Genomic DNA, 71,504 nt, shown 5'->3' on the forward strand with positions numbered 1-71,504 from the left:
CAGCCTCCAATTTGAGATTCCAGAAGAAAAGCCCCAATTGAACAGTGAATGCTAACAGACACCGCCTGCAACACTCTCCGTGGGTTTCAGAGGAGAATCTGAAGTGGGTTTGACGCGGTGGCACCAAAGACGCATGCTTTTTCTGGTGGGTCTGGGGAATCAGAGAATGGTGGTGTGAGAGGGTGAGAATTGGGACTGTTGTATTGCCCCAATGATACAAAGAATGGAAACCCTAGAAGGCATAGTAGGTGAGTGAGTGAGTGTGTGTGACCGAGGGGTCAAAGATCTAAGAGTAATGATGGTGATGATCAAGATTTTTGAGATCTGAATCAAGTTGTGATTACTGTATTTTGGCTATAGAACAGAGAAGATGAATGAGAACTCACCGGAGTAGGAGACTTTTATTCGGTTTGCTGTATTTTTATTTCAATTTAATTAGTGCTGTGAATTGTGATAATATAAACTGAGTTTCATGGATATAGTAAAACATATTTACATACAAATTATACATGTATTTTAATTAGTTTTTAACCTTATAAAATTAGTAAATTTATCATACATAATGAATCTAATTTAAAAATATATTTACATTATCCATGTATAAATATAAAGTATTTATGGAATAAATGTAGATTATCATCTAATATAGTTATATACACTAATGATGTAAATTTATTTTATACTTCAATAATTACAAATTGTAATATGTAAGTTTTTAAGTAACTTTTATAAAATATAAAAAAAATTATTATACATAATAATTTATTTGATTGGATGACAATGTAAATAATTAATACATAAATTTCTTTTGTATCTCTATAATGGTACATCGATAACTAATTATGTCAAGTTTTTACTCAATAAGTCTTTATTTTCATGGTCTTTGCAACTTCTAACAAATCTAAGTTATACTTATCGGCATAATAAAAATATATAAGTAATATCTATCTTACATGTAGTCCCATACTTGTCCAAGAGGGAAGGTGAAAGATACCTGTAAAAGATATTTCAACACACAAGTTCGTATTTGATCTCATACAATTCAAGATAATTAATATTGTAATAAATGTTAATAATGTACCTTCTCTCTCCTATTTATTACTATTTATACTAATTTTATTAGACATGTATTCACATGGTAGGCTCATCAATTATCTTTAGTTTTATCCTTCGACCATATCCCTCATCAATTATCTTTAGTCTTATCTTTCGACTATATCCCTCTGATATAATTTTTTTCCTAATAATATATTATTGTATAAGAAGATATATGAGATAAAAAAATTCAATTACAAATCATTATATATAATATTACTAAGTGTGTAAATTAGATGTCGCAAGATTTTTTCAGTTTAACTAGTTATTTTGAGTTTTGAGTATACAATTTTGAGTTCAAATGTGATTGTATCACATAGTTCTACATATGGCCTAGAAATGGAAACATAATGCTTAATAAGTTGGTTGTTTTTTTTTTTTTTTAATAGATGCAGTCCCCACAATATTTTAAGTTGACATAATTAAAAGATTAATTTACACTCATAAGGTGTGGTTTCCGTTGGCCAAAATTGATTTTGAATTAGTTGATAATAATGTAAATTTTTTTATACTAATAATCTATGTGTAGATAAAATAGATCATGTTTATTATATATTTTTATCCAATTATAAATTATCATGTGTTATGACTTTTGTTGATTTTTATAATAAAAATTACATTACTATTGAACTAAGGAGTTATATGCATTCGCAAAGTGTGGCACCCGTGGACCAAAATTGATTTTGAATTAGTTGATAATTATATAAAATTCCCTATACTAATAATATATGTGTAGATAAAATAAACCATGTCTATTTTATATTGTTATCCAATTATAAATTATCATATATGATTACTTTGTTAATTTTTATAATTTTGCTGATTTTTATAATAAATAATTAAAAGATGATATCAGCAATTAATTGTAATTAATTGATAATATACAATTAATTTACATTGTTAGTGTATAATAATTTTTTTTGACGAAAAAAAACATAGGATTTTTATTGAACTCATATCTATTAAATTCATTAATAATTATTATGAAACTCAAAATACACACCGATCAAAAAACTAAAAAATATATAGAAAATTATAAATATTTTATTGGTTTAAAATTTTGAAAGGAATACGAAAAATTGAGATTTTTTTCCTTTCATTATCGGAAAACTTAGAAGACAAAAATGATAATTTTAAATTTTACTCATCAAATTGTGTTCAAATCTTCCTTTTACTCTTAGTAGTTAGTAGTATACTCTGATGGTTTTTTTTCACTTTACTTTTTGGATCAAATAAAATGAGAATTTATTCTTTGCTTTCTTTCTCTTCTTAGGATCCAAACAAGGCATACCGTGTGTTTGTATCAGCGTCAAAACGTGATTTTTCACGTTTAACCGGAAAGAAAAATAATAACCATAAATTAATAATTGGACATGGAGAAAGATGGAGAACTTGCGTTTAAAAATTAAAACCAAACACACACATAAGGTTGTGATTAAATAATTAGCAAATGGATTAGAAAGTGAAGATCGATTTGATTAATTTAATATGACAACATCCTCTAAAAAAAAATTTAATATGACAACGGTGATCTTTTGAGAATCACGTTTAAATTTAATAATGGGAAGATTCTTTTAAAAAAAAATGTAATGTTAGGAATTACTCTCTATTGTACTTTTTTGTCCTCTTATTTTTCTCAATTTCACGAACTTTGTCCTTTTATTTTCTTTTAAAAAATTGATTTCTCACTATTATAATTGTATATTTTTAGTACATCAATTTAAGGGTTGAGTTAATAAGAAGGCTAAATTTATATGGGTTGGAAACAAGTTTAAAAAGAATGGATGACGAAACACGTTAAATAACTAGATAGCATTTAAGAAGATATATTAAATGTTTGTCAACCAGTGTCCTTTTTAGCATAATCTTTAATGAAATAAATATTTATTATATATTTAACGTATTTATTTTTTCAAATGAGATATATATTTCTACTCTTTGTAATTTTTAAATATTTTATTTTATTCTTTATATTTAAATTTTGTTAAGAAATTTATCAAAAATTATTATATAAAACTTACTTATTGGTGTCTCTATTAATGAAAATATTACATTAAATTGGTGTTCTTATTACTAAAAATATTATATTAAATCCAGTTGATATTATATAGCCATCTTAATTTGTCATTTTCAAATATATTATTATGATTTTAGGGACTAAAACAAGATTTTTGAAAATTATAAGGATTAGAAATAACAATTTTAAATTTGAAGGATCAAAAATAAATTTATCTTAAATTTGAGAAATTAAAAACATATTTAGGTTAATTTTATATTATTCACTCGCAAAATTTCCCTTAGGTGAAGAATCCTATGCATATATTTAGTAGATAAAAATCTCCATTTTTACAATTTACTCTATTATATAAATAAGAAGCCACAAAATGTTATGATTTACATGCTTTTAGTTAATATTTATTAAAATTACAAAATCATAATTGAATCCCATTAAATAATTGGTAGAACCCACAAAATTTTGAGTTATAATAAATTAAAACCAAAAGTGTTTAAAAAGAGTGTAGAGTGTGTTCCAATATTGTGACTGAGATTAATTTAAACACCTCAAATTACATTCAATAATTAAAATTCAATTATAACATTTAAAAGCAAATGAAAACACTAAGATAATATTTTTTTGATAAACTGAAACGTGTTTAATCAAGTTACATTCAATAATGAAAATTCAATTATAATTAATCATTTTTTTTTATATTTTGTTATCAATTTACCTAAGACTAACAACACACTGAAACATGTTTCACATTATCAAAATCAATCTCAAAGTTTCAAACTATCAATCTCGAGATAAATTGATAACCAAAAAATAGTTCAGTTCGGTAGATAGTGCGGCAACCTAATGTATTTTGTCATATAAAAGTCTCTTCCCAACACAACTAGAGAGAATACAGAGAATCACCTCAAGGTACATGACAAATAAAAACCATTACTTTTACACCAAACATAGCAGCTAGCAACCTAATGGAACTATGTACATGTTTCACCTTAAATGATCACCATTAAATGAGAAACGATATGCATGAGGAACCCCAACTGTGCTACTTGAAAAGGGTCTTGAAACTTCATCACCAAATGGCATCTGCGATGTTGCATTTTGATACGATGGATTGATGGGAAACGAGGGATACATGTATTTACCGGAAGAGATTGGACCCCCATTTAAGAAAGGATCAAAAGAGGACTTGTCAGAATCCAATCTTGACCCATTTTCCAAGTATCGGGTCACAAGAGATTGATCATCAGCAGTCAAGCTCAACGTTGTGCCGGAGTAAGGAGGACCGTTGAGAAACTGACCATCTGAAGCTCTAGATATGCCTCTATTAAGATGAAAGTTTGGACCAAATGCAGCAGTTGGATCATGAACATTGAATCTTGCAGATGCTCCATCAGAAAAATCTGTCGGAAGTCTGAAGAGACCAGAACACCCAACAGGAATTTCAAACTTATCATCACTTTTACTAACAGAAGCAGATGGTTTAGCAGTGTACCCACCCTCTACTAGCGGCAACCTATTGAGCTCCTGCTGTAGAGATATCCTAGCTTGTTTAAGTGATTCAAGTACACCATTGAACTTGTGAGATTGTTCATGAGTAACTAATGCACAGAGATCATTTTTGCTTCTTGAAGCATCATTTTGGTGCTGAACACCATGAATATCAGTTGGAAACGAAGAAGTAGGTCTGGAATCAGGGTAATCATGCCTACTTGGATCTTTATGGTTCATATCAGAAGACTGAAAGTGACCATTTACTGAGCTCTCATTTTGGTTTCCCTTCAGTGTGGAATGTGAATTTTCTTGACCAAGCAAATCAGAAGTGGTAAAAGTTGTCATCTGGTTGCTGTAACCTCCTGTGTCATCATATGTTTTTGGCATAATATCTCTGGCCTCGGCTTTGGATTTTTCTTCAGATAAGCAAACACCTTTGGGTTCTCCTTTACTCTCTTGAGCATTTGAGGTGACCACCTTAGCAGCATATGGAATCTGAACCTTGCATTCATCTTTTTCCTCAGTCATATCTGAGTGATTCCCCGGATCACACGAATCCTGGATAATTTATAACCCAAAACCAAGTTTGAGACTTCAGGTTATTCTATAGGAAAGCAGTATAGAACCTATTTTGAATCATAAAACTATTTGATGTACAGAGCTAATAGAAAAAATAACCTGAACAGCTGAACTATATTAACTGAACCATCTAGAGAATGTAATTATTAATTATTCAATACAGTGGAAGCATAGATTAAAAAGCTGACATATAATACAAACAAATACTCTACCTCAAATAAGTGTTTCATTCAATTTATTATCTACTTCCCTTTTGAAAAAGAAAGAAAGGTATAACAAATTCTTGCATGTCAGCTAACTTTAATCTTTGGATAAAAAAACAATTATCCTAGTTTTCTACTCAAATAAGTTGCTTCACTGCTTACTCTAAATGACAGCTTCATGCAACATGTTTTATGCTCTCTCAGCACTATCATTCTTATAGTTCCTTTTGCTATGTTTAAGGGATCAATACATCAGAGTCACCTTCTGAATCTCATTGCAGGATTACCCACTTCCAGTGACACAAAAGAATGAGTAGGCAACAAACAAACTAACATCTTAAGTTTCATCATGTCTCTGCCTACTGTCACCTACCACCACCTAAAGTGGTAGTATAGTGCCCTCAAAGCAGTATGAAACACATAGCTTTTCAAAAACAAAACAGAGCTTAACTGCAGATTCAAGAAAATCTGCTTTTTTATTTGCTCAACTAACTCCTTAATTTTTCAAACCTTTGCCTCCATACCATTGTTATGCAGAATAGATGAGGTTGCAAGAAAACATAATATTGGAAAAGTCCTACTAATCTGAAACAGTAACATTTTAAGATTCTCAGAGAACTCTTGCCTGTTGTGTTTAATGAAAGAAACATTTTCTTGAAAATTAAAATCAAACTATGCCTAAGATCACATTTCAACCTTCCTGACATTGTCGTAAATGCAACAACCAAACATCAAGTTTCAAGAAAAGACACTTAGAATATGAGAAGTCTAGGTGAAGCATACTGGTGTTGTGCTGTTATTCTCTCTAAATTTCTCTTCCCATTCTCTTTGAGCCTTCTCCATAGCTTCATATCGGTCAATAAGTTGGGCTTGGTGTTCAAGTGCCTTTTCCATGTCCTTCTCTCTTCCATATACATCTGCATGATGATTTTTGTTATGTAGGTTTGCCTCTGATCCATCCTCTTCTTGAATTTTAGCTTCTATTTTCAGGATGTTAGACCCACTATCTGAGAAATTTGGAAATCCTTCAGAAGAGGATGCAAGTTCATTTTCTTGGCAGTTGACTTTAACAAACTTATCTCTAGACTCCTCCACTACTGACCTGGGAAAACACAACTAATTTATCAACTTCGCAAGCAATCAGGAAGTTAAGTGTTACAAGAGGAAGATAGATGCAAATTACTTTCAGGGGTTATGCATATCATAAATTTGGAGCAGATAGGACAAGACTATGAAAAGTAAGGGGTGACAATGAATCAAACCAACTCGAAAATAGTTCAAAACTCGATTTGATAATTAACTAGTTGAATTTGGTTTATGAACCAAATGAGTTAAACTTGAACTAAAGATTGAACTTGATAAATAAATGATTCAAACTTAAGTTGCGTACAATTTGACTCGTTTGGTTCATGAATCAATTTGACATATAAATATATAATTTATATAATTAACTTTCTATTTAATTTTAGCTTATTAAAATTTGAAAGAACATTCAAAACTTAGTTATAAGTTAAAAATAATAAAATAAGTGAACACTTTAAAACTTCATGGTTATGGATTGGATTTTCTATTATTTTATGCAAGGTAGAGTGGTTTTTATTTATATAGACTTTAGTTGTAATTATGTTTCTTTGGAATCATACCTTGTAACCTTGCAAAATTAATAGAATAAGTTATGTTGTCTTTTAAAAAAAATAAACAATCACTTTATCTAAATCTATTATTAAATTGAAATTTTGAAATGTATAACATTAAAAAAAATTGACTTTTGGTTCATGTGATTTGAGCTAACGAACTGAACTGAACTACTAGCGAACTTGAATGAGTTGAGTTCAAACTGAAAAAAAAGGTTTATGTTAAACCCGAGTCTAGCTGCGAGCTGAGCCAAATATTATCGAGCCGAGCTTGACTCAGCTCAACTCATTTCAAGCTCTAATGAAAAGTAAAATATTAAAACACTCCATTCTGAAACATAAAAACTTATTTCATTAGTATCTATCCAGATTCTTACTTTTTGCCAAACATTAATAATTTTCTGAGAGAAACACTTCCTCAGAAGATGTAAAAGGAAAATGAGGCATCCAGAATTTATTAAAAGAAACGTCAATTCTATTTCTATATATATTAAAGTATGTGCTCTCTTCAATTTTGGGTCTAACTTATCCCTGTAAAATTGGTTTGTAAAAATGAGGGGTGCCTAAGCTTTATAAGCTCTTGTTATAAGGGCATTATCTCTAGTCAAGTCAATGTGAGATTTAAGTTTTTCTTAATACGCCTCCTTATACCCCAACACTATCAGGTTTATTGGCTTAGTATGTGCATAATATGGTAGGTAGCCAAATAATGGGTTTAGGATAGGATTTGATACTATATTAAAATAGAGAGGAAAAAAAACTATTTTATTTCTCTGATTATTTTTTAATAATACAGCCACTAATTATAGACAGAATTAGTCTCAATAAAGAAACCAAATCTGCCACAATCAAGGGGAAAGATCAGGAAGCAATCTTATCATGATTCAGATTTTATTTAAATTTGACTCTGAACAGATTTGATACAATATAAAATCAAGACATAATTAGGAAATAATTGATAGCAGACTAAGGACAAACTTGTGACATGCTCAAACAACATTGAATTTACCACATGTTCAAGAAATTAAGGCACACCTTTTATTTTATTCAAATTTTATTGCAAAACAGCGAGTCAGTAACCAGAGTCCAGTGGCATAACCTTGGTACTCCAGAGGTCCTAAGCCTAATAGTTGGAACCAATGGGTAGTCTTTTAACATCGGGGGAGCATTTCATACAATGGGTAGTGAGTAAGTCATGCAAGTGAGCTTGACACCACAACATAACCTAAAACCTTAAGGCATTAGGTAGGTGGGTCTTTCTCATTTATATATTACTCAACATGCCCAACTCTAACCAATGTGGGACTTTGCTTCACACTTGAATTCCAACACTCCCCCTCAAGTGTGAATCCCTTCCACATGGTCACGCTCTCCCTCAAGCAGAATTTTTTTTCTTTCGTCCACGAGTATTCAATGGTGGCCTTACTTGTACTATCGTTGCACTTCAACGACACACGTCCTCCACATCTCTAGGGAGACTTTCAGTACAAGGGATGATCCTACTCTTGGATCTCCTGCCAATTCCATTTAGGATCCCACTCTTGGATCTAGCCAATACTCGTTTGAGCCGATCACCAGTCACTTGGTCGAACCATCGGCTCTGATACCAATGTTAGGGAGTCTTTTAACATCGGGGGAGCATTTCACACAATGGGTAGTGAGTAAGTCATGCAAGTGAGCTTGACACCACAACATAACCTAAAACCTTAAGGCATTAGGTAGGTGGGTCTTTCTCATTTATATATTACTCAACATGCCCAACTCTAACCAATGTGGGACTTTGCTTCACACTTGAATTCCAACAAGTTGGAACCAAGTTCAAACTAGAAACGAGCAGATTTTTTGTTAATTAGTAGCTACCTTGCATAGAAAGAATAAGAAAAACAACGAGAAGGAAAAGATCATTGTTCCCTGTGGAAACTGGTAACATAAATGGGGATAAAAACAAAATTTATGAGAAAAAATAGGTTACAGACTTACCTGGTTCTATGTCTTATCTTGCGACATGACTTTCCTAGGCGATGCTTTGGTGAAGAACTGATTGATGAAAAACTGTTTTGCCTCCTCAAATTAGAAGTCTTGGTCTTGTACTTTTCAAGAGAGTGGGGAGAATCATGGCGTCCTTTCCAAGACAAATTTTTACTGGATACTGGCGAAGAATCTACATTGGAACCAGACATTTCATCTGATCCATGCTGTCTTCCTTTTGAGTTCATAGGCTCCTCACCCTCTTTTGCACACTCATTACTCATACTAGAATCACAAGGGTTTTCAAGGTCTGAGCCTGAATCAAATTCTTCAGATACATCACTTATCCCTTGACTCTCCAAAATGGCAAGAACATCAGCAGTGGCCTTCTCTGCCATCTTCCTCTGAAGAATCACCATCCTTAGTTGCTCCTCCAATTCCATGACCTGATTGACATTATTTGAGAAAAATTAGAGCTAAAAAGAGAAAATTAAGAAAGATCGTGCAAGATTGACTCCATAATCTAGCAAGCCTAACTTAACATGCCTTTTTTGCCAGTTCATCAGCTCTCTGTCTAGCACTTCTTGAGATGGACCTTTCAGAAAGCAACCTTGCCCGCAGGAATTCAATAGTCATTGCAGTAGAATCCTCCATGCAGGAAGTAATCCTAAGTGACACCAATATCTAATTAATATAGCTCAAAAGGAGATCTGATAGGGGAGAAAAATGAAAGAAATATTATACTAATGCTAACTTGTTAGTGGAAAAATCCAACTATCACTTAATTTATGTTGACAAATTTGGAGGGAGGACCTACATGGTAACTTCATTATATTCTTCCTTTTTTTTCCCTCTCATTGCCTTACCTTGCCCCAATCTCTCCCTCCCGGCAAAGGAAAACAAGAATAAATTCCAATAACAAAACGGAAATACAGGAGTTCATACATATTAAAAAGAAAGAAAGAAAAACATATCTGGACCCCCTATCCAAGAAAATTTTGACTTATTTTAAGAGGATTTTTCTTAAGGGAAACAATAGATGCCCTAGAATATGTTATGCTGAACATTTAGCAAATAAGAAAGCTTAATGTGGCACTTAAGCATTAGAAAAACCCACCCAATAGGCTAGCATTTTGGAGGATGAGCTCTCTTTATGGGCTTGTGATGCAAGAGCAATAGAAAAGTAAAAAACTATTAGTAGTTTATCTTAATGTTTTTAAAGCTGGAACAGCGTTAGGATCCAATTGCAAGGCAGGGGACTTGAGTCCCATATTTGAAGTATGGGATTCTGCAAACCATCAACTTGTTAATATTTTGGCAATGCCCACCACCCAAATGACCGCTGCACTTTATTATTGCTTTTGATCCTTTTTATAAGACTCAATCACCTAATTCATAAGGGTTTAGAAAGTTGGTTAATTTAGTTCATAACATTAATTATTTCCTAAATTTATATTTTGTTTTCCAAAACTACCTCTGACATTAATAAAACTCTTACTCTACTAACTACTTATTGAATTATGGGAAGTGATATTAATTAAGGGTATTTCTAGTAAAAAAAATAATTAATACATTATACATGAAACATTTTAGGTTGATTCTTATAAAAAGGACCAAGCAACACTTTTTATTTGGGCCTTATAAAAAGGACAGGAGGGAGTACATAATATTAATTTGTATTGCATATTTTTTAATGTGATATTCATATTTTAATATGTATCATTTTTAATCTGTATTGCATATTTTTATTATCTAATATTTATAAAAATACATATCAGTACTAAAAGTTTTATGATTGATTACTGATTTAATCATTATCATGTAAGTAAAAATTAATCTTGCAAAAAAAATCAATAGTTTTATAATTTTATCTATTTTTATTTTTTATTAATGTTTAATAGATATATTCTTACTTTAAGTTTTTTTTAATACTACCTTAAATGTACCACATCCTATATACTTTCAAGAATTGGTGTATACATATCGTATCTAATACTCGTATGTCGTATCTATCTACCAATGCACTATAGGCATGTTGTGCTTAAGAAGTATTTTAATGATTGTAATTGCAAATTCATAAGAGACAGGATGGAAAGTAGAATGCATGTAACCATAAAGGGCTTGGCTTGCACTATAAAAGAAAAACCTCAACAATTTAACCTTTTTCCTGAGTCATAAATCCATAATTATCAATAACTTTCTTTTCCTGGTTTATTACATCTGAAGAACCAGCCCATTGACTGTTTAAATACTCATCTCTCAGTCCTTCTCTACTCCTTGATAAAACCCTATCTAGAAGCCTTGTCCTATGCCAGTTTGACAACCTTGCAAAGAAATGGCCAGGGTAAAGACTAACTGTGCCAAAAAGGTCAGAGTGAGAGCCGCAGAGTGGGCAGCAACAATTGGCCATTGTGGATCCCAGATTTGGAAGGGATATGTAACTTTAAGTCCCAAAATAGGTAATCAGGGAAGCGGCGACAGTCCCACACCCAATATGGATTTAAGTCATACGTACAATATATGTGTAGACAAAATTGGGATCAAAACTTGAATTCTGAAGATAGATGGAGTCAATTAATCCTACAGTTCCTGCACTAACTAGAGGAATGGGTCCCTTCATATTGGGCATTCTCATTCATCTATCAGTAACAATTAACTAGTTGATGAGCAAACAAAAGTGGAATACCAAGCCGCCAACTAGGTCATAGTCCTAGAATTAGAGAATTACTATTCTCAAACACAGACATGATATCTCTCTCTAGAGACATCTCGTAGTAAGATTCACAAATCTCAAATAGATCTTTAACTCTACACTCTCCGGAATACTTTTAACAGTAAAAACATGTCCAAAAACCGAAGCCAAAAGGTATTGTCGGTTCCAACTGAATCCGAAAACAAATGGAAACAATTATGGTACGACAACGAATCACACAAAAAAGGCAGCAAAATAAAACAAACCGATATGATAAGCGGAGCAAAATTTACAAAGAAAAGTTAAATGGGAAAATGATTATAGGGCAAATCGAAAAAAACCTCTGATCTTGTGGATCAAGCAGGGAGTTTTGCATGATGATGAGGAAAGTTGCTAGTCCAGGTTCTTAGAAGTCAGCTGGTGAAGGAGAAAAATGAAATATAGTGAAATTGAGAGTGAAAAGAAAGGGTGTGTGAGAGTGAAGATGGTGGGAAGTAAGGAAGGAAGGTTCTTGTCTCGACCACCATTACCCCAAAGGCCCCCACCTTCTCGGAATAATTGCCCCCATCTCCCCCATCCTTTTCCCTTTTTTTTTTTATTTTTTTTTTTAAAATTAATTTGCACACAATATCTATCATGTATTTTTAGAGTGGTGTTAAATTGAGATTTCTTAATACTATTTTAGTATATTTTAAAAGATTTTTTTTTTTGTAAGAATTTAATAATTTTTAAGTTTTTCTAATTTTTTTTATAAAAATGTAATCACTATTAATATTTTTATAGACTTTCATAATCAAAATTTTTGTAATATAAACTTTAAGAATTAGTTTATAAAGAATTAGTTTATAAGATTTAAAAATATTTTATGAAATTTTAAAGGATAATATGATTTTTAAAAAATAATAATACAACTAATAGAAAATATATAAATAATAAGAGTTAAATAAATAAACTTATTTGTTAGCATTATCAGACAAATATAAATTGTCAATCAGTTTATATTAATATTATGTTTGCTTAAAAATGATTTTTTTAAATGAGATTGTTAATGACATATTTTAAAAACTCATGTATGGACTTTATTATTTTAAAAAAATTAATGTGATTCTTAAGAGTGATTAAACTGATTTTTTTTTATAAATTAAAATGTATTTGATAGATTACAGATGTTTTTGAAATATTTATATATATTATTTAAAAATCAACAATTTTTATTATATTAAATAGAGAAATAAAAATAATATGGCATAATTATTAAGGTAGTACTTGTATGTTTACACTTCTGTTAACTTGTTTGTTAGACTAACTTGTTTTTCGCAAATTTTGCATTTTATTAGTTAGTTGACAATTAACATAATATTTTTACTATTGACATGTATTGATTTTGTTACATATAAATAATGATGTGATATATATGTTATTACAATTATTAATGTATCATATCAATCATTAAAGTGTTAATTTATGACATAACAATATTTATGAAATTATAAAGTTAAACAAGTTTAAAATTTAGAAGATAAAACTCACAAAACTATAAAATATAAGTGTTTACACCTAAATATAATTTTATGTAATTATAAACTTGGATAGTTAAGATCAAAATCATACTTACTCTCATTTGATTTTATTCTCCTTAATTTTATTCTTTCTTATTTTATCTTTATATTTATTATTTAATCAAGGCAATTAAGATTTTTTGTTATCATCTTTGTTTATATATTCCTCATATAATTTTGATCAATGTACAAAAATAAAAATCTTTTTCTTCTCTAAAATTACATGGTATCATAACTTCAACTCTAATCATGTGTTTGCCTACCATGATATTTGCAAATTATAGATGTGTTGAAGCTACATTATCATCATTTATATCATCAAATGGAGAAAACATGAGGCAAAAGGGTGACGCTGAGTTGCTCATTTTCACTAAGGAACAATTAGAGTATTTATACAACTTCTTTTCATCTAAGATGTCAATTAAGCCATCTTTTTCTCTAGCACTAAATAGTATTTCCTTTTTCTATTGCCCTTGTTAGCACCAAATAAAAATTTGAAGCTCCATAAATCATTAATTATGGAACTACTTACCACATGACAAATTGTTCAAAATTATTATCCACACGTTGTCCTTCTACATGTCATAAAAAGATTAGAATTGTAGATGGTACATTTTCTACTATAGCTAGTGTTGGTTTCATTCCTATATCTAAATCTTTAACCTTTCACAATGTCCTTCGTATCTCAAATTTGTTATGTAACCTTTTGTCTATTAGTAAATTGACGCATGATCAAAATTGTTTGACTATTTTTGACTTTGTTACTTGCAAATTTTAGGAGTTGAGTTCAAGGGGGTGATTGGCAGTACTAAGGAGGTTGATGCACTTTATCTCTTTGAGAATGAAGCAAATGTTAAAGAAAAAAACTCAAGGTAATTGGCTCGATTCAATTTCTATTCATGGAAAATGAAAAAATAATGCTATGGCATTGTAGGCTAGGTCCCCCGAGTTTTTGTTCTTAAAATATTATTTCCTTAACTTTTTAAAAATAAAAATTCAAATCTATTTTCCTGTGAAGTTTGGCAACTTGCAAAGCATCATCATTCTTCTTATTCTCCTCAATCTTATAAAAAATTTAGTACATTCACTTTGATTCATAGTGATGTATGAGGACATAATTGAGATCTAACACCAAATGAGAAAAAAAATGGTTCATCACATTTATAGATGACCATATGAGATTAACATGGGTTTACTTAATAAAAATAAAATATGAAGTTAAGAACACTTAAAAAAATTCCACGATACAAACTCAATTTCTTGAAAAGATCAAAGTATTTTGTAGTGAAAATGGAAGGGAGTATTTTAATAAATACCTAAATGAATTTTTTTCTTGAAAACGACATTATTCATTAAAGCTCTTGTATAGATACTTTCTAACAAAATGGAGTGGCTGAAAGGAAAAAATAAGCACATACTTAAAGTTGTTTGAGCTTTATTATTTCAAAGTATGGCACCAAAATATCTTTAGGTGAAGTAATTTTAACTAGAACATTTTTTTATCAATAGGATGCAAGCAAAGTTTTGAACTTCAAAACTCTTTTTGATGATTTCACAACTTCTTTTTCCAAATATAGACTCTATTGTACTTTATGCCTAATAATATTTGGATGCACTAGGGATGGCAATGGCCCCATGGCGGTGGGTAATAGTAAATCCGTCCCCGCCCTGCTGGATGAAAATTGGCCCTATACCCATCCCATATTCGTGCGCGTATTCATTAAGCGGGTACCCATAAATTTATTGAATACCCACAGATATCCATGAATATTTATAAATTTTTTAAGAAATTAAAAAAATTATATTACAAATAATTTTAAATTTATATTTAGTGTCATTGAAATATTAAAAAAAAAATTTAATATTAATTTTGAACTTGTATTTAACGTTAATTTTGTTGAAATAATAATAAAAATACAAGATAATCAATAACTTAAAATACATCAATCTCACAAGTAAGTGAAAGTCTCATATCAGCAAGTTACAATAATTCAATCTCATAATTCCAAACGAAAGTAAACAGCTTAAAATACATAAATCTTATTGTTCCAATCAAAGCTAGAAAATTAATCAAATTTGATCTAACATATTCTATAACATGCTTAACACATGTTGGTAACTTCATCAACCTCACTTTTGTAAGAAAATAAGATGAGAAAATGTAGTTTTAGAGCTATGTGGTACAAAGATAATTAGAATATTTAATAAATATTATTAAATGGGTACTCACGGGTATGAATATCATCATACCAGCCCCCACTCCGTTTATAAATGGGTAAAAAATTATTCATCCCCATTATCTATAGGTACCCAATTAGCCTATATCTATTTATTATCTGCAGCGGATTTTACTTACAAATATATGCAAGTACGTATATTTTTGTCATCCCTAAAATACACCGCTTTTGTGTATACTTATGAGCCAAATCAAAGTAAACTTGAACCTAGAGCAATAAAGTGTGTGTTTATTGATTATGCTCCTAACAAAAATATAATTTTATCTTTATTGTTCAATACAAAAATATTCATTCCCCGTATAAATTAGGATGCTTATATTCAACTTTTTTTTTTTCAATAAAAAGAATATAATTTTTTTTAAATTTTTATCTCATTTGATATATCATTTTTTATATTTAATTTTAGTATTTTTTTTTAAATTATTGATAGTTAAAAATAATTTTATATCGTAATTTAATATATTTATAATAAATTTTAAATATAATTTATATGTAAATAAATTTCAATTATGATATAATTTGTATATATACAAATATTTTATAAATTTTATTTATATAAAATAATTACATGTTGTACAAGGTAAAATATTATTTTTTTAGTTATATGAAATAAAAATTTATTATATAAACTGTATAAGTTAAAATATTATTTTTATATGTTCAATGGAAATATTTTAGTGTATAGAGATATTTTTTTTAATGAATTTTAATTATAATATATTTTATATTTAAGATGTTTTATATATTATAAAATAAAAATAAATACATGTTAAGTATGATGTACAAATTAAAATATTAGTTAAATGTTATATGAATAAAAAAGCTGTAAATTATTTTTTCAACATTTATAATTTTTTTCTAATTATATTTTTCTCAATTTCTTCCTTTTCTTTTAGTTCGTCTCTGGAATATCATTGCCGATAGCAGTGACTAATATCCTCGCTACGTTGGAGGCACCTCAAAGAGTGGGATAGCTCACCCCAAGATTTAACGCCCAAGATTTAACGCTGCCAAAATAAGCTTGTATTTAAGGTTTGCACAGCCAAGATGAACTTGAGTGATGAAGTAGACCTGGAGGATTACGTATCTCGTCCTGACAAAATTAGTGCTGCTGAGATAGCAGCCATTTGTCAAGAAGCAGGAATGCATGCTGTTCGTAAGAATAGATATGTCATATTGCCGAAGGACTTCGAGAAGGGTTATAGGACTAATGTGAAGAAGCCTGATACTGACTTTGAATTTTACAAGTGATGATGAGGGTTTTTGATAGCTTTTAGATTTGTGTGGTTCGAGTTCATAATACAGTGAAGGGTACATTTCTAGAGGAATCATGAATCATATCAATATTCTTGAGAAATGATGCAATGTTTCTGTTTCTTGTTGACCTTTCATCTTATTATGTAATTTAGATTATTTAATTTACTAAATAAAAAAAAAATTCTTGCTTATTATACATTTGATTAAATTTATTATTTTTAAAAATATTTATTTCAATATTTTAAGAAATAAAAATATTTCTCTAATATAATTTGTTAAGTATTTTTACAGTTCCATTACAAAGTAACCATATCGCTGAATTGGTTCACCGCGTAAAATGACAGAACAATAGAATTAAGCTGATTTATTAATAACTTCACTTCACGCTCAGGGTTAAGAATAAATTTGTGAATTGGTAGAAGCAGGGTTGGATTGATCCTCATTTGTATTGTTGCTTTCATTTGAATCGAAGAACTTAGAAACGAAACAAAACAAAAATGCATTACTGGGTTCGAGCTAACTCTTCTGATTTCGCCGGAACCCCTCCCCAACGTCGCAGGTAACAATTCATCATCTGTCTTATTCACTTCCTTTTCATAATCTCACTTTGTATCAATTTCAGTGGTCACTCCGCTGTTAACATCGGCAAATCCAAGGTTGTCGTGTTCGGAGGCCTTGTCGACAAGAAGTTTCTCAGCGACATCGCTGTATATGATATCGGTAATTGAACCCCTTTTCGTGTTTTTATTGTTTTAAGACTTCGATTTTTAGTGTTAAAAATTTTAGACTCCCAACTATTCAGAAATTGTTGTTGATATGCCTTTGACTTATATTTATTGTATGCTATATTTCATTTTAGTTTGTGATTAGATCAGTGTAAACACACTATTTACACTATTTGTGTATGTTATTTACTCAAAATTGAACGTCTTATTCCTTTAACATATTTTAGAGGCCAAGCTATGGTTTCAGCCTGAGTGCACCGGAAGTGGCTCAGATGGGCATGTGGGTCCCAGCCCTCGGGCTTTCCATGTTGCCGTTGCCATTGATTGTCACATGTTCATTTTTGGTGGTCGTTTTGGGGGTCAAAGGTTTGTGCTGCATCTTGGTGTTTTGTTTCTTTCATAACTATAATGTATGTTACATTTCGTGGTGTTTGAATTTTCCAGGTTGGGGGACTTTTGGGTTTTGGATACAGGTATGTATGCCATTTTGTATAGTCTTTGCTGAGTTCATGTTCTGTGAGAACTTTCTGACATGTTTGGGACTGATGCTATTTTGGCTTGCTGGATCTTGGAATGAATGATGCTGTTCCAGATATATGGCAATGGTCTGAACTGACTGGGTTTGGTGACTTGCCGTCGCCACGAGATTTTGCTGCAGCTTCAGCTGTTGGAAATCGGAAAATTGTTATGTGAGATCCATAGTGTTTGATTTGGCTTCCTTTTATGCTGATTGGCTGGAGTAAGAGTAAATTGAAACATATAATGAGGTGGATTCTGTGTGATGCAGGTATGGTGGATGGGATGGAAAGAAGTGGTTATCTGATGTTTATGTCTTGGACACGAGTATGTTTCTCTAAGACTAAATTTTATATCTACAATGTAATTGCCTGGTTATGCACTTGAAATATATTATAAGTTTATAACATCGTCTTCTTCCTCTCATAGTATCCCTCGAGTGGACGGAGCTCTCAGTTTCTGGAACATTGCCGCACCCTAGATGCGGGCATACTGCTACAATGGTTGAAAAACGGTTGCTTGTTTACGGTGGAAGAGGTGAAGTGACAGTTCTCCTCATTTAAGAATTGATTTGCTTGGATGTTGATCTTTTTATTAGTTTATGTCAGTCCTTTTATCCAAATAGAGAGAATACACTCAATTGTTACTGGTCCATATGTGTCAAGAGTAATTTATCACATAATTATTTATTTTGTTCCTCACTTGGTTCTATTTATACTTTGTGAATTCCAGTGTTAAAAGAGTATGTCTTAATTTCTCAAACAATGTTCAAATGCCATTTGGTGCATTTCATCACTTTCACCTTTATTTGAGTTTTAAGCAAGTAATTTTAATATAATAGTTTGGGAGCAAGATTTGGCTCTTCTTTTTTGGGTTTGAATTTAAGGGCAAGATTGGTAACGTTTCAGATTAGCATGATGGTCATGAAGTTATGAAGATACACAATTCCCTTAAACGAGATTGAATAAAATTCAAATTGTTGAAGTGTTAGTTAATTTTTTCTATATTCAAAGATACACTGCTATTGCACTCTGCTAAACATCATAAACCTCTTTCACTGACACACATGTTAAACTTAACTTCTGAATCTGCAATTTTTCTTCTGGACTTTGATTTCTCCAACTTAAATGTAAATGAATAACTTCTGTGAATTGAGGGGGCATATATATTAATTGCTGTAATGTCAATTTCAGAAGTATTTATTAGCTGAAATGACTCAAATGAGTGATATAGCCTGACTTTAACAGGAGGAGGAGGACCAATTATGGGTGATTTATGGGCATTGAAGGGCCTCATTGAAGAAGGTATGTAGTTTTTACCATGTTTATATGCAAATATTTACTTTGTTGTCAGCTGCAAGTGTTGTTGTCATGTCTTATTCCTTTGCTTCATGCCAGGTGCTAAACCTTCCTTGTGAGATTTATTTATTTTATTGTAGTTTAAATTTGATCTGTTGTCAGTATGAAACTTCTTACACTATTAGTTTCACTCAATATTTTGCTTTTGCTGTTGGCATGGCACCATCTCACTTTTTTCATTTCTGTTAAGAAAGAGAGAAAGAGACATGTGATGAATTCCACGTGTCTCAATTATACAACAAAGGCTATTGTATATGTTAAGATAATTCTGTTTAGATATACTAGTTTATCTTCTCCTAAGTTCTAATTTAGTTTCCTTAGTCAGTTTTATCTAAATCCCTAAACTTTAGGGATTGATTATATTTTATGCCTATTTATTTTATTGTACTCATTCAGATTCAATAATAAGAAATTATTCATATTCAAGTTGGTACCAGAGCAATCTGGTCCAGGAACCCTAATCCAGCAGCCAACATCTAGGGTTTCTAGGGTTTTCGAGTTTTGTCCGTGGTTGCCGGAGTTGACACCGCCTGCACACTCAGAGGTCGCCGATCGGCCTCCCCGTCGCGAGCCACCGTCAGTCGCCGTCTCACGCGCTCTCACGCGCGGTTATTGGTAGAAAGACCACCTAACATTGCCATTTCATTCAACATAGCATGTGCCAATGCTCAAGATAAATAGAGATGGAGGACATAGAGGTGACAGAAAAATGCAAGGAAGATAGACAGAGATGGTTTAAAAAGCATAAATGGGTGAGGATTATGAATTGAACAAGTATTATGAAAGGAAACTAATGAATGGGCACCACAAGAGGCCCCCATTTTGTAATGTTTTCAGTTGCAACCTATAGGCTATCATTAGTCTTAATATCAGTGCCTATTGTTTCAAGGGATTTTACATTTTTGACATGCAAAGTGATTAGATGGAATTGAAACATGTTCAATCCTTTTTGGTTCTTTGTCTCCTTTTATTTTCTTTTGAGAAAGTCTTATGTTTTGTCTAGTTTCTCTCCTCTTTAATACAATTTCTTAATGTAAGAAATATTTGTATCTTGGTAGCTTCATATTAAACTGGGTTATTCACTTATAGTTTGTATTTGTTGTGGAGAGAAGAGAATGAAGCACCTGGGTGGACTCAATTAAAGCTTCCAGGTCAAGCACCTTCTCCACGATGTGGCCATACAGTTACATCTGGAGGACACTATGTAATCTCATTTGCAAAATCCTTCTCTTTCTAATTTTGCTATTTTTGTAGATTTCTTTTAGCTTTTTAGTGTCAAATACGGATTGTATAAATTTACCACTTTAGCCTGAAATCCTGTTATTTATTTATTTCTTTTGGAGGGGATTTTACAGTTGTTGATGTTTGGAGGACATGGGACTGGTGGATGGTTGAGTCGTTATGATATCTATCATAATGATTGCATTGTATTAGACAGAGGTGAGAACTTTCACCATACCTATGTATCTATTACAGTTGTTATATTCGGAACCATTATAACTGCTATGTCTTTGTTAATCTATTCTAATTAAAGCCTACTTGTTAATAGTCTCTGGCATCCTTGCACATACATTCTCACGTACAGAATATAGTCTGGGATTTTGCTAAATGTTTTGAGGGAGAAAAATTGGTGATGTATGATAGTTGCATCATGCATGATGAGTCTTTTGCTATTTTTCTTTTTCTGTGGATGGAAATAAGAGATTCTGGTTTTATGAAGTTAACCTGTAGTATCCAAAGAGGTTCATTAGCTGCAGTTTTGTTGTTTTTATTTTATTTGTAATATTTTTAAAGATTAATTTGTAAACATTAAAATTAAAATTTATCAAATAACAAATATTTGGCTTTCTTCTCATTACTTTAGCATCCCTGAATTTGTGAGAGATTTTCCCCTTATTTTCATTTTTTTTTTGTTTTCTGTTAGCTTAAAATTCTCGTACAAATTACATTTTTCCCTATGATATGAGCTTCATGAGTTGGGGAGCAGCAAAATTATCCTTTATTGCTCTTTGGAACCATAATGATAATCCATGGAAGATTTCATTTTAAGGTTCAAGAAGAGTAGTTTTCATTTTGAGCTTTTGGATTAGTTTACCATATTTTAGATAGAAGCAATAAGCTAATGATGCACAACTGCGTCCTTGAATGAAAATTTAGTGTGTGTTACACGTTGCTTTAATTTTTGCTGAAGAGGCTAGTCTGTAAAGTATGATATTCAGATGCATGATTTTCGAGACAAATTGTATATGGTAGCTTTCTTTTTTATTTAAATTATGACAGTCAATAACCACAAGGGTCAGCTTAGTGGTGAGGGGGTTTGAATAGTATGTAAATGGTCTTAGGTTTGAACTTTGGTACTATCATTGTAATTCCGATGATAAAAAATTATTTTATGACAAAGTTATGCAAAAGATCAAAGTTTTTACTGGAAAAAGTGGCAAATATGGCAATACTACATTCAGTTACTTGTTGGGTTGCGTTATTTATTCTTTTTGTTCTTTTGTTGTATACAGTTTCAGCACATTGGAAACGGCTCGCCATAGGCAATGAACCGCCTCCTGCTAGAGCATACCATTCTATGTCACTTATTGGTTCACGGTATTTGCTTATTGGGGGTTTTGATGGGAAATCAACTTATGGTGATCCATGGTGGTTAGTCCCTCAAGGTATTCATTGTTCTTTCATGGTCTGCAAAGCTATTGTTGTTAAATTCTCCTTTTCCAACTCTTGGGTATTTTCTCTGAAAAATTGTGCTAATAAGGGTAATTAACTGTTTTTTGTTTGGCAATGCCAATGACTTCTTCTCTGACAAGATTCTCTGTCAAACAGTAATGTTTTGCTGCATGAAAAATTTTGTTCTCTCCTACTTGGTGCGTGTATGATTTGCTGCATCTTCTGTACGAGTATGCTTTCTTGGAGTATTGTTTTTGAGTTGAATGGAAGGAATATTCTATTCTTTATACTTTCTATTTTGTCTTGTACTGTAATTTAAATACTAAATCAAGAATACTCCTTCAAGAAATACTTTTTTTATTGAGGAATATTCAGTAAGGAGAAACCTTTCAAGCTTATATGGAAAGTGTAAAAAGAAAACAATTCAGATGCTAAAAATGCGTCCCTAAATTTCTCTCGCTTTTTTTGCATGTTTCACAGAGGACCCAATTGCAAATAGATTAACTGCATCTCCACCCAGAAATATTCCTGAAAGTAAGAATGTTGCTTCTCTTAATGATGATTTTCAACCTCAATTCAAGGTATGGCTAATCTCGTTATTACAGCACCCATATCTTTTATTATGACCCATCCCATATTTGGCTTAATCTCTTTATTTTTGACACCTGTATTTAATATGGAAAACAGTATGTCTTATCTCCTTGGTGCTTTTGTTTCTTCCTAATATTTCTTTTAATTTGAAGGGAATATTCAAAATTTAGGTTAAATAAGAAAATTAGTAGATATAGTATTAAGTATTTCTGTTGAAATATAATGGAGTATTGTTATAGTCAACATTCAGTAGTCACTTAATGCTTTCTATTTCTAAATGCTTAATTTTGCTACTTTGTTGCTAAATGCTTAATTCTGCTTCTGTGCCCAAGTATCAACACTTTCTATTTCTTATCTTTTGTTTTAATCTATAATGTGGTTATAATTTATTCATGTTACATAGTTTTGCTAATCACAATCTTTTCTTATTTTGATTTTGATTAAATAACAAATCATTGAGGATAGATTAGATTTGTAGAATCAGGAGTTTTCCTAAAGCTACAATGAAAAGTAGATGAAAGAAACCAGAAAACGCATCAACTCAAAAGAGCAACCCAGTCCTTCCCAAATATGATATAGAAACACCCTTAAAAATCCATGAGCAGGAACCCATAATGAGGCTAAGAAGACAATCATATCCAGCAAAAATTATGGAGTACATTAATGCTAAGTTGCTAACAGATCATGGAATAATTTTTCAACCAGATACACCAAACTTTTATTGAAAGAGCACCATATGTTTATGGAGGAGAACATTAATGCTAACAGATCATGGAATAATTTTTTCAACCAAATACACCAAACTTTTATTGAAAGAGCACCATATGTCAAAAATGGATAAGTGCCTCTCTCAAGAAGAGGTGCTGTCGTTCAAAGGAGTTGCATGCCTTTAGTGCTTTTGGCACCCCTTTGTCAGTTAAAGAGGCACTCACCTCTAGTGCTTTATTATAATATATGCTGCGTCCAATTTTAAGTATTAATAGATGTACTAAACAAAATAAACTGCAGCCTATCTAATTTGTTAACTGTGATATTGTAAGTAATGAAACAGTAATGCTAACAAAATAATTTCATAATTAGATTTGGGTCTTTGATGATGACAATGAAGGGTACACTGGGGTAGTGGCAAGGGCAGCTAGCATTGGAAAAACAAGTGAAAATAATACTAGGAGCCAAACCACAAAGGCTAATGTTATACAAAGTCATCATCAAAAGGCTAATTTCAGATAATTGTAGAGCTTAATTTGGATGAAATCAAATGGAGTTGAAAATGGCTGGAAATCAAGTGTTGACAGTTGTGGAATTGAATCTGATGATGACTCAGTGGATGCACTCTTGGATTGATTTGTCTTGTTGTAATGGTAATATGGTATTAAGGACCAAGCCACCAAGGGTTGCCTAACCTAAGCTGCTTGTCTTTTTGTTATGAGTTATTATTTTTTTATGGCTTATTTATTTTGGTTGTGATCTTCTATTTTATAGCATATTATAATGTTCATCACTTCACCTTTTAATCATTTTCCAAGTCTTTCTTTTGACAATGTCTTGTAGTGCAGTGGCATCTGATATTGAGTTTGGTACCCAGATTCTCAATATTCACTCTTAGTCAACCTTTTCCTATTCCCTCTCCAAGTTGTGTCCTCATTTGCTATCCAAAAAGAAAAAGTTGTACTTTGATGCTTAGCCCAACATCATACCTCTGTACTTTTATGCTTCCTTGACAACCTTGAATTTCATATATTAATTCTAAGTACAATTTGAACACACTGTACTATCTTTCCTTTATTTAATAGATTTATCTTCATGTCTTACATTAATTTACTGCTGAGCTGATACCTTTGTCAGGAAAACCAAACAGAGAAATTTCCTTTCTCTGAATTTCAAAGACGACTGCAAATATCAGTTTCAGCATCCAATTCTAAACTTCAAATTGTAAACGAGTTGGAAGATAAAGAGCTTCTTGAATTAGCATCAAGATTAGCAGGTGAAAATGTTTCTACAAATTCACCAGTAAGATTCCTTTACTTGCCTGAAACTTTTCTATATGTCCATATCATAGTAATTTTAATTGAAATACTTTTCAATTCCCAATAAGAAGGCAATTGAAGCACTTCGTGAGCATTGGAGAAAGTCTGAATCAAATATGGTTAAACTCAAAGAGCTTGGACCATTGCTTCGGGATTACCAACGTCTAATATACAGGCACTATCTGTAAGAACTATACTTTTATATACTTTTTCTGGTTCTGAATATAAGCAAAAAACAAATAATTCATGCTAACTAAGCAAGTTTGTTAATATCATTTAATTGCACTAATTCCATTTAAAAAATAACCCAATTTCCTAAATTACCCTTTCTTGAAACTTGATATTAAGAATAAAATGGATCATTGGAAATACAATCTCAATTAAATGAAGCATAAAATAGAGTAAATTTAGTTGAGATTTGCTTATATCTGAGACCAACAAACATGTTTTTTGTTGCTTTTATTCAGAATTGGAGGGAGTAATTCTTTCTATGCTTTCCCCTATAGTATTTACAACACTTTTAAAGTTTGTTCTTAATTGCTAAACTTGACGAGCCTCCTATTTCAGCAAAGTTTTGGGTGGCTGTGGCTTTTAGTTTTGCAAGCATGCATTTGTTACTATTTTTATTTTGGGTACTAGTATGCAGTTAATCACACAATCTAATGTCACCTTCCTTCTGGCCTAATCTGGTACCTGATATGTTTGCATCAAAGTTGCTAGGTAGCATTTTCTAAAATTTGTAGATCCACTGGAATTTGGCAATCTTTGTTAGCTTTCTTGAGCGAATCTTTGAAGAGAGTGGAACTTGGAGATCTTAGCAGAAGGTTTAGAACCTTGTGGTAGATGTCAATTAATTATAGAAGATCGAACATTTTATTTATTTATTTTAAATTGGAGGGATTTGAAAGAAATTAAGGGTAAACATTTTTTTTATAGAAAAGGAATTTTTATTAGACCGAAGAAGCTTCATATGTATATTTTTTAATTTATGGATAATTGTTTTCTTTATGAACTTGACTGGTGAATAGTTTGGTTTATGTTGCTTGTTTTTCTAACTTCATTAGAGAAAGGAGGACATCTGCCCAGCAACCTGGATTTGATGAACAAGTGATGCATCAGTTTTATCATGTCAAAAATGCTACTCAGGTATACTTTTGTGGTTAAATGGATATTCACTTTTGTCTGTGTTTTTTTTTCCCCTCATTGCATATGCCTTTTCATTTAAAAAAGATATTCCGACATATAGTTTTGATATTCTCCTTGGATATAGTTGATATTAAAATCAAAGATATTCTTCTTGGATATGCTATATAAATAATTTGGTAAAAGTGATAATTTCTGAGTACCTATGAAAATATTATCAAAACTATATGCCATTGCTACAACTTGGTGAAAATTAAAACTAAAGGCACATTAGGTTGTCTGGTATTGCATTCTTGGTTTCCATTGTTGCAGAGAATTTATTTAAATTTGGTTGAAGTTTGTGATTGATTACATTCTTTACAGCCAGCAAATTACTATAAACTCATTCTATTATATGCATTTCCTTTTCTTGTGAGATATGCAAAGAGGGGATCTTTTTCCCTAAAATCAATTGCACCTGGAAATTACTAATCGACTTGTCCATGTAGATGTAGTAGCTAACTGGTTATGGGGTCGGTAAAACAGAGGGAGTGTAATTGAAAATATTGAAACTAGACTATCTGTTTATTAATTGAAACCTAAATGCATTTTATCTATTACACATGCAAATACTGGCAACAAATAGAGTCAGAATAAAAATTAAAACGCAGAGTATGGAGATCATATTGTGGTATCACTCGCATAATTTATGTGACTACTTTTTGGCCCAAATTTTATATAGTTGAAGGTGCACTTTTTCCTAAGGAAAGATCCAATGCATTTATGGTCCATAGATGCAGGAAGGGCTTGTTAGTTGTTAGCTGTGGGCAAAGAAGCCACTTGTGCATCTTAACACAAGCAGTTAGCACTTTGTTTTTGAGAACTTGTCATTCCTATACACAAGCAATTCATGAAACAGAGCACTGGTAGTTATAAGAAGTGTAAATAAAGAAATACTAACTATCCATCCAGTAATTCCAGAGCACTGGTACTAGATATGTTGTTACAGTTCAAATACTACAGTTCTGATGCCATCAGGCACATAAAAAAATCATGCATTCATTTGACCTTGAGCACACCAATTTATGTGTAGATGTTATCACTCTGTGCCTTATTATAAAATATTGGTTGTGCCTGTTCTGGGAAAATTAACTTGATGATGCTATGATTGTTTTCTGTTGGGGGTATATCTGCGCAACATATGTTCATTTGATTTTATATGTACGGTTGATGCTTTTGTGAGTTCTGACCTAAATTGGAATCTTGTTTTAGATTCAGCTTTTTTGTTTTAAACAATACCATTATCTAATGATCATATGCTGCATGGCATGTATTATCCCTCAATGGATGTAAGATTTTTGGCTCTTACAATACATATTCATAATGTTTAGTTATTACAAGAAAATTCCAAGAGGTAGGTAGATATGAGATAGATAATAGTTTTCAAATGATACACTCTTGTTATGCAAATTTAATTAATTAGTTAATCTGGTGACGCAATTGCCATTGCTTCCACTTTATCTTGAGATTAGGAAAAATGGCTTCATCATTTTATCAGTAAATTAAATGGAATACAGAAGTTATCTTTGTGCTCCATTTATATCATTCATCTCATTCCTTTTTCATGTTTAATTACAACACTCTTTAATGTTCTCTCATTGTCTCTCGTTAATCCTATTGCAGTTGCGGATAGATGATATTCCAAAACTTTTGGCAGAGTACAAACAGCTACCTATATGAATCCATGTTTGATGAAAATGATCCCCCCACCACCCAAAAAGAAAAGAATTCCATAGTGAAATAGTTTCTACTTTATAAGAAACGCTAAGCATGGTTCCCAAATATTACATGATTCACTGTACATCGACCTTGTTTAATATCCTGAGATGTAGCTTTTCTATTTTCAAAATTTCAATATTTTTTTTTTCATTGATTAGTACATTCAGTCTCTATTATGTTAGCTAACTGAACATTATAATATATTTACTTTCAAATTTGTTTTGAGAATACATAATATATTAATTTTTTGTACAGGTGTTAAAATATCTCGTCTATTATAATTTTTTGCTATAAAAAATGTTCTTTAAAATTAATGTGACATATGAACATAATCTTAAATCTAGGTTCATTAGCGATTAATGGGAATATTTTTTGGATAAATATTATACTTGTTCCTTCATCTGAGTTATTATAGTCTTGGTAATGTTGATTAATGGGAACATAGGTGCTCCTTCATCTTGTGCAGGACGATCGAACGATTAATGGGATTTTTTTGGGATAAATTTTATACTTTTCACTTCGGTGTGTTTACATTAGTTATGAAAAATTGATTGTTTTCATAATTAACAATATAGGTATAATTGATTATATGAGATGAGTTTTATATTTGAATGTATTAGGTGAAATGTGTTTCCAAGACAATTTATTTGGCTTGAATTATCTAAAAAAAATATTAAAATTACCCCAAAAAAAATGAAGTTAATCGAATGTTGGAGATAAGATGAAAAAATAGTTGTAAATAGCGAGTCAGTTTTAAATAAACTACTAGTTTTTATCATAATATTAAAATTTTGTGGATCATCAAAGAGCAATACTTTGCTTTTTGTCAAGATTATAATGTAAATAACTAAGCACATTTGAACATTAACACCAAAACTTTTTTTTCCCTATCAATTAAATTATAATCTTACATAATAATTTCGCCCGAGCATTTGTAGATTCATGTGCATAACATATTGACTTTAAATTTCGACGAATAATTTAGACTAAACGTAAACTAGCAATGTCTGGCTCTGCATCGATTCTTTGTTTTCAATTAATCCAATGTGATTTTTTTTTTTATTCTTATGGTTCCGTCAACAAGGCATTTTGAATAATAAGAATGTAAGTACATTTAAACCCAAGCCACTGAAAATTGAATAAACCAAGCTAGTAATAAGCACATCACACACAGAGGTTATGGTTTGAGCGACATAGACTCTATGGTCTTGCATAGCTCTTCCAGTTTCTTCATCCTCAGTCTCTCACTCTCAGTAAGCATCTATTAATAAAATTGCAAACATGAAAAGAGAATATACATTGTTACCAAGACAGTTAAAAACGATAACAAGACATGGAAATCGAACTGATAACTGTTAAGTGCTATACCTCAACTAGAGTGGCTACTAGATGAGCCTTCTCTTTGTTCTTTTCGTTGAAAGCTTCCAAAGCTTCTTTATACTCTTTCTCCTATAAAAACTATCAAAGGTTAGTTTTCATTATGATGGTTCAGATCATATCATGTAATAATTTCTGTGTGTACCTTGTGCCTTTAATTAGTGGGCAAAAGTATTATACCTTTTTCTGGTAGTTAAGTCCCAGTGGCTTTAAATCTCTGTTAGCCAAGTCAATCTTCTTGCGTACCATTGCAACTTCCTTCCTCATTGGATCGTCCAGCACTTCAAGCTCCTAGTATAGTTTATGACAAAAACAACACATTACATAGATGGTTAGCATAACTGATGTTAGAATTTAACTTAAAGAACTGAAGCTATCTGCATTCTGCATACAACAACAGCATGGTAATAGTAATAATATACAATTTGATCCGGAAAGTGAGATTCTATTTATTTTTGGTCCCTATAAGTGTTTATTTGTACAATTTAGTTTTCACATGTGTTAACTTATTCACATTATAGTCCTTTCATCACAAATATATAATCATAATGTGAAAAAAATTAATACATTCAGAGGTCATATATATTCACACTTTTGAGAATTAAATTGCCTCTAAGACTATAAGTTAACACATTTAAGGAACAAATTGTATATACTAACACTTTCAGGGACTAAAGATAATACAAGATGTCACTTTCAGGAACCAAATTATATATGAACTCTGAGAAATAACACAAAGGTCTACATTGTACAAAAAAAAAGAGAAGATGATCATGCCCAAGGACTTCAGCTTAACACCAAGCTACTTTGGGAATTGTTTGATCTTGGGATAGAATCTACGAAGATCACTTTACATTCACTTTATCTTATTATGTTTTATAACTTTATTTAGAATCTGTTTTGATATAAATTTAAAAGAGTTTTTTTTTTTATTGAAAAATAAGGATATTTTTTAAGTAGAAAAACCCTTAAAAACTCTTTTTAATCTTGTATCCAAACGGATTATAACATTGAAAAAGAAAATGTTGTCCTTTGTGATGAAACTTACTTCCCAAATGTGTGCCAAGCGCCTAGTCTCTTCTTCAGCACGACCAAGTTGAAGCTCAACTTTCTCCCTCACCTCCATCTTTTTCCTCTCAATCTCTTCTTCCTTAGATTGAAATGTGGAAATGGCCATCTTTGAAATCTCCTCATCTTCACACTCTTCTGTTGATAGCCTCCCACTGCTTCCAATGCTCCCAAGGTTCTTCATTTTCTGCATTTCCTCTGTGTTGCTACAAACTAGGCCCATGTGCTTCAACACAACTTGCTCCAACTATTGTGTTGTGTTTATTTCAACAAGAGCCTTGTTTTGCTTTCACTTCAATACTCTTTCTTCCCATTTCAACAACTGCTTCTCTCTTGGCTTCTAAATGCAGTAAAGAGACTCCCAGGAGCTCCTTGCCATTATGAGAATTGTTTCTTTAATTGGATGCATTTGAGAAATATTATTTCCTTAAGAGACACTGATAATGGCACTCAAGTTTTTGAAGTGAAACTGAAAATAATATGATATTGCATCCACAATGAACACCTAATATTGATGATGGATTATGATGTGGTTTTGTATTGTTTGTCATTGTCAATGGATATGTTTTTTATATTTTAGAATCTTTGCTTTTTACAAAAGGCACTTACTTGCAAAGTTGCAATCTTATATTCAAAGTCAGATAATGAATAGGGAAGCAATCTACGTGTTTGGGTGCCAACTTACATTCCTTCATGCATAAGATACATTTGGAAAACCTATACCATGTAACTTTTCTGAATCAGTTATTGTTTCTGGTACACTAGAAAATTTCATTTTGCTTAAGAGTCAGGGTTAACATGATCCAATCCAACTTGACGTAGTTTGGTTATAAGTTAATTTTAATAGGTTTGGATTTTGAAAATAGTCTTACTACATTTTAAGAACAGTTTCAAGTAATGCTTCCATACTTCCCAACTCAATACGGTATCAATGTTCTCTTAAATATTTTATTTCGAGTTCTTTTGTTCTAATGTTCCAATTGTTGTGATAGCATGAGCTAAAGCTATTAAGTGGCCTAAAGTTTGTTTTTGGAGGATTACGTGTCAATTTGCTGGTTCTTTAACAAACTTTCCTCTCTCACCAACCAATTGTTAAGTACAAAATATGAAACACTAAAATCATGCCAAGATCTTCAAGTTGTTGACAGTTCTCATTGCAGCATAGAATTCTCATGACAGCATAGAATTCTTGTATCATACTTAACAACAAGTGGTAGACTTCCAAGGAATCATGAACCAATAACTTAAAATGTGGACTTCTTAATGCCAAAATGGAAGGGGAAAAAATGAAAGAAGCTTACAAAAATTTAATAAAAATTAATGGATATAGAAATAATAAAGTGTCTTACCAAAAGTTATGAAGAGAATTTCGGGAAACAATTACAACTTTCATCATAAGTATATTACTTACAAGTTTTGCAAGGATTTTTTATTTTTTATTTTTATTGCCTTCTCCTTTTCTTATATCATTTTTTTTTCACGTGCTTTAGTATTATTTTGTTTTATTTTTCTTTCAAATATTAAAGGGCGTAAAAAAAGGATTATATATATAAAAAAAAGATAATATAACTTGTTTAGTCTAACATTATCTTTCATCTTAATTTCATCTCAACACTAAAGCTTCATTTGTAACTCGGAGTATTTTCTCTTTATATGAATGAGCCATTTGCATGCTTTTAAGTAATTCATATAATATTATTTAGAAGCAGAAAACATACAAAATGAATTTGGTAAAATTCAAATTAGAAATCGTGTATGAGTATTAGATAAAATAATAGGTAGGTAAAATTATGAAATAACCAGTTTTACTGCACATACATATATGGTCAATAATAATTAAATATGTAAAAAGATAACTATTAAAATTAGCTTAATAGTGAAAAATTGAGATAATATATACATATTTCTAGATTGAATTACAAATATAAAAAAATATATGTGAAAAGATAAATTATTAGATATTTTAATAAAAATTAATGATATATATATATATATATATATATATATATATATATATATATATATATAATCTACAATATGTATTTAGTGCATACATTTAAAGAAATTTATTACATTTTTTAAATTACTTTAAATAAATGTTAAACATTTTTTAAATACAAGATTTTATTTCTTGATACAAAGTATATTTTTATTTACTTAGAATTTGTTTGGATACAATATTATAAATTATAAATAACTCTTTATTTTCAAAAAAAAAATTCTCAAAAATATTTATAACTTGTATTTAAAGAGACTCATAACCTATATGATTATACACTTGATGTATAGGATACAAAATTGTTTATAAATTATAATTATGAAAAGTGAAAATTACTTTAAATTTTTTTTTTTATATAAAACAAGTTTAAAATTTCATGTTATATATTTTTTTCATTTTGAAAGAAGCTATAAAATATTCATTTCAAAATAATTAATAGTTATATCTTTTTTTCTGTCAACTGTGTTATATAATTATTAATCATCTTATAGTATATTTTAACAATTTATATTATGATGGATAAATTATTTTTCAGTATAAATATATTTTTATAATATATGTTTCCTTGCCTTTGTTAATAATACTATTTTTCCATTAAATTTAAAAAGAAAATATATTTTAACATTTTTATATTTTCAAAGTAATTATACCATATCTTAACATTGTATATTCATTGATAGATAAATTATTTTCTCATTATAAATATATTTTATCTTAAATATCATTATATACTTTTTTTTAAAATATTATCTTCTCCATTGAATTGGAAAGGATAAATAGTAAATGTTTTTTTTTTTTGTCCCTAGACTACCTACTGTCAATAGCAGTGACTAATCTCCTCGCTACGTTAGAGGCACTTCAAAGAGTGGGATAGCTAGTCCCAAGATTTAACGTCGCTACATACACAAGACAAGATTCGAACTCCTGACCTTACTTAAACTTAGTAACGTTCTACCATATATTATGTAAGTTTTATACAATACATTATGATGTGACATCCCATTAAATAATACTATTCTTTTTACTATCAATAATATTATTTGTAAAAAAAAAATTGTACATTAATCAATGTTTGTAGAGTTTATTGATATATAATTTTTTTTTTATTTTTAAAATAGTACTAATTATAATTATATATTTTAAATATGTTAATTTTTACAAATAAAAATAATAAATAATAAATGACATTTTATAATTATCGAACAAAAAGTCAAATTCTCATATAAGTTTTACTGTAATATATAAGATATAGTTTAGCATCTTATTTTTTTTTTAAGAAAAAAGTTTACATGATAAAAAATCATCATATTCTAAAGATACATTTATTATATTTACCTAATCAGTTAATTTGCCAATAGACAATGTAGTCCACTTGTAAATCTGTCATGCACCGAATCTATTCAATAATTTTCCATTATTAATTAATTAAATCCTCAAGATGAAGACTATATCAGGCATTTTATCAGCACCAAAAACAACCATGAATCCAAAATATCAATCTTAAGTTTCATCTTCAGTGCTTCAGAGCAAGAAGCCATACATCACTCTATCCAATTTCCGATTCTAATCTTCAATTTCTATTTTCTTTTTGCAAATTGAAATCCCAAAATTGCCCACTCAAACTCTACTATGATTCTTCATCTTCTCTATGGATCGATGCAACTTCGTGATTCCCCAAAAAAGGTTTGGCCCCAGCAATAAATCTAACCGCATTTATTAATAGCTACTTAGATTTCTGCTTGATCTCTATCTGCAATAATCTTCTGTCAGCATATTTCTAGGGTTAGGGTTTGCAGATCGGTAGGTTTCTTGCTTTGGTAAGATCCCTTTGGCAGTTATCTAATTCGACCAAAAGGGTGTTTAGAGGTTGCCTTTGTTTATTCAATTAATCATGCAATATAATAGACGGCGCCAGGAAGAGCACGGCGCACCGGACCGTTTTGAATCGGGACCCGACCCGTTTCGGAGAAATCGGAGAGACGGGCTGGATCCAGTTCAGCAGAGGAACATGAGCCCTGTCAAGGTTGACGAGGTAAGAAGGGGTGGTGGTGGGAACAAAGGGGGTTCTGATGGGTTTGAAGATAGGGATTATGATTGGCAGCATGGGGGTGGTGGTAGAAGGAGCGGTAGGGTTCGGTCAAGGTCACCTCCTGCTGAACCAGTGAGGAAAAAATCACACTTTGATGATGGGATTGGCCGTAGAAGTTGTTCACCACCACCACCAGGCTTAAGAGCAAGATACGATTTGTCAAAAAGCATAGATGGAAACTTGGATGCAAAGCGAGTTTACCTTGATAGAGAGAAGGACTTGATTGAGGACAGGTTGGGTGGTCGGCAGGATATTATGGATCAGAAGTTTGTAATACGCGTTGAAAACGAAGTAGGAGGTTACTATAGATATAGGTCTATTCCAGATATGGGTGTCACAATGCGAAACCAAGAAGTTGGTGGGCATGGGCACTTGCCTCCCCCAAGGGGTATCCCGGTGGGGAGGTTTGAGCATGAGAGACTACAGCATAGAGACCCTCCACCACCTATGGATAAGATGCCCGCCACAGAATCTCATGGTGGGGTGGAAAAAAATATTCTTCATGCTAGGGATGTTTCTTATTCGAGTGTATCTCCCTCTTATGCAAAGGATTTTGCGGGCACTTCTCACATGAGGGATTATGGAGGCGGCTCCTCTATAGAAATGTCAAGGGGCAATTTTCTATGCTCACATGGTGACGACATCTATTTACCTGCATCTTATGATTTATCACGGAATAGTGGAAAACTTGCGGAACCTGTAGGGTTTAGTGGACATGGGCAAAGGACAGTTATAGACACCGCTAGAGGTTCTGAAATTGGGCCAAGGAATATGACATGTCACCAACAACGTGAGTTTAGTCCTACCAGAGCTGATCATTTGGACTATCTTAATTACAAATTACAGGTAAGAGCAGCACATGATGAGCATTTATATTATGATGATTTACCTAGAAGGATAGCTCCTCATGGTCGATTGAACTATGAGCGAGCTGTAAATGACTATGATAATAGGGAGTTTTCCAAACCTTATATTTCACATCCAGATTTAGATAGAACTGGTAAGACGGAAGAATCTTATGGTAGTCAAAGAAGGGCTATTGTACATGACCACCCTACATTACAGAGATCAAAGTATCTTGATTATCATGATGTAAGAAGAACATCAATTGCATCGATGCAAGATGAAGCTTATTTGCAATCTGGATATAATCATCTTGAAAATGGGAAAAGAATGCCACAAGTTTCACATATGGGTGTATCTGAGGCCAATCGATTACCAGTTTTAAGAACAGAATATGAATCTGGAAGAGATGGTGGTCCGGTGCTTCAGCAAGAAAGGTTTCAAACTTCACCTTTGTCTAAACATAATTCAGAAACCTATAGGGGGAAAGAAACTAGACAGAATGTTGGCATTCACGACCATTCTGACAGACTTCTGAAAAGAAAATACAATGTCAATGATGAAATAGATGTGCATGATTTGAGAGCAATAAAACCAAGCAAATGGGGTGCAAATGAAGAATTTCAAGATGTATATGAAAGTGAAGACTGGATAGATGAAGAAGATATGTATTCATCTGGTAATGTTGAATTTAACCCTAAGATATATAGGAAGTATAAGAAAGAATATGAGTTGGAGAATGAAGATGATTTTCCGTGTGATGAATGGATTTTACCTCAAAATTCTATGGGACATGTACAAAGGCATTCATTTCAATCTCAGAAGTATTCGAATCAGAATATAAAGCATCATTCAAAGTCCAGTTCTTCAAACTGGTTTAAGTCCCAGCATTTTTCTAAGAGAAATGCAATTCAAAAGCAACCTAAAGTTTGGAAAAAATATCATGAATATGATGAGAATAAACATGCAACTAATGATGAATCATCTGAAGATTGGATAAATGCTGCAGAATCTGAGCCAACTGAGGGCTCTGAAGAGTTTAATCAAATGGTACATGAAAATTTCTTAATGTACTCCAAGAAGTTGAATCTGAACTTATATGTGCAAAAAAGGTACCAGGACCACGGAAAAAATGGTAGTTTGTACTGCATCGTATGTGGCAGAAGGTCTGTTTTCTTTTCTGTGATCTTTTATTAAATGGAGTACTTCTGTTCACATATTGAATAAGGAGTCCCCTAGAATAGAATTTAACTCACAGTGGAGTCAAAGTACATGTGCAAATTATTCCTGGATCATGTTTTAAGTTCTCAAACTTCGGAAGTAAACATGTTGGTATCTATAATTGTGGTATTTTATTAAGACAGATGCGTGGACAGTTTGATGGCACCAATTCCATGTCAATAGTATCAAACACATAAACATGTAAACTGCCTTGGAGATGAACATGAGTCTCAAGCTAGCTCAACTTGTGACTTTGCTTTTGAATGATGATGAAAGTTATATTTAAATTTACTGTTGTTGCATGATTTTGAAATTAACTTAAAACTTTTGCTGGAGCCAATGTCTAGTTGTATTTTTTAAAATGTAAATACTTAAAAAGTAATTATTTTAGCCTTTGGATGCTCATGAAAGTGCATATTAATTATATTTAGGAAGAAAGAGGAAGATAGCTATGATAAACTAGTGAAGATTGACTTCTTCGAAGGGTGAATGATTTTGAATTATTAACTAACATTGACAACCACAGTGGATTGTTCTCGCCTGCAATGATATAGTAATGATAGGAGACACTAGTAGGTTAAAATTGTAGACCTTGGTGGACTGTTGGTAGTGAAAATTGATTTTTCTGATACAACTGTGACTGTGATTTTTGGGATTTAGATTTTAGAGGAAGGCTTCAGGCGTTTACATAGGACCTTGGGATTATATAATAATTTTTCTTGTTTACATAGGACCTTGGGATTTAATTGTATATAATAATTTTTCTTGTAGGCATTAGTCCATATAACTTCTTTAATGTTTTAGGGAATTTATGATTGAAAAAATCAAGTTCCTATGCTTAGGCACTCTTAGGGAGATGGTGGCACCCAAGTGATATGTTACATGTTCATGCATATTAATCGATGATTTTGAGGCTCTTTCAGATACCTGCTAGAGAGAATGATATTCTAGGGTGTTCTTTATTTTATTTTATAATTTTTTTTTTCTGATTGGCTTCTTTTATTAATTTTAATATTACCCCATATGTTAGTTTACTTTAATGTTTACCATTTTCTTCCTTGGTTTCATTATAAATTGTTTATTGCTGTCTTCTTGAATTCTTTCTATACTCTTTTATGCTTGAAAAAAATTCATAATGTACAACTTACCAGTAAGTTTTATTTTTTCGAGATGAAGTGTGATTTATATGTAGTACAACTCTTAACATGTTTATTTGTCCCATTTATCTTTCTTAATGGTAACAGTTCCTCAAAAGAATTCATGGACACTCAACGCCTGGTAACTCATGCTTTTATGTCCCATAAGGCTGGGTTGAGAGCAAAGCACTTGGGTCTTCACAAAGCAATTTGTGTTCTTATGGGATGGGATACTATTGTTCCTCAAGACACAGTAACTTGGGTTCCCCAGGTCTTGCCTCATGCTGAAGCTTTGGCTCAAAAAGAGGATTTGATTCTTTGGCCTCCTATTATTATCATCCATAACATATCCATGTCTGATGACAATCCGCAAAACTGGAAGGTTGTAAGCATGGAAACAATTGAGGCATTTTTAAGAGGTGAGTTTCTGTTTGGATGTTGTGATACTATGCAATAGTAATTATTCAACTTAAACAGAATTTATAATGAACCAAATGTTATTCAGTTAGTTTTATGTTTTAGTTTTGATTATATGCATAAAGCATCCCCTGAAATATGCATGTTTAGCATAATTGTGTGTTAATTTTATACTAAATGAAACTCTTATTCCTCCTTGAAATTTACTAATTAATTGTTGTCTTGTTAAACTGTGCAATCTTTTTTTTTTATAATAAATTTCAGGCGAAGGTTTTGTGAGAGGAAGAATCAAGTTATGCCTAGGGAAGCCTGCAGACCAAAGTATTGTATTGGTGAAATTTCTGGGCACGTTTGGTGGGCTGAGAGATGCAGAGAGGCTTCATAAATATCTTTCTGACAAAAATCGCGGTAGGGCTGAATACGAGAGACTAAAATCTGAAAGTATTAAGAGCTGTAACATAGGAAAGACAGATGAGGGAAACAAAGTGGAGAATATTCTTTATGGTTACATGGGAATTGCAGATGACTTTGACAAACTAGATTTCAATAGTAAGAAATGGAGCATGGTAAAGAGTAGAAAGGAGATTGATGACCTGGATAAAGCTCCTGTTAAAACTCATGAGAAGCTGTAGTTACGTTGTGATTTGATACATGGTCATGATGCTTAGAATTGGTTGTTCTAAATCTAATTGCTTAATCTGTTTTTTCTTTCGTCGCTTCTATTAGTAGTAGTTTATGTCGTGTATATAGTTCAGGAACTGGAATTTCATTTAAGTACTCTATCAGTTTCTGAATTTGACTTATGCAGAAGTGAGCTTTTGTAATGACATTTTAGCCTTTTGTTTATTGTTCATTAAAGCTGTCAATTTTTTTTTTATGAATAAATTTTACCTAGTTTATTAGTTTCTGCTTGACATTTTTAAAATTATATAATATTTAGATCAGTTTATTATAATGATATAATTTTCAGCGCTTGTAAACTCTGATTAAGTCAAATTAAACCAAATATGCACGAAGGATTCAGATTTTCATTGGCTTTCGGTTACATTAAATTTTGGTTTTTAAGCCCCCAATTCATATAAAGATCTTAATAGCAAAATACACAATATATAAACTTTAGCACTGTTACCTCGATGTAATAGAAATTATACCCTAGGGATGGCAACGGCGGGTACGGGTTTCATGATACCCGTCCCCGTCCTCGCGAGCCAAATTCATCCTGTCCTCGTATACGTACCTGTCGGGTACGTGATTTTCATTCTCATCCCCGTCTCCGTCAGGTATCGGGTATACTCGTACCCGTCAAATTTTTTTTTTTTATTTTTTTTTTAAAAATATAATATTTATAAATTATTTTTTTTAATTATATTATAACTATAATTAGGTTATTTCTTTATCTCATATTATAATAAATAATCACACATAAAAAAATACTAAAATTCTTTAATATAATTAAATTGAAAGTGGTATTAAATTAAAAATGGAAACAGGGACGGGTACGAGTACGGGTACGGGGTGGGTAAGTACATACCCGTACCCGTACCCGATTTAATACATCGGGTTTTACCCGTACTTGTACCCGGTCAAACTGGGTATTCCCCGTCAAAGTTAGGACGGGTTCGGGTATTACCTGCGGGTACGGATATATTTGTCATCCCTACCCGCCACTGATGGTGGTGTTTTCGATGCCCGTTCAGAGTAAGTTTCTGTTTTATTATTGTAAATAATGTGTTAATAACTTTACAAAATTCTCACAACGAGACTAAGTTGGTCCAACCATTCATGACGACCTAATGTGACATGATCCATCCTATGTTTCTAGGTGGTGTCTTGGGTTTATGTGTGGAGCCCTTGCCCCTTCCTACTACTGAAGTGGAGCACGTGTAAATTTGAACATTCAAGTTACAATAAGAATTTGGTAGAGTTGATGAGATAATCTATACTTAGAGTGGAAGATTCACAATGTATTTTAGGGATCATATAGCAAATTAGCTTGGATGCACATTTACCTGTAGACTAGAGATCCACTCGAAAGGCCAACAAATTGTTAGGTGAATGGAGATTTTTTTTAATGATCTAAGACTAGGGAATGGGGTCCCTTCATTTTACAATCATTAAAGAGATTAGTTTCCCATGTGTGTATTGTTATAAAGAAAAAGAAACAACGCATAAACTCACTGAAACCTCTAGAAGAATGAATCTTAAAAAACTTGTAAAAAGTGACATAGGGTTAATTTGTTTAAAATTAAAAAACTTCTACAAATTATATTTTCAAAAAACATATAAGAGTTGCTTCTTAAATAAATAAATAAAACTTCTTTTTTTCCCCCTTAAAACAGGCCTATAATCTATTCCATGGTCTTAGGTCATTGGGTCATCCTACGCATACTTGGAATCACACCGAACAAATATATTTGTTATGATTGCGCAAAGTTATCCATACTGATAATCATTGGCCAAAAATAAATATAATTAAGCTAACATTTTCTTTAAAAAAAATTATTTAGACAAATGTTCTTGTTATTATATATATTAACCTAATTGTCATATACCCAAATTTTCTTTTATTTCAACAAATCAACTATTAATACATGGCTTATGCAATGGTTTTGAACATCTGACTTTGTGTAAATTTCTTCATGAATTTGTTAACAAATGAAAAATTAAAAACTCTTCCAAACCTTATAATTCGAATCTAATCAAGAACAAAATGATAAATCATATAAATAAAAAACATTGGATCTTTCATTTTCCTTCCTTGTTTTGAAGTAATGAAAGGATGAAAACGTGACTAATATACTATACTTGACCTAACAAAAATTCTAACTCAGAGAGGGAGATCATATGGATAAATAATCATTTTTTCTTTTTCATTGGATAATATTTTTTTTTTGGATAGGATGAGCATTAATTTTTTTAAAACAAAAATACTTCATATTCTCACATTAATATGCACAAGAATCATTATAATTTTGTGTTCTTGGGAGGATATGTTATGCCAAATTTCAAATGTTGAACAATGACTAATAACTAGATACAAGTGAAAATCCCAGACATTATGAACAATCATAATGTTGCTTGTATATTCTATAGAGACCTCTAAATGTCTTTCTTTACTCTTTTATTTTTCTTTTTGTGTTTATTTTGTTCATTTATTATAGTGTTACTTATCTCTTTTGAAAATTAAAGACCTTGATACCATAAGCAAAAACAAAAAGAAACAATACAACAAATACAATATGGGCCACAACAACAACCCCCAGGAAGTCATATTCATAATCCATATATTTCTTAAGGAATGCTTTTACTGACATTGATCCTGATCCAGGCACCACAACTGGAGTATCTTTGTCACCAATCTGGGATGTCACTAGGCCATATAAACTCCAAGCAGTTGGACATGCCCAGTAATACCACCTCCACCATATTGGAATTTGCTGCAAATGTGAGAATAATCAATGGTTATAATTTTTCTCAAAAAAAGATAAAATATAATCAATGGTTATAATTTGTTTAAGTTGCTAAAGCACTTGAAATTTAGTAAAAACAAAATAACATTTTAGTCTCTAAATTTAGCACCACCAATCAATTTGTAACTAAAAGACAATTTTATTCCATGTTTTGACCAACATGGTCTTTAAATTTGGTACTACCGGTCAATTTAGTCCTTAACACTACTAAATCAGTTAATTTGGTATGTGAAGTCAACAATCATCATTCCATTATGTAATTTTGTCTACAATGTAAAAATCAAAATGACTGATCCACACCAAAGTCAAGAACAAAAATGACTAATAATTATCAAATTAAATTAGCATACTTTAGAATTAGGGATTAAAGAATCTAGCAATTGATAATTTCAGCTCAAAATTTTGTTTTTGTAATTTTGATTTTTTTTTTTTGCAATTTTAGAAATTATAATGTTTATCAATTGTAATTTCAAAAAGTAATGCGAAAGTTCAGTTGATTTTGCACATAATTGAGTGTTCTGGAAGAATATCAAAGAAGTGCATTCTTGTGCCACAACTTCTTCGGTAAACACTTGCTTCTTTTGAGTTAGGAAAAGAAAAATTCTTAGGTACAATTCCTTAAATATAGTTTGGTGCTGTTTTTCAATTAGAGTTAAAGTTTTATTTTTATAATATAGGTGAATATATATTAATGAGACACATATTAAATATTTTTGCATAATATTAAAGTAAAACTTCAACGAAAAATAACAACTACACTTAAATTTTGTTCTTAGAAAAATGTTTAACACCCAAACATATTTATTTTAAAGTAATAATATTTGTCCAATGGAGATATGAAGTAAAGAGAAAAAAAAACAGAGAAAGTGATAGATGAAGTAAATGATGTGATAGAAAATGGTTATATAGGAAGAAAATGAAGTGGAAATGAAGAAAAAAGGAAAGTAGATGGATGATAATAATATATATATTTTTTATTTTATGAGAATGTGAATGGAGCTGTGTAGATGTCACACTGCATATAATGGTCCAAATAATGATGTGAAAGAAAAAAAAATATTGTATCACTCAAGGAATCCTACATTGATTATCAAATTTCAGTTAAAGTTGTTAATTTGTCTGACAATTTTAAATTATATAAAATCATTTTTTTTAATAATTTTGGACTAATTCAATTATAGTTAAAAGTGTACATATCAACTTAGTAAAACCTATGACAAATGGAAAATCTAAATATTAAGAGCCATAATGTCATTGTCTTCATGAAAATTCTTAACTATCAACTTAGATTTATTTTAGATAAATTTATCGATAATACTTACAGGAGAAAAAATTAAATAAATTAAGAAGGTAAAATGAATCAAATTTATTTCATAAGTTAAAATTATCTTATGGATCTCAACTTAATTTTTTTCCAAAGTTGCTAGATGCATAATTTAATGTATTTAATTTTTTTCTCCTATAGGGGATTGTTGAAAACTTTATCCAAATTGAATTTTATAATGAATTGCAAAAGGATTTCAATAGGTGTGCTCAATGTGTAATGTATGAACTAAATTTAATGCAAGTCAATGTACAATTTGTTTTTTTTTACTCCCTCCCTGTATATGAATATATTTAATTACTATATATTATACTTACCGATTTGAAGATAATGAAGCCTGAGAATACATTCCAAAACACTAGGAAGAAGGACATAATAATTGCAGCAATTTGGGGGTTTGGTGTTAGAGCCACTGTCATCATGCCATAAAGTGTGAAGCAAACAAATGACATGAACATGAAGTAGTAGAACCACAAGAACTTGTCAGCTTGCCAAAGAAAACCCATCATTGAGTAAAGGATAAAAGTAAAGGTGAATGTCTGGATTGCAATATAAATACATTCTATTGCCACCTGCAACACAATGTTTATTCATAACATAAATTTTCTTTTTCATTGAGAATTCAATTATCAATTACTTTTTCCTTTTTTTTTTTCTGTGAAAAGATAGTTGCATTTACCTGAGCAATTGCATAAGGTAGAGCTGAGTACATTCCAGCTGCTTTTTCACGATAGAAGACTGTTCTTTCTATTGCAACTATAGGTTGAACAGAGGAAGTGTTGGAGCCTCCAAGAAGGAAAATAGAAGCAAAAATAGCTCCCATTAGATTCATTAGATCTTGCTCTGTATCTCTGTAAAAAAAAATGATTTATCCTCAGCAAAGTCACCTTTCATGATTGTGAAAGCAACCATCATATTTTCTTTTTTCTATGTTAATAAATTTATTGTTGATGTCTTTTTCAAAAAAAAAAAAATAATAATAATAATAAAAAAGAAGATCAACCAGGGTTCTTGTAGATGGTTTTGCAGTTCTATAGTAATTATTGCATTAAGTAACTAAGCATACATTGATTCCTAACAATATCTGAGTTGACCTGTTGTATCCTTAAATTGTTAAATCTCAATACACTCAAATTGCTAAATCTCAATATGAAGTATCATCCAATATGAAAAAGTCTTAACTTGTTCAATTACTATCTTACTAGGAACCTATGGTACTCTTGGGTCACCTTATTAAAAGATAAACTAGTTTTTTCTAATAAGTACAATACTCAGAAGGAGAACATGTGAACTTACGTTTTATCTCCTTTTTTCCAAAAAATGAATCCAAGAATTACACCTACAAATGTTGACATGAAGAATCGAATGACATTATATTGTGGATTCCTCCAATAGGACAAGTGTTGTTTCCAGAAGCATGCTTTACATTGAGCAACAAAGGACTGAGAGTATTTAGTAGGGAAATCAAGGTCCTTTATTCCTTCTAAAGGTGTGCTTAGTTCTTTAATAAGAACTTGATTCCTCCTGAAAAGAATTGACGTAAAAAATGAAAAGAGAATACCATGTCTAATTCCATTTTTAAAAAAGGGAAATAATGGTCGTACTATAGGAATATAACTTCAATTAATACTTAACTGATACAATTCTGACTTAGTATACAATTCTGCAAAGTCTACCCTAAGCTGACCCTCAACTATTGGAGAACTGATCTCCAAAATCCATGTGGCAGGATTATAACCATCTTTGATTCTAGGAACTCCTGGAATAGCCTGCAAATAACATATAAGATTATTAAATTTGAGAATGTATACACTTTGAAGAGAAAAGTCATACTCACCTCAAAGTACTCTATAAGCTTATGAGATTTTTGACCTAAGGGACCATTATATATGATTTGTCCTCCTCTCTTCATCAAAAGTAGCTGAAGAAAAGATTAAGTTAAGTGAGAATTATGTGTTCGTAGTTCTCATGAAAATAATAATTTCATCTTCCAAATCTTGTGAAGTCATACCTCATCAAAAGATTCAAATATGTCAATGCTTGGTTGATGAATTGTGCAGACAATAGTTCTTCCTGTATCTGCTGTATTTCTGACAGTACGCATAACAATTGCTGCAGCTCTAGCATCAAGGCCTGAGGTTGGCTCATCCATAAAGATGATAGAAGGATTGGCAACTAATTCTACAGCAATAGTGAGTCTCTTTCTTTGCTCAGTTGATAAACCATTTATGCCTGGAAGACCTACTAGAAAATTTCTCACTGGATGCAGCTCAACAAGGTTCATAACTTCCTCAACAAACATCTGCCATACAAGAGGTTGATTAAGAATTATTCTTTATAACGATTACATGATGAAGATAATTTAGTTTCATACTTTATTAAGTAAAGCATGGTGTCAGAATTGTGAGATTAGTAAAATAGTATGGTTTGCCAATTAGTCATGTTTTATATCGCTAAACATGTGACAATAGTTATATGTGGCTTTCCCCCAAATAAACAACATATAATCTATATGTGGCTATCTAATATCCAAGAACACTATAACATGTACATTTCAACTATAATAGCAATAAAATAAAGCCACTAATGCATTACTGATAATCATTTTTCAAGGTTTTTGTTTTCTGGAACATAACCAACATCCATCTTGGTCAAATCATGAAACTTGGACCTATAGTTTTGACTATATCTATGCTCTTAAAGAATGAAGAGTTCATTAAAAACAAAGGTCATTGTCATGTTCCAGATTATGGAAAATGTCCGATACAATGTTTTTTAAAAATTGAGAAAAAGTTCAGGAGAAAGAATGAGTTGGAGTTCAATATAAGGGTTGATTTCAATAAAGCACACCTTTCTTATTTCTGACTTGACCTCATTACCAAGACGCAACCAAGCAGAAAATACAACTGATTCATACACTGTGATATTTGGAGAATGGATATCATTTTGTTCACAATATCCACTAATTCGAGCAAAAGTTTCTTGTTTTTTTGGGTAACCAGATATGCTGATGCTTCCTTCAATATAACCTCCAGTTTTTCTTCCAGCTAGAACATCCATCAAGGTGGTTTTTCCAGCACCAGTTACACCTACTAATGCTGTTAGTACTCCAGGCCTAAAAGCACCACTAATATCTCTTAGTAATTGGAGCCGACTCACTTCAATTTCATGTTTTTGCATTTCCTGATATGAAAACATTGTTAAGACATCGTACATATGAGGATTACTAAAATGTAAAAGTAGTTAAACAACAAAGATATGTTATAAGTAGGAAAAGAAAGCGATGAAAAACAATGCTAAAATGAATCATAACCAAAGGTGATTAAGGTTTAAGGGTGTTTAGAATTTACAATTGGCATGTTGATGTAGTAATTCACGTGATCAAAAGCAAGTGATAGAGGCTTAAAGGGCAACACCATTCCCGTCTTGGTTGTTGTCGTGTCTACTTTGGGAGTTGAACTCTCTCGGAATCTTTTATTATCCATATCAATGTCTGCATCTAACCATTTTATTTTGTAATTCAAAATGAATAGAATATAGTAGTTGATAGACAATTGGTATAAATTTACACATTCAAGCAGAAAATAAAGTTGAAAACATGACAATTCTAGGAGAGCACCATTAGAAAATTCATTTCAAACCATGCAAGGCAAAGTACACATTTTGTTGAAAGTAATGAAACCAAGTAAGTTGGTGTGTTTTATGAGACACATAAAATATTTCCACTTTGTTTCTTGTTTTTCGAAGCTTATATAATAAACAATGAAAACAAAAAGTAAGAATAAAAAAATAATAGAAAAACTCATTATTTCCTATACAAACTTTGTAGAACAAGAGATAAAGTGGAAACATAAAATGAAAAAAAAATTCTCAATTTTTATAATATATTATTGGAAAAAAAAAAGGGTAAGATTTAGTACTTTCAAATGATTTATCAGTTGAAACAGAACTCTCTTCAGCAGTTTTCTTTTTCTCGTTTCCCTCTTCTGGAATAATAGATTTAGAATCTCCAAATGCTGCAATTCAAGATCTTGTTAGAGATAGTTTTTAAGACAGACAAAAGAAAAGTTAAAACATGTTTTTAGACCTTTTAAAATTTCTCAAGTTCAATTTTAGTCCCTCAATTTATTTTGTTATATTTTGGTCTCTAATTTTAAAATGCACAACTTTTTTGGTCTTCAAAATGATTTAGATAACACTTGATAATCATTTTTAAGTTCTATTTTAAACTAATTTAAAAATCAAAAGCGAGACATTTTCAAATTAGAGAAACCAAAATAGTTCAAAAAAAAATCAGGGACTAGAACTAAATTTCAAAAATCTTATAGTAACTATAAACATACTTTTTCCAAAAAAAAAAACATGTAGTATGAAAGCTTACGATTGAGAAATGTCAGAGCAAATATAAAACAAATGTTGAAAAGCAGAGAAAAGCCTAGGAGAGCACCAATACAAATCCAATACCAATAGTCTTCAGTAAACATGCTTCTAGCCTTGAGAAGAGCCTTCCCAACTGTGGGCTCAGGAATTCTTTTATCCATGTTGGGCTGAAAAAAAGATAAATGAATATAGTTTCACAAGAAAATGAAATAGAGAAGAAAAAATTCCACATGTTAAAGATCTTACAACACTCCATCTCTTATCAAGGAATTCATTAATGACAATGGCATTCTGACCATACATCATAGGAGAAGCATAATAGCCCCATTTCATCCAGGGATCAAGGTTATCTGTAAAAGAGGTTATTGAAGTTGCATTACTTTGTCATGCATTTCATTTTACCAATTGAGTGAAGGGGAAAAGAATAGTTAAGGCTCACCTTTGGCAACAATGAATCCACCAAGCACATAAGTAAGTAGCAATATAAAGAAAGCAAGCGTATTTGCCACAACCAGCGTTCTTCCAAGAGCAGCAATGAATCGGAACAGAGACAAACCCATTTGATGAACACAGAAGAATGCTAACAACTGACGAAAAAATCTGTAATAATTGTTTAAACTTATTATTGAATACAGTTAAGTGTTTGTTACTTGCATCAGTTGCATGTCAATAAAAAATGAACTATGGAAGTAAGCCAATTAGTTACACTTTGAAAAAAATTACTCCTTAAATACAAAATTGTTAAAAGTTATACATAAGTATGCACTTAATAGTACAATGACGGTGGTAGAATTAATACTCATTGATGATAGCTTAGATTTTTATATAACACAAAAATATATATAACATGCAATGATTCACTTCTTAATTTTCACTCAAGGAATAAAAACAAATTATATTATATCTACATGTAGCAATATAAACTTTTGGAATGATAGATTTTTGTATATAAATTAACAAATACTTTACTTACATACCTACTTGCAGCTGGAGCATACCCTACAGTATAATAAGTAAGGACAACCCATAATCCTGACTCCACCAAAGAGAGAGGGATTCGAAAGATCCATATGGGAAGTGCAAAAGCCCAAGCCGGATAAAATAATAAATCTCGTTGCTTGAAGAAAACAGGAAGTCTAAAAATAGTTAGTGCAAGCTCAGCCATTCCATTGAACATTATATTAGTGAGGCTAAAGAATAGTGCACCATAATATTTTCTCCCATCATCAATGTGGCCACTTTTCATTTCTGTTCTAAGAAACGTTGTCATAGTAATCAAAGACATTATCAAAATCTGAGTAGTCTTAAATATGTATATGAAAGCACTGCGCTTCAACAGTAGCCATTCTCTTGCGAAACATGCCTTCAAGAGTTCTAGTTTTGAGATCCCATATTTATTTTTAACTAGTGCAGCAGGGTGAGTTTTAGCACGATCATAGGGAACTTGAAGCTCTTGGGAAAGTTGTTGGCCAATGCTAAAATTATTGAAATGATCTACAAACTCAGGCACACTCATATAACTGTATGGTTTGTCCTTTGAAAACCAGTATTGCTCTTGGTCCTTTCTAGAAGTAATCTCTTGTAAGAAGTCTGCAATTCCTTTCCTTTCAGGGCATTTGAAGCCTACACTTTCAAAAAAATTGAGAACATTTTCACGAGGTCCTTGGTAGAGAATGTGACCTTCTGAAAGCAAGATCAAGTCATCGAAAAGGTCAAATGTTTCTGGTGCAGGTTGTAAAAGAGATACTATCACTGTAACATCCATGGCATGCACTAACTGCCTTAAGAACTTGATAATTTGGAAGGTTGTGGAACTATCCAAACCAGTTGAAATTTCATCCATTAAGAAGACTTTTGCTGGTCCAACCAACATTTCACCTACATCCATAATATGAAAGTCATTGCTTGAGAATTAGAAAAATGGGAGATTTTGAAATGGAATAAGTATTTGAACGGAACTAACATTTTTAAGATACAAACTAAGTCTCACATCGTTAAAATAAGAAGAAAAATAAGAGTTTATAAAACATACACATACTTCTTTGGTTAGGAAGCTTTCTAAGAGATGACCAAAAACATCGTATCTCCCGATTGTGAAATTGTATGTGCAAATAACTCCATAAAGATATAACCTTATAATTCTTTCTTCTCGATAAATATATCTTCTTAGACAAATACAATAATATAACCTATTAACATTTTTTTTAGCATTTTCTCTAAGGGCTTAGGTTAAAAATGGATAATATCTCACTATTGTGAAGTTATATGTTCAAATAACCCCATAAAAATAATAAAAGTATAACCTTATAATTCTCTTCTTGATAAATATATCTTCTTAGACAAATACCATAATATAACCTATTAACATTTTCTCTAAAGACTTAAGTTAAAAACGGACAATATTTCACTATTGTCAAGTTGTATGTACAAATAATCCCATAAAAATAATAAAGATATAATTTTATAACTTATAACTCTCTCATCTCGATAAATATATCCTCTTAGACAAATATCTTAACATAACCTCTTAACATTTTCTCTTTAGTAAGATGAAATTTTCTTATAACTATTTTTCATACCAGTAGTTAACCTCTTTTTTTCTCCACCAGATATTCCCCTCCTCATTTCATCTCCCACTAAAGTGTCAGCACATATTTCCAATCCAAGAACCTGGGTTCATTTTCTTTGATATGTCAGATGATAGTAAACATGGTATGGCATTTGAAAGGACAATAATCAAATAGAAATAAAGCAATCAAACCTTGAGAATATAATCTGTAATGAGACTTTTTTCTTGACCTGTCATTGATGTGGCTTTCATAAACGCATCTATCTCTGGATCTGGTTTAAGACCTGCTTGCTTTTCTCGCTTTATTAATTCTAGTAGTAGATCATTCCTTGTCCCAACTCCCAAGCAACGTCCAGAAAAGTCTAGTGTCTCTCTAACTGACATCTCTCCATGATGAAGATTATGTTGACTAATATAAGCACATGTTCTTTGAGGAACAAACTCTGATAACTCATGACCACAGTAAGTGACTCTTCCTGAAACCTGTTGGTGTATAAATTTTAAGATGCATAATCTAAACTAGAAAACTTGGTTTTTATAGTTTATTTCACTAGAATTCTTGTCTATGGTTGTTAAGTGAGGGGTGCAATTTTTAATCACAATATTTGAAAACAAATCATATATTCACTCATGTATGAAAAATGTTAGAAACACTTCTTTATCACTTAACTTTTTATTAACTGGAATTTATTACAAATTTTAGTGAACGTTGTCTCTCATTCAATGAGTCTCTATATTTATTCACAAAAATTTATAATTTCTAGTAAATTTCAACCAATAATAAAGGGAGTATAATTAACATTCCTCTTCACCATATTCCTAGCATAATTATGATTGAAATGGGTGGAACACATAAAACAATGTGTGAGTAATTGAAAGCATTATTCGCATGTGATATAACAGAAAATAATATTATGTCACAACATAAAATTCTAAAGCAGTTTCTTAATTTCATTAACATGTGAAGTATTACTATTCTACATGTAACCGGTATTGATACAACGAATGAGGTAGAAGTGGGTTTTCCTCCTTTTTTTTTATTTCGATTTTGCTTAGATGCAACAAAATCCTTAATTGTGCTCAATTATCATTTGGACAAAATGAAATATACATGCACAAGCATGCATACACACCCATATAGAGAAAATGTATTAAGTGCGTGTGTGAACTAATTTATACTTACACCCACATCTCTTAAGATTTTGTGACATTGCTTAAACTTTTCTTACTTTTTTTTATCCTTATAATAACTTCTTTAATTATTAAAAAATCATCACACAAACACTTTTTAAATATTATATTAACTTCTTAGTTATTTAAAAAATATTAAATTGTGACTTTTGTTAAGAGGTTATTATAGACATTAAAAAAAATAGAGTATTTGTATAATTTTATGAAATCTCAGAAAATGTCAATGTAATTTACTCTTACTAATCTCCGTAACGATAAATATAATTTGCATTATTTATTAAAATAGAACAAGAGAATTATCAACCCTTAAATTCCTATCGAGTTTTCCAGCAAGTGCTTGCAGCAATGTAGTTTTCCCTGATCTTGGAGGCCCCAAAAGCAAGGTTAATCTGGAAAATATTTGAAGAAAAAAATAAACAGACAGCGATAAGAGATGAAAAAAAAAAAAAAAGTTAGCAACTATCTAGAAAAACACATTGATGCATTTTAGAAAAAGAAAATATTTATCATGTTTCAAAGATAAAATATTCATTACCCACAAAAAAAAAAAAGAATTGCTTAGAATTTAACTAAGATCAACAATTGAAAATTTGTTATTAAACTCTTACGACTTTTTTTTTTTTTTTTTTTTAAATCTTGTTTGCTATAAGGTAAGGTTTGATTGAGACTTTATCCCTCCCCTAAGCAATTTCAAGGGCACATTCTCAATTCATACTCCTTTTTATATTATAAAATGTACTATGTCACGTCTTTTTAATAATAAATTTTTTAACATCACACTCTTGCAATGCTTTCTTTTAAATATATTTTCTTATTATTGATTAAAAATTATAAAATTTTATGATCTAATTTTTTTGGTTAATGAGTCTTACTCATGATTTTTGTTTTCAATAAATTTTAAATAAAAAATGTTAAGAAAAAAGTATATTATAAAATAGTTGTTAGATTTTTCTCATTTAATAAAAGACTCTCTAATAAGTACCTTTTTGGCCTGACAATTCCACTAGCATCTTGGAGTATCTTGACAACACTTTTCTTCGAAGGAAAAAGATTCATTAATCCGAGAATTCTCTGTTTGCCACAAAGAAGTAAATATCATTAGACAAATGCTCATAAAAAAATGTAAATAACTATGTTTAACGCACTTTCAAGAAGAATTGCAAGTGTTGAGGTTGACTGTGTTACTATTCATTTGGTAAAGTGACATTATATTAAGATTTCAAGGATTTTTTTTTTTTTTTTTTCATTATACTTCATCTGTAATTATTTTTGGATGGCAGATCTGATCATATATAACCCACAAAACATGGGGTACAAGATTTGGTTTCTCTTTAAGGATAAAAAGTAGTAATAACAATTAATTAAAAAATCAATCAGAGTAAACTTACTCTATTTAATAACTCATATTCTAAATCAAATTTTAATAATTTAATTATTGAATTAAAAAAATTTAATACATAAATTAGGTTTGCAAAAATTTTAAAAATTTAAAATTATTTGATACTTCATTTCATTAATTTAAATCAATGTATAAAATACTTTTATGATTATTCGTCAATTTGAATTAATGAAATAGAGTATCAAATAATTTTAAAAAATTTTAAAATTTTGCAAACTTAATTTATACATTAAGAAATGATTCATTGACTCTAAAAGTACGGTTACCTAAGTTTATTTTACTCAATAACTCATATTCTTCATCAAATTTTAATGATAATTCCATTGAATTCAAAGTTCTTAATGCATAAATTAAGTTTATAAATTTTAAAAAAAATTAAAAACTATTTGATTTTTTTATTCATTAATTCAAATTGATGGATAATTATAAAAGCATTTTATACGATTTGAATACATATAACAAAGTATTATATGATTTTCAAATTTGTTAAAAATTTAAAATTAATCTATGCATTAAATTTTTTTAAGTTAACGATTAAATCATTAAAATTTGATATAAAACATGAATTATTGAGTAAAATAAATCTAACAAGACTTACTAAGTAGATCTCTCCTCTTTATGTTGTAAATAATGTTCAAATATTTTAATTTTTAGACCTACTCTTTTCTATATCAGCTCAAAGTTAGAATTAGAACAAATAATGTTCAAATATTTCGAATAAACAATTATTTTAATTTTGATAAGTTGTGAGCATTGTATCATTAATTTCTTAAATTTTATTACTTACCATCATTTTAATCACTAAATATATTATTAGAGATTTCAAAAAGAAAATATATAAATAAGAATTATTCTTATAACTATGAATATTAGGAGAATTTGGAGAATAATTCAAAACTCAAAATACATATAATGAGTGGAGATTAAGAGAAATTATTTTAGGAATTTATGATCTTTAAAATATTATTTAAAATTGTGTGTACATAAATTTAAAATTTTTAAAAATTTATATATTTAATCTATATATTGAAAAATTTTAATTCAACAATTAGATCGTTAAAATTTGATGTTAAATATAAGTATTAGGAAAATAATTCAAAATTCAAAATAGATATAATGAACGGAGATTCAACAGAAATTATTTTAAAAATTTATGATTTTTAAAATATTATTTAAATTTACAGAATTTATCAAGGAATTTGTTCTTTTTAAAATTAGAATAATTATAGCATTTAAATATTATATTACAATTTAATTTTATATATTATATGTTGCTTTTAAGACCTTGAGCAGGTGGATAATTCCGTTTTGAAGATGATTATTTTCTTCATCAATGAGTTTTTGAGTAAAACAAATTTATCGATATTTATTTTTAAATAAGTAAATTTCTTTCTTTTTCTCTCAATATATAGAAGGATGAAAGAGGTGTTCCTATATATTCTTATATATTGTTAATATTATTTCAAGAAGAGCATTTTACGTTCTTTTATAATCAGCAATTTGTTTTAAAGAGTCTCAAACTACTTTTTTAATCTGTGTGCATTAATTTTAAAAGATTAAAGATTTGGAACGCAAATAATAATTTTAGTTATTTTAAAATATTTATAACTTTAAAAATAAATTGATAATTTGATTTTAACAATATACTTATTTGTTAATAATTATTCTAAATATTCAGTTAATTTGTAACTGCATTCTAACTCTTTTAATAAAAACATTTAAGTTGGAAATCATTTTATTATAATAATTTATATAATTAATATTTTTAAGGCATAGCCATTACCTTAAAAAAAAAATGAAACAGGTAGAACGCGTAAACTAGTAAATGTCAAATAAGTTAATCCTAATACAGTAAATATTTTTTTAAAATACGTTTATTAGCATATATTTGACTTGAATATATCACTTGTGGGTTGTTTTTATGTGATGTAAAAGCTGGGTGGGTAAAGGAAGATAAGATATTGAATCAGAGAGAGAGAGGAATACCTCAATCGCATTCATGGTGGAGTTCACTAATGTTGGTAGTGCTCTGCTTCCATTAAATGCATCTCCTTCCACGGACAAATGCTCGAATCGGACTTCAACCTTTGGAATCTCTATTGCCACCCTAATCAACAAAACAACTTAATTAATTAAAGAAAAAAACCTGCCAAATCAAAAAGTCATCTAGATCGCACAACATAATCCAAAGCAGGGTCAAATACACTATTAATATATGAATTGGTAGGCCAAACATGAGAAATCAGAAGACCAAAACCAAAAAAGAGATAAACAAAGAGTGGGTGACATGACATGGAACCAAGAATAAGATTTTGTGGTGCAGATTAAGATATACTAACAGAATATAAGAAGATAGAATAATGAACCTATCAATCCTCTCCCTCATCCTAAGGAGAAAGGTCTCATTGTCATTCTCAACAGTGTTTAGTATGGAATCAAGGAGTTTCCTCTTGTTTAGGACACCAAGATTGGATACATCAACCTCTTCATAGTTAAACCTTGTTCCACTATCTTCTTCTAAGACCCTTTTGACCAAGCTTTTCCTTAGCCTCTCAAAAGTGGGAAGCCTCTCTATGGCAGCCCACTTGAGGTGCTCTTCATCATCATCATCACCAACCCTATTGCTCCTCTCAAACACATCACCACCATTTGCAGCAGCACTCCACATCTCAGAAACACTTTCTGAAACCCAACTCCTCCTGCTCCAAGATCCAACACTCATCCTCAAGCTACTCACCACTTCATCTGCATCCAACCCTTCCTCCATGCCTATCACTCACTCTAAGTGTGTGTGCCCAAATGATGGGAAATTTCCACAATCAACTCCCCCAAATGATTTGTTTGTCTAAGCTTCAAGGCTTCTGCCATTTGCCCATAACTAAATAATTTCAAATGGACTGTTTGTACTTTCTACACATCACTTCCTATGATTGGTTCTCCTCAATAAATATAATCAAACTACTTATTTGTATGCTTATATTAGAAGCACTTAATATATATTAAAAATAAGATATTAAAGAAGTTAATGAAAAAAATTCTACAAATTAATTTAAACTTAAGTTGATTTTAATTTTTAACTTATGAAAAAAATTATTTTATTATTTTTATTTTTCTCTCCTATAAATATTTATGAAAAAGTTTATGCATATAGATGTTTTATATCATTCAATGTTCTGGATTTATAATTCTTTTTAAATGAATAATTGAGTCTTACTATCTTATTTTTAATTTATTTCTCATTTTCAAAAGGTATTATAGGAAACACTTTATTTTCATTTTCGTAGTTTCTTATATAAATTTTTTAAATATAAAATCAAATTTTATATTAAGAATATTTTCGACTTTGAAATTTTGCATTTTAGATTGTGATAATTAAATGAAAATTACAGGTAACTCCCACCAAATTGGATACAGGTGGTTTAAGTCTGATTGAGTTGGGGGATTTTTCAACGAAACTTCCTTGTTTTGTCCATACAAAGCTAAAACAAGCGATTAGGAAATCTTGTAGGTGACTTGTTTATCTAGTTAAAAATAAATAACTTTAACTGAAAACGTGTTTCAGAAACTTTACAACAATATTAAGATGATTTAATGTTTGGATTGCTTAAATTCATACTCTTTGAAAACTTTTATTTAAAGAGATATAGGTGTAAAAGTTCAACACATAATGTTAATCGATCTTCTCTCTTATTATTATTTTTATTTAAAAAAAAATACAAAGAAAACAAGGAGTGCCTCTATTAATCTATTTCCCGTAGTAACTCAAATAAAATACTGTACTAATTAAACTATAATGCTACAGTGACGACTTCAAATTGCAATTAAATGAGATACCAACATGACAGAAGCCCTATGACTACACCTAATTTGGCATTGATTGTGTATGGGTGTGACTTCTGACTTTTCGTCTTAACAGTTCCAAAATCTGATATCAATTAACGTTTCATCAACCTTTGCCTACTGCATTAATGATATTGCAATACGTGTCACTCTGTCAATTTCATCAAATGACATTTCACCAATTTTTTCTTCTTCTTCTTCCTTTTTTATTTTTATTTTATACTTTTAGTGGAATCAATTTTATATTCTAATTACAATACATCTAAAAATAATTTTTTAAACTCTTACTATTTAATATTAAACCATTTTGTTATGTTGAATAAATTTATTAAAGAGAAACTATGTTCTCCTACTTTTTTTAATATAAAACTCAAAATTAAAAATTTATTTAAAAGAAATAAAATTCTTTAAATTCGCATTGATTAATCAAATTTAATTTATTTCCATATAACGACACAGTTTTTCCTACTTTTCTTGAAGCATTCAATGTGTGTATTAATTTGGCGGCCTAGGACAAATATCAGAAATTCGAAAGTTACTAAATGAAGGCTATAACGCAGTTACGATAAAGCAACGTAAAGTCATATATTTTATGATTGAATTTTAATTAAGTAGGGATTGAATTAATTGAAATATATAACTCCATATGGGCAGCTAATTAATTTGAGTGAGAACAATATACACCACACACAGCAAAAAGGAGGGACCCATCACTTCAACTCACATGTCCGAATTTTGATTTAATGGATTTATTTTATATAATCATATGGTATTAGTGCATAAAGTATCTATTATTTAAAATATTGAATTTTTTTTACTAATATAAGATGATATTTTTAATATAATTTATTTTATATTTAAAATAAAGATTGAAATATTAAATAATCTGGTTAAGAAATACAAATTGTTATCAATTATACTAATTAATATTTTTAGATTTGATAAATTTAAATTTTAAAAACTATATTTGATATATTTTAAGACGGATTCAAAACTTTGAATTATTTTAAAGAAAATGTTAGAGCATTAATTAAAAAATTAAAATTATAATTGTTTTTTATTTATTGAAAATTGTAATAATATATTCTCATATGTAATTTTAATATAATTTTAAATAAATAAAAATTACTTATTGGTTTTTTAATATGTGTTTTAAAATATTGGTTAATAATAAAAAATTATTAATACAAATAATTCGATATTTGTGTTTTTTAGTTAATGATTAGAGTTGGATTCCAACAATTAAAGTACCCTTTTATCTCTAATTATTAAAAAAAAAAAGTTACCAAAAGATCTTGTTTTGATATGGTTTAATACTATACATACTTTAAAAACTTATTTATTTTAATAAATATATTGTTAATATTCTTATTAATTTAATAATATATATTTTGCTCAATATTTAAAATATCATTAATTATTTTTATAAATTTTGTATATTATTTATTGTGTTTAATCAAAATATTGTTTTTAAAAATGAGTTAATAATAATTTTTAATAAATATTATATGAAAATAAAAATACATATTTAATATTAAGAGAGTTGACTTTTCAATCTGATAATAATAAGGACGGAATGGGTTAGTTTTATTCTTTTCTTCTAAGGCCACCCAATGGGGGATTGAATCGTTGTATAAGTTTGAACACATATTTATGACACTTGCTGAATTATCTGCAAAAGCAAAATGGTGCACACAAAACTCATAATATCTATGTCGCCCTCTCGCCCGCATATAATTAATTTGTTTTTATTTTCTTTTTAACATTTTATACTGATAAGAAACTTTGTAAACAGGAAAAAAAAAAAAAACTAATAAGAAAGCAACCGTATCTAACACAGACCGTGTAAACCAAGTTATAAACTAATTGAAAAGTTATAAGTTGTAATTTCAAAACTAAAAAACTTGAAAACTTATCATTATCTTATTGAGAATATGTTTAAATAAACTTGTTTACAAACACTTGTGAAAAAATCTAGGAATAAATTTTTAAAAATTAAAAACTTATATATAAATTAAATCATAAAAACTTTCTTATATTAGTTTATATAAAGTATGTTTTGTAATTTATATAACTTAATTTTAACCTATGAAAAAATATTTAGCTCTACTAAAATACTTATAGAAAAGTCTAGTCAATGTAAAATGATATAAAGCTTGAAATTAAAAATGTTTAATGAGTTTAGCTAGCAAATGTAAAATGATATAAAAAAATATATTTAATTATTTGAGGTAATAAGTTTTTTAAATAAATAAATGAGGTTAAAAATAAAAAAATTTAATAGTTTATAAACTAGCTGATTTTCATAAATTACTTGAAGTAGCTTATGTGAGTAAACTATAAACTAGTAAAATGAGTTTATGTACTAAAGAAATTTATTTTATTTAAATTAGCTTATAATAAAATTGTTGAGTCCAAATCCTTTATATTTTAATTATGATAAAATCTTATAACAAATTTCATATGTCTTTTAAGTATTTATGCTATTGATGAGTTTACTTAATGTATTCAAAATATTAATTAGGGAAAACTCAATATTGATTCAAAATTACTTTTGGAAGGTGGACAGGGAAGAAAAAGTTTAAGCCAAACAAAATACAATCAATATGACATAAATATCAAAATGATGTTTTAGAATGTAGAACTCAAAATGGATGTCTCAATTATGCATTAAATAATGAAAATCTTTAGAAGACTATGAAGTCTATTTGTGTGATATCTTAATTTCTAGGAGTTCATTTGAGAAAATCTTGGTGATTATAAAAAGCTTGAAGAAGTATCTACATTCTTCATAAAAAAAAGTTAAAAACTTATATGGATTAGATTATGTACAAAATTGCAAAAGAAGTTGTAGATAATGTTGATCTTGACTACAAAACATAATTGTTGTATTTTGCATATCTCTTTAGTTGTAGACATGATATTGAGCCAAAATTTGTGGCTATGAAAAACTAGAATAATTATATACAACCTTTATGAAGAATTCTTGCACTAGAAAAGCCTAGATCATGAACAAATATGGAAATTAAGATGAAAATTGCATTTTAAGTTGCAACACTAACAAAGTGCAATATTTTAAGTATATATGGAGTTGTAGACATGAGTTTTAGCCAAACTTGGTGGCTATGGAAATATAGAAAAGAATTTGTCTACAACTTTGATGAAGAATTCATAGGCTAATAAGGTCTCTATCATGGACAAATTATGTTTGCAATATGAAAATGATGATCTGTCCAGAACATGTTGTTGCAAAGTTTTAGGAATATCTTGTGCTACAAAGGTTTAAATAACATGAAATCAATTCCTAATGATCAAGGACATATTTGTCTACAAGTTTTATGAAGACATCCTCTTGACATCCTAAAAGTAAATTCAATATTTGTTAAGGATTGTTGATTAGTATAAATAAAAATGTCTAAATAAATGAATATCTCAAGTTGCTGATTATAAATCTTCAAGTGAAACATTTTTTCTCGAAAGACATGTCTTGAAGGCTTGGTTCAAAATACTACTATTTCAAGTTTATTGATCAAAAACCTTCAATTGAAACAACTTTTCTTAGAAGGCTTGTATTGAAGATTTGTTATAGAAGGCCTGAAGTGAAGACTTACTCAAAAGACATTTCATCTATAACGGCTGACAAAAATAAAAAGTAAAAGTACAATGATATTAGCATCAAGCTTAAAGAATAAGTAAGTTACAATGGATCTATTACTGAGTGCCTATAAAGGAAAGACAATGGTTACATTTTGAAGCAAGCAAAAACAAAGAAAAAGAGAGATTTCATAAGCTTAACAAGCTAACTCCTTCATTGCTTCATCCTCTAAAATTTTTAGAGACTTCCACTTCATATTTGTATATATGTTTTGTAATAGGAAAAAAAAGTGAGAAAACTTCCTTAATGAGAACTCCATTGTAGGAGAGTTACCTGTAATCTTTGCAATCTAAAAGAACACAAAACTCATTCTTGTAAACACTTTCCCTTCCCAAAATTGAAAGTGTAGTGGTGTAGTAAGTAAAAGGAAATTTCACAACAGGTGTTGTGTAATCTCATAATAAGTGGTTGTGAGGTTGTTTTCTCAATAAGTGGTTGAGAAAAGAAATATCAGCAAGTGATTGAGTATATGTTACTAACAGTAAGTGACTATGTAATAATGATTTGTATCAATAGGTGATTGAGTTTTGAACACTACCAGGTTGTGATTTAGTGATACATTCCTCAAGATTGTGTGGGGATTGAAAGTAACCTATTTGGAGTGAACCAATATAAATTTTGTGTCTAATCTCTTTCCTTATCTCTTTAATTATTTATTTAACTTACTATATTCATTGTTAATTTGTTATACTGTTGCATAATTTGAATTATAAACAAGTAAACTTAGAAACTGTTTTTTTAAAAATATACACAGTTCTAACACTTAGAAGATAAGTCTTCTGAATAACAAAAATAAAAAAGAACAAACTTTTAAAAAGGAAACAATTGAACTCTACCTTCTTGTATTATAACATTCTTTCCTAAAAGGCGTTTGATTTTTCATTTAGTCATTCATAAGATATTCAATCTTCATCGAACAGTATATATATCAATTTGTTTGACAAATTTCATATTTGATTAAGTTGAGTTGTTCATCGGAAAATGCATCAATGTATCTTTATTTATTTTTTATTCAAATGTTATTTTTCTTCATTTGAATACTTTTTAAAATTGCAAGAATTTATTTACAATATTAACACATAAATAACATTAAATAACGTATTAAATAATGTGTCAAGAGAGTATAATTTACACACTCGAACAAAAACACCGGAGACATAGAAATATTTTATACTCCCACCATTTTTTTTGTTTGACGTTTAAGATTTATGAACAAAAATTAAGAAAAAAATTGATATTTTAATTTTTCAAAGTATTTATTACTTATTTTCCTATTATATCCTTTAAGTTGTTAGAGAAGAAATAAGTACATTGAAAATGAATAAACATATTATTCAGCAAACTAGGGGTGAGCATTAAACCGACACCCGAACCGAACCCGAAAAACCCGAAGAAAAATATTGTTTTTGGGTGGGTTCGGGCGGGTTTTATGGGTAAATCGGGTTAAAATTTTGATTTTATACGGGTTATATTGGGCGGGTTCGGTTTTAAATTTTTAAACCCGCTAAAAACCGAACCCAACCGAAAATGAGATAAGTTTAAATTTTTATTATTTTTGTATAACTAAACAACAATGGCTCAAATTTAAAAGTCTTTATTTCAAGTATAATATAGCCATCAATTTGTAACTTATTTTTTTCCTTTTTCTCATAACTTAGATATTTATTTTGTCTTCTCCTTCCTCATTCAACTTCTCAACACACTAGTCCATTTTTAGAGTTATCTTTTTGCTTCTTTCTTTGTCTTTCTTTTCCATCTTCTTATCTCCATTTTGAGTACATTTTGTGTGACTGTGATTTCTTATGGTTTTGTAATCTAACTTTATATTTCTTTTCCATGTAACAACTATGAATTTTGTTATCTTTTATTTTTGCTTCTTTAGTTTGTAAATGTTTCAACTACGAATCTATTTACACCATCTATTTTTACCTTCATTCTATTTTTATACACTATTTTAAAAATATTTTTTATCGTTTTAAGCTTCACCTTCGTTAAGATAAATTGGTCTACAAAAAAATTCAAACCCGATTATACCCACCCGCTTAAATCCGAATCCGTTTCAACCCGAACCGCCTCAAATCGAAAGCTCAGTCGGTCGGATATGGGTCACATTTTTTCAAAGTCGGTTTACAACGGGTTGGACATTTTTCACCCGAACCCGACCAAACCCACCCGTTGCTCAGCCCTACAGCAAACACACATTAATTATCAAGAATAAAAATAAAAAAGATAATAATAAGTCATTGATTTTAAAAAAGTGACAATAAAAAAAAATCAAAATATTTATAAATAAAAAATGAAAAAAATATATAATATGCACGATCAAACCCGTTGTCATCCAATCCCAAGCGTGTGGTTCAGCGGTAGGGGTTGATCCACGCTTAAGTAAGGTCAGGGGTTCGAATCCTGCCTTGTGTATGCAGCCGCGTTAAATCTTGGGGCCAGCTATCCCACCCTTTAAGGTGCCTCCAACGTAGCGAGTCCCTATCGTAAAACCGTTGTCATCCCCTTTTATCGTAAAAAGAAATCCATTACTATCACCATGACCCCGATCCTTCTTCCTGAACCATAAATGCAGTGGAGGCCCTAGGCATAGGCAAAGGTCAAAGTGGAAGTGGATTTGGTTAGACAAGGGGGAGTGTACGTGGATCTAGTTGCAATTCATTAGCAAAGTAAGCTTCGATGGTAACTCACGCAATGCATTCATAACGATTAATGGGCTGCTGTGATTGTTGTCAGGTTTTGTTACTTTATGTCGTTGAGTTATGACCATGGAAGGTATGTAGATTGATTTTGTGGGTGCATGGTAAAACAGTTACTTTCAACAACACTTATATTCATTTCAATGAGACAAAGGAAGTGCTTTTCCGTTTTCTACATTAGATCGTACGTGCATGTGAATGTTTGTTTTGCAAGCTTCAAAAACACTTCAAACTTACTTGGTTCATATATAGAAGTTAATTTGTACTAGGCAATAGGCTTATAGGCATAGTAGAGTTGTGGTGTTTGATGAAAACAGGTAAAAATAATTAGGTATAACTAATTCTAATGGAATTAAAATGGTTGTTTGTGGTTACAGTGATGGTAGCACAATGGATGTAAATTAAAGGACACAAAATAATTAGTTATGGAAGGAGATCCACCAATTCATGTGTAAGTTAAAGCTTGGAACCGTAGTCCGTGTAGGATATAGTGTTATCGCAACAACAGATTAAGGTGTTGATGGTGATCTAGAAAAGAATTTCACTATAATTAAGTTCATGTTTGGTTTTAGATTGGATTCTTTTGTAATCATGTTGAAATTTTGTTTACGTGATTCACTAGGTAAATGTTCACATGTTTAAATTTATATTGAGAAATTGATATTAGGTTCATGATTGATTCTGCTTATGTCTTTGGATTTGAACCAGAGAAAATCCATACTTTACATGAATACCAGAAGTTACAAGGAGTGGCTTTTGCTTTGACGTGAAAACCTATCAAGTTGAAACAACTTTAGGTAATCATAAAATTTGATTAAAAAAAAATACTATACTATTTTTTTACTATTAACTTGTATTTTTAGAATACAAACATCCAAATCTAAACTACTTCATTACAAAATCAATTTTCACTCGAATTATTTTTGCAAGAAAAAAAAATGTGGATTTTAGCGAGTAAATAAGGAGATAATAAAAACTAAATTTTAATATTTTAAAAATATGTAGGTCCTTTAATGTTCAAAATTTGACATCAGCGGTTCTTACTTATTTTTTTAACTGGTCTACTATGTACTTCATACATTTTTTTTGAACCTCCGATATATTTAATTCTTTTATTTTAGTTCCCGAGTCTTTAGTCAGCTAATGATAATTAAGTAAATTGATAGAGACTAACGCGAAAAAATTGTATATTAAAAAAATAAAAAAATTTCTATAAAAAGAAAAATTAACTCCTAACATATGGTTATCTTGTACAATAATGTTTTTAAGAACTTTTCTTTTCTATAATAAGAGAATTTTTAAAGAATTTTTAACTTCTTATTTAATTTAACTTTTATTTATCATAATTATTTATGAATTAAATTTTAATATTTTTAAAATAAATTATTAATAAATAAAAATAATCTTATTCTATAATATAAATTATTTATCATAAATATAAAATATTAGTTATATAATTTATATATTTAAATATAATATTTATTTTTATATATAATTTATTATAAATTTTAGGTATATATAATAAATATTGACTAAAATATTAGTAAAGGGATTAAAATAAAATAAAAATTTATAGAATTATTAATAAAGTTATTGATGAAATTAGTTGAAACTAATATAAAAAGGAGCGACTCGTTTAATATTTAAATTTAAAATTACAAAAGCAAGATAATAAAAAAAAAGGTTTAGAGAATCAAAAATTGATTTAATAAAAAAATAAACAACAAATTGTAAAACCTTTACATCTTATTCATAACTAGCAGAGAAAAAGTGGTCCATGCCCTGTAAAAAAATAAAATAAAATAGTATTTTTTTATTAAAAAAAAAGTGAAAAGTTTTTTTTTTTAAAGGGACAAGTTTTTGTATGTATATATTTCTTATTTTATCTTTAAATATAAATTAGTGAAAGAAAAACAATACAACACAAAAGTATAATTATTTTAAAAAAAGTGGACACCAAAAATGAGTATTTCATTTATATATAGTTATAGATAATACCGTTAAAATTATCATGAAAAATAAAAATGTAATTTAAACAGCAAAAATACGATACTCACACCATTAAAAAAAAGGGAAAATGTCTTAGTAAATAAATTTAACGACTTTTCCTGTTAAAACTATAATAATAATAATAATAATAATAATAATAATAATAATTATTATTATTATTATTATTATTATTATTATTATTATTATTATTGAAGGATTAATAAGACAAATTAAAATAAGTAGGTGGACCAATCCTTAAATTTATTATTAAAACATTTGAATGATTGTTGAGGGTTAAAAGTTACCTGAAATTAGTACTATCCTTAGCGATTGTTCTATAGTTTTGGACACCACCAAGATACTGCGGAGATTTCCTAACCACCTAACCCTCAACAAACGTTTTGAATATTTTTAGGAGATACTAACCACTCCTTTATTTTAAGGATCTTCTATTCCATAAATTATTAAATAGTACTATGTGTCCATAATTTAAACAAGTGTATGATATATATTTATATATATATATATCTAAATTTTTTATTTTAAAAGATAATTAAATACAAATAATTATCTTTTATGAGAACATTGTTAGAGTTTTTAGAATTTTTTTTAACCATATAAATAATTTTATTTTATTTTATTGTAATTATTTATGAATTATATTTTAATATTTTTAAATAAATAAAATAATCTTGTATTACAATACAAATTATTTATATTAAATTTAAAATATAATTTACATATTAAAATATAAAATTTATTTGTATGCATAATTTATTATAAATTTTAATTATATATAATAAATATTTAATCTATGAAATAGAAATTCAAATATTAGTAATATTTAATTATATATCATATAAAAATGAATTAAGATGGTAACAGTGTTATAGAACCTATTGATTTCTCTTTCGGTATTAGCAAGGAGTGATATAAGAGTGTGCGGTTCGTATGTGGTTTCTTAGTTAGCCAAGTCAGGGACAGGGAGAGAGTATACATGAAGCAAGATCCCCTAACCTTTTTTTTTCTTCTTCTTTGGGACCCCATGTAACCCTGTTAAGAGTCCTAGATATGACATGGGTGTCACTGTTTTCCAAGTCCAATAAATAATTGGTTTCTCATGGGCCACAGGCCCGTACCTTTTACAACACAAGTGGGCCCTAGGGAAAGGGTGTTATATCCAAGTTACGTTAAAAGATTATTCAAAGTTTATTTTTCTTAATTATTTTCTTAGAATAGTAGATTTAAGCTTAACTCAACCTTACAAAATCTATTTGTAAGATGAGGGTTATATTTTACTTATATATTATTTAATTATCTAATATTTAGTCGATGTGAGACTTGAGTTTTTTCTCGATATAAGATATTTAATAACATACTATATAATATTAACCAAGTCTTTTTGTTTTTTTGTTGGTAATTATAGTAAATGCTAATGCTATAGGTTTTGTTCCGGTATGCTGGGGTGTTATTATAAATATTATCTATATGTTTGGTGGCAGGTTGCTTGCATTAATAGGATATTAATTGTGCGACGAATGGGTTATGGGGTAGGTACTAGGATGAGGTTTATGATTTAATAATATGGATGTGGTGATAGTTTGAGGTAAATATAGGAGGTGGTATAGGCAAAGGGTTGAAAGTTGCAACTGGATGGGGTCGCTAATATTTGATTTTAGGAAGAGGACGTTTGAATAATGGTGTAACGTGTTATGGCACAATAACCCATTGTGATTCGGAGAGATATTCCACATATAATTTCTCACCACCTTTCCTAACAAAGTACATGTTTAAAGATTTCTTCTTAATTTGCTTAGTTATTGCATGTTTAAAGATCATTTGCTTATTGATCTGTATTTGAGAAACCAAAATGTACGACTCTAAATTAGAATTATCTAACTTATCTTAAGTAAAATGGAATTAAACAATTCTATAAAGAAAAAAAAAAAGTGAATGATGCATTTTACACACTATTCTCACAACTAACTAAAAAAAGCATATTAAACTGCAATCCTTTTATCTTAAACCAGACTATAAACTCGTTTATGCAAAGGTAAATAAGGTGATGGGAGCAGAAAATGCATGAATCTTTTGCAATAACATTACCACTCAATGAGTTCCGAATCCTTTAATAAATTTATTACTATAATATAGTTCTACATATTATATGAAATATCATCATTGTAATTCAAATAGATAAAAAATAATAATAAAATCGTTAAAAAAAAATAGTGATACTGAGCATTTCAAGTTTAATAACCAAATTTTAAAAACTACAGATAATTTAATGAACTTGAACGCAAAATCATAAGCACAACCGTGTCATCTAGTGGGCTAGCAACTGTATATTTAATTACTTACAAACTTTTAAAATAAGTAATATTTAAAATCAAAATAGAAATATTTACGATAAAAAGAACAAACGATGCAACATAAAAATTAAAAGAAAACATTAAATAAAAAGTTTAAAAAATTAAATTAAATTAAAATTAGAAAAATAAAATACTAAACTTATTTAAAAATAATGTAAAATAAAAAGTTAAAAATAAATTAATAAAATTTATTTTGTAAAATTAAAAATAAATGCTAAATTATGATAATATCACAATAAATAAATAAATAAATAAAAGAGATACTTACAATAGAAAGTGATGTCTCAAAATTTATAGTAAAATAATTGATATTCTTTGGATAAGATCCAACAATTTATAAAACTATTTGTAATCAATTGTTATATATATATATATATATATATATATATATATATATATATATATATATATATATATATATATATTATCATTATTGTTCTTAATTCTTGTAAATGTAGAAACTATAAATAAATAAAATAAAAATTATTATTTATGTAAGTTTGAATGACTCAGTTTTTATTTATTTCATTTTCTGAATATAAACAAATAATCAAATTAGTATTTTGACCTGTTCAATACACAAGAAAAACATTTATTGTATATAAAGAAAATTTATAATAAATTATATTTACAAATATGTATTATATTTGAATATATAAATCACATTTAAAATTTGTATAAATAAATATTTATAAACATATAAATTATATTTTATATTTATGATAAATAATTTATATTATAGCATAATATTATTTTATTTATTAATATTTTAAGTTAAAAATATTAAAATTTAATTTATAAATAAAAATTGAATTAGATAAAAAAATTAAAAACTCTCTTATCAAAGAAAAATTTCTAGAAATGCTCTAATTTAATATAAGGATTTTTATTTATAGAATTTGGTATATTTTTTAAACCTTAATCAAATATTGTTAGCGTTATTTAATATAACAATTTACAATATTACCGAGGAAAAAGAAATCTAACAATTCACAAGTACATATAATTTCCTGGATAGGGCACCGCAGCCCAATAACAGGGTACGTGCATGGTCAGGCAGATGATAAACACACATCCACTCTCATATAAATACACTCTCTTTTTAAAAAAAAATATAAAATATCTAAATTACCCTTAAAAAAAATGAAATTCCTAAATTTACACCTCCCTTTCCCGCACCCCCTTTCCCCGCACCCACACTCCAACCCCTCTTCTTTCCAAAGTCTATTTTCGCTCAATGTCATTAAGCAATATACTTTTACAGTCATTCTGAATAGAAAAAAAGGACTAGCCTCACCATAACTAGCATAAGAAAGGTTCTTTTACAGTCATTAGCATTCCGGAAAGTACTTTTACAGTCATTAGCATTCCGGAAAGTACTTTCTGGAATAGTATAATTATTGTTCATATAATTCCGGAAAGAACTTTTCGTAATAGTAACTTTAATATTATGGAAAGTACTTTCCGGAATTATGTAACAAAACATTTCCGGAAAATACTTTCCGGAATAAGAATTTAATATTATGGAAAGTATTTTCCGGGACATTTTTATATAATTCCGAAAAGAACTTTCCGTAACAGTAAGAAGAAGAAGAAGAGGAGTGCCAGAAAGAGAAAGAAGAGAGGCGTGCGAGGTGCGGGAAAAAAGAAGAAGAAGAGGAGTGCCAGAAAGAGAAAGAAGAGGGGTGCGCAATGTCAGTAGGTGGTCTTGTAAGAGAAAGACTCTTACTTGTTCTATGGAAAGACACACTAGTACAAAAATGACTTTTAAAATCGGAGTTTTAAAATCAGTCATAAGGTAGCCATTTTAAAAGTGACGCGGTGGCCTGTACTGCAACAGAACGACCCCAGAACGGCCTGTACTGCTTTCAGTACGTCCCGTACTGCAAGCAGAACGACCTATACTGCTTGCAGAACGGGCCGTTTTGCAATCAGAACGGGTCGTTCTTCTTGCAGAACGGCCCGTTCTGGTGCGGGGAAGGGGGGGTGCGGGAAAGGGAAGTGTAAATTTAGGAATTTCATTTTTTTAAAAGGGTAATTTAGATATTTTATATATTTTTTTAAAAAAATGGGTGTGTTTATATGAGAGTGGAGGTGTGTTTATCATCTGCCACATGGTCATTTTCAACTAAACTACGAGTAACACAAGCCCACTAATAGCCTACAGGTAACACAAGCCCACTAATAGCCTACAGGTAACACAAGCCCACTAACAGCCTACAAGTTACCCAAGCCCACTAAATAGCCTACAAGTTACACAAGCCCTTAATTGCTGAAGGGAATTTTTATTCCTTTTTTATTTTTTTTGTGAATGGAAAGGGCGAAAACCCACCAAAAATCATTAAAAATTACGAAAAAAAAAAAGTAGAACTTACGTCAACTTTGACAACTAGTTCAAGAACCTCCTGTCCCAACCCCAAGATAAATGTCCCAAGCGTTTGTTTATAACTTACAGGTTCACAATAACGTACCCTAGTATAAAAATATAGGCATCACAACATTTTAGTTTTGAGAAATTTAATTGGTGATAAAAAAAATTAATAATTTTTATTCAATTCACATCTCAACGTTCCACACTTCAAATAGAAAAATTTGTTAGCCTTTGTATATTTTAAAAGTTATTAACCACTTTGATAAATATTTAAATTATAATTTTCTTTTGGAAAGTTCTCGATAAAACATTTTACTCAAACACACTTGGAGGGGCTTTTAATTTAAGTCATTTGAAATATACTAGTTTGCATATCTTTTTATTTACCGACATGCAACAATATATCATCTCATGTGGTTAAATATGAATGTATGATGGGGATGACAATAGGACGGGATGAGTACAAGTTTAACTATCTATGTTCTCATTTTCATTATTGTTGCTATATCCTATTGATGGATATGAAATTTGTATTTTCATATTTATCTTCATTAGATATCGGATATATCTGTATCTCCCAAGAAATCAATTAAATATATATGTATATATATAAAATAATAATTTTAACATAGAATAACAATTATACAATTATATTAGTTAAGTTTTAGTTGACATAAATTTAAAATAAAGTAAGAAATACATAAATGCCAAATAATTTTTTTAAAAAAATAAATTAAGTTTTTAAAAAATTAAAGCAGATACAGATACAGGTACAAGTAAGTATATACTCATTTACATTCTTGTATTTAACAAATTGGATATTCCTTGTACCTAGTCAAACTAGGTATTCTTCGTTAAAGTTGAAGCGAGTTTAAATATTACTCACGAGTAAAGGTTTATTTGTCATCCCTAATGTAGGACCATATAGATGAAACTTTTGAAATGAAATTTTGCCAAAAAAAGTCAAGTTTCAACCACTTATTGAAAAATAAAAATAAAAAATAAAAAAACTCAGTTAAAAGGATAATTAATTTGGGTACTCCTCCAAGTAGCTCCCCATCACATATGAGAGAGTGCTTTCAACCATTCTAGAGAGTACAAACTTTTGAAAGCTTTTCAAGATTTTTTCACTTCATTCTTTTTCAACAATTCTATATTTAAGGTTATGTTATTAATAATGTATGTTTGTATAAATTTTTAGGATCTGTACCCTAGAACTTCTGAAGAGAAGAAACATATAGTTTGTGTTGATAATGGTATTCAACAAATTAAACTTAAATTTGGCAAATTTAAAAATTTTAAAGTTTCCATTTAAAAAAGATGGATCTAGGACAATAGGTACTAATTAAATGACAATGTTCTATAGATTGTTTTTGTAAATGAAAAGTCAATAAATGTATATAATTATTATTGTTATATTTAACAATGAGTTGTGTCTTTTGCAATATGTAGAGGCAAATAAAAGAGTATGGTTAAGGATGGTGATTTTACTTCCTTGTTGAAGTTTCTTAGGAAAAATAATGATGATGTTCAAAAATTAGCAGCAAAGGTTTTGCTTGATAGATAAATGTTGGATGATTACTTTATAGGATATAAACCTTTTGTGTTATTGCAATAATATATAATTACAGTTATATAGTAATATCAAAATATCTTATGTCATGCTCCTTATAGAAATTGATTATTAGATAGGAAAGGAAAAGAGACTATGAATTTTTTCAATTATAGTTGTTTGGACAGCAAGCATAGATAATAAAGAGTTAATATACAATTTAATCTTTGAAAATGACAACTTATGTTATTTTGGTCCTTGAAGATGTGTCATTATACAAATCCCTTTCTAAATAATGAAGACTTCATAAAAAAGTAATTTTTTTCTATTAGTTGGTGGTGTGATATAGCGAATCCCTAAATGATTATTGTTTGAGAAATGTGAGAATTTACACATTATTTATACATGTAGGTAATCTATAAAAAAATGATAGGAACAAATTATTTAAGATTTTATTAGTAATATATAAAAGTCATTAAATTAGTGGAAAGGAGATAATTAAAAAAAATAACTTTTATAACCTTTAAAATAATTACTAAAATTTTTACTAAAAAAATTAAGTTTTTTTCGATAATTTAGTGAGTTTTTACCGATATTTTAATGTAGAATGTTTACACTTAAATAATTTCACATATATTTGCATGTGTGAATACACACATTTAGGAGTGTTCAAAAATATTGAATTGAACTGTGTAAGAATAAAATTGAAAAAATAGTTCATTCAAACTAAATTAAACTAAAAAATAGTTGGATTAAACAAAAGTGAACTGTTTTAATTATTGCGATTTATTTTTCAAATTTGAACCAAAATATATTTTGAACTAAATTAAACAACGCTACTTTTTTAACGATAAGTATAAAAAAGAAGTAAGAGAAATTTATTCATTATAAAAATAGTTCAATTTGTATTGTTTAGTTCTGTTTTCAAATAATTTGCTTCATTTTTTTTATAAAAATAAATCAGTTTAAATTTTATAAAAAAAAATAGTTGAATTTTTAGTTCAGTTTAATTTAATTTGT

The 71,504-nt window shown here is 29.6% G+C and overlaps 7 protein-coding genes across 14 annotated transcripts in view; 3 read left to right on the top strand and 4 right to left on the bottom strand.

Annotated features, from left to right (window-relative positions):
- The window catches only part of LOC109791521 (RING-H2 finger protein ATL38), a 2,882-nt gene extending 2,443 nt beyond the window's left edge, over window positions 1-439 (bottom strand). The window contains exon 1 of the mRNA XM_020350829.3: window positions 1-439. This exon is cut by the window's left edge and continues 188 nt beyond it. The gene's annotated coding sequence lies outside the window, so the exon portion shown is untranslated.
- Window positions 440-3,879: 3,440 nt separating this feature from the next.
- On the bottom strand, window positions 3,880-12,232 carry LOC109791519 (transcriptional regulator ATRX). Its single transcript, XM_020350825.3, has 5 exons — window positions 12,018-12,232; window positions 9,531-9,651; window positions 8,997-9,430; window positions 6,166-6,484; window positions 3,880-5,158 (listed from the first exon to the last, which is right to left on the bottom strand). Exons 1-5 carry the CDS (start codon window positions 12,050-12,052, stop codon window positions 4,094-4,096), a joined length of 1,974 nt encoding a protein of 657 aa, XP_020206414.2. The 5' UTR covers window positions 12,053-12,232; the 3' UTR covers window positions 3,880-4,093.
- Window positions 12,233-13,499: 1,267 nt separating this feature from the next.
- Window positions 13,500-16,723, top strand: LOC145950061 (uncharacterized). The gene is made up of 4 exons (XM_083060986.1): window positions 13,500-13,686; window positions 14,014-14,107; window positions 14,855-14,963; window positions 16,505-16,723. The coding sequence occupies exons 1-4, from the start codon at window positions 13,500-13,502 to the stop codon at window positions 16,721-16,723; spliced, it is 609 nt and encodes a 202-aa protein (XP_082917112.1).
- Window positions 16,724-17,029: 306 nt separating this feature from the next.
- On the top strand, window positions 17,030-27,784 carry LOC109791520 (Galactose oxidase/kelch repeat superfamily protein). Of its 5 annotated transcripts, none has more exons than XM_020350826.3 (16): window positions 17,040-17,288; window positions 17,352-17,449; window positions 17,682-17,820; window positions 17,899-17,927; window positions 18,047-18,143; window positions 18,242-18,297; window positions 18,400-18,507; window positions 19,218-19,274; window positions 20,441-20,532; window positions 20,684-20,768; window positions 21,842-21,994; window positions 22,482-22,582; window positions 24,438-24,602; window positions 24,688-24,803; window positions 25,684-25,765; window positions 27,425-27,784. In XM_020350826.3, exons 1-16 carry the CDS (start codon window positions 17,227-17,229, stop codon window positions 27,479-27,481), a joined length of 1,497 nt encoding a protein of 498 aa, XP_020206415.1. In that variant the 5' UTR covers window positions 17,040-17,226; the 3' UTR covers window positions 27,482-27,784. The 5 variants fall into 5 exon arrangements, 4 of the variants coding, with proteins under 4 accessions (XP_029125730.1, XP_029125729.1, XP_020206415.1 ...); XM_020350827.3 differs by having other exon boundaries at window positions 17,044-17,288; window positions 24,691-24,803; XR_003803299.2 differs by lacking the exon at window positions 27,425-27,784 and having other exon boundaries at window positions 17,037-17,288; window positions 24,438-24,576; window positions 24,691-24,803; window positions 25,684-25,717.
- Window positions 27,785-28,513: 729 nt separating this feature from the next.
- Window positions 28,514-30,442, bottom strand: LOC109791523 (uncharacterized). The gene is made up of 4 exons (XM_020350831.3): window positions 29,946-30,442; window positions 29,078-29,188; window positions 28,889-28,969; window positions 28,514-28,781 (listed from the first exon to the last, which is right to left on the bottom strand). Exons 1-4 carry the CDS (start codon window positions 30,186-30,188, stop codon window positions 28,698-28,700), a joined length of 519 nt encoding a protein of 172 aa, XP_020206420.1. The 5' UTR covers window positions 30,189-30,442; the 3' UTR covers window positions 28,514-28,697.
- Window positions 30,443-33,420: 2,978 nt separating this feature from the next.
- Window positions 33,421-38,547, top strand: LOC109791518 (uncharacterized). Of its 2 annotated transcripts, XM_083059970.1 has the most exons (4): window positions 33,421-33,647; window positions 33,746-36,062; window positions 37,362-37,672; window positions 37,935-38,547. In XM_083059970.1, exons 2-4 carry the CDS (start codon window positions 33,856-33,858, stop codon window positions 38,300-38,302), a joined length of 2,886 nt encoding a protein of 961 aa, XP_082916096.1. In that variant the 5' UTR covers window positions 33,421-33,647; window positions 33,746-33,855; the 3' UTR covers window positions 38,303-38,547. The 2 variants fall into 2 exon arrangements, with proteins under 2 accessions (XP_082916096.1, XP_020206413.2); XM_020350824.3 differs by having other exon boundaries at window positions 33,421-36,062.
- Window positions 38,548-40,663: 2,116 nt separating this feature from the next.
- Window positions 40,664-54,943, bottom strand: LOC109791517 (pleiotropic drug resistance protein 2). Of its 3 annotated transcripts, none has more exons than XM_020350823.3 (20): window positions 54,370-54,943; window positions 53,990-54,110; window positions 51,587-51,675; window positions 50,909-50,993; window positions 49,606-49,896; window positions 49,424-49,514; window positions 47,822-48,722; window positions 47,284-47,444; window positions 47,091-47,194; window positions 46,846-47,011; window positions 46,385-46,480; window positions 45,815-45,957; window positions 45,315-45,647; window positions 44,476-44,766; window positions 44,302-44,385; window positions 44,100-44,233; window positions 43,761-43,988; window positions 43,144-43,315; window positions 42,782-43,036; window positions 40,664-41,107 (listed from the first exon to the last, which is right to left on the bottom strand). In XM_020350823.3, the coding sequence occupies exons 1-20, from the start codon at window positions 54,768-54,770 to the stop codon at window positions 40,838-40,840; spliced, it is 4,416 nt and encodes a 1,471-aa protein (XP_020206412.2). In that variant the 5' UTR covers window positions 54,771-54,943; the 3' UTR covers window positions 40,664-40,837. The 3 variants fall into 3 exon arrangements, with proteins under 3 accessions (XP_020206412.2, XP_020206411.2, XP_029125731.2); XM_020350822.3 differs by having other exon boundaries at window positions 45,815-45,963; XM_029269898.2 differs by lacking the exons at window positions 50,909-50,993; window positions 53,990-54,110; window positions 54,370-54,943 and having other exon boundaries at window positions 45,815-45,963.
- Window positions 54,944-71,504: the final 16,561 nt, after the last annotated feature.

Source organism: Cajanus cajan, chromosome 7 (assembly GCF_000230855.2).
Source record: "Cajanus cajan strain Asha chromosome 7, NIPB_CcT2T_4, whole genome shotgun sequence".
In the NCBI taxonomy this organism is placed as follows: Eukaryota; Viridiplantae; Streptophyta; class Magnoliopsida; order Fabales; family Fabaceae; genus Cajanus; species Cajanus cajan.

Excerpts from the sequence above, each read along its gene's own strand:
- LOC109791519 (XM_020350825.3), bottom strand. The coding sequence starts at position 12,052 with ATGCAAAACTCCCTGCTTGATCCACAAGATCAGAG. Across the intron at positions 9,431-9,530 it reads CTGATGAACTGGCAAAAAAG|GTCATGGAATTGGAGGAGCA; the intron begins GCATGTTAAGTT and ends AATGTCAATCAG. Across the intron at positions 6,485-8,996 it reads AAGATAAGACATAGAACCAG|GTCAGTAGTGGAGGAGTCTA; the intron begins GTAAGTCTGTAA and ends GTGTTTTCCCAG.
- LOC145950061 (XM_083060986.1), top strand. The coding sequence starts at position 13,500 with ATGATATTTGCAAATTATAGATGTGTTGAAGCTACATTATCATCATTT. Across the intron at positions 13,687-14,013 it reads TTTTTCTCTAGCACTAAATA|GAGTTGAGTTCAAGGGGGTG; the intron begins GTATTTCCTTTT and ends TGCAAATTTTAG. Across the intron at positions 14,108-14,854 it reads GTTAAAGAAAAAAACTCAAG|GGATGGCAATGGCCCCATGG; the intron begins GTAATTGGCTCG and ends TGGATGCACTAG.
- LOC109791520 (XM_020350826.3), top strand. The coding sequence starts at position 17,227 with ATGCATTACTGGGTTCGAGCTAACTCTTCTGATTTCGCCGGAACCCCT. Across the intron at positions 18,298-18,399 it reads TGTTTATGTCTTGGACACGA|TATCCCTCGAGTGGACGGAG; the intron begins GTATGTTTCTCT and ends TTCCTCTCATAG. Across the intron at positions 22,583-24,437 it reads ATTTTCAACCTCAATTCAAG|GAAAACCAAACAGAGAAATT; the intron begins GTATGGCTAATC and ends TACCTTTGTCAG.
- LOC109791523 (XM_020350831.3), bottom strand. The coding sequence starts at position 30,188 with ATGGGCCTAGTTTGTAGCAACACAGAGGAAATGCAGAAAATGAAGAAC. Across the intron at positions 28,970-29,077 it reads GACTTAACTACCAGAAAAAG|GAGAAAGAGTATAAAGAAGC; the intron begins GTATAATACTTT and ends TAGTTTTTATAG. Across the intron at positions 28,782-28,888 it reads TAGTAGCCACTCTAGTTGAG|ATGCTTACTGAGAGTGAGAG; the intron begins GTATAGCACTTA and ends TTTTATTAATAG.
- LOC109791518 (XM_020350824.3), top strand. The coding sequence starts at position 33,856 with ATGCAATATAATAGACGGCGCCAGGAAGAGCACGGCGCACCGGACCGT. Across the intron at positions 36,063-37,361 it reads TGCATCGTATGTGGCAGAAG|TTCCTCAAAAGAATTCATGG; the intron begins GTCTGTTTTCTT and ends TAATGGTAACAG. Across the intron at positions 37,673-37,934 it reads AATTGAGGCATTTTTAAGAG|GCGAAGGTTTTGTGAGAGGA; the intron begins GTGAGTTTCTGT and ends AATAAATTTCAG.
- LOC109791517 (XM_020350822.3), bottom strand. The coding sequence starts at position 54,770 with ATGGAGGAAGGGTTGGATGCAGATGAAGTGGTGAGTAGCTTGAGGATG. Across the intron at positions 54,111-54,369 it reads ATGAGGGAGAGGATTGATAG|GGTGGCAATAGAGATTCCAA; the intron begins GTTCATTATTCT and ends TTTGTTGATTAG. Across the intron at positions 47,445-47,821 it reads TATGCTCCAGCTGCAAGTAG|ATTTTTTCGTCAGTTGTTAG; the intron begins GTATGTAAGTAA and ends CAATTATTACAG.